Below are 72,089 nucleotides of genomic sequence, written 5' to 3' on the forward strand. Positions count from 1 at the left end.
TTAATTGTACCTTTAGCTCCTCGTTGGGTTTGACACTCTTACTTATCGAAAAAGGCTACAAATGGTCCCATACACTTGTGGGTTATCAAGAGCTTTTTCTCGCACCGTTGTCGGGAGGAATAGCATGGGGTGAATATCCCCATGTGTGTTGTTTTGCTTTATCACTAAGTAGTTTTTACTTTGTTCTTGTTTTCTTTCTTTAGTTATGGGTAGGAAACGCAAAATACCAAAAAACATTAGTTGTACCTACCTAACCAATGGTTGAAGAAACACCCAAAATCTATCATACCGCTTAAGCTTTTTTACTTGGATCATCTTTGATCCCTATGTGCTCGTGCTGAAACCCCAACTAGTTTAGTTGATGGCAAATCATTAAACGAGCATGCTTATTATGTGCGACACCACTTATCTCAAAAAAGGAAACTCTTGTGGCATCATATTAATACTTTGCGTTGCTATGCTTTGAATTTATACGAAAATATATGATTTAAATTGTTGTTATGAAGAAACTAATAAACACCTTCCTTATCACTGTGTGTTTAATGATAATGAAATATTATCTTCTTATGCCAAGCAGGCCTTTTTTTATTATGATGTTGAACAAACTGAAGAATTTGTTGATTTTAAGGGTCCTTATGAAATTGCTTCTTTGATTGAAAAGTATGATGCCACTCTTTACAAATCTGAAATTTTATCCATACTTAAATATTGCTATGAAAACTATGCTTCTAATGCTTATGTTAATGAATGTATTGAAATAATGAGTGCCACCTTGGAAGAGAATAATATTTCGCAGGAATCTATGGAACAAGAAATTGCTGAAACTGTGAGCTCATTGGATGAAAAAGATGTCGAGGAGAGTGAAGAACAAAAGGAGGAAGAGCGGATTAGCTACCCATGGCCACCTTATAATGAGAGTAACTCTTCAACTCATACATTCTTTAATTTCCCTTCGCACATACCGAAGGGTGAATGCTATGATGATTGTTATGATCCCATGGATTCATTTGAAATATCCCTTTTTGATGAAATTGATGCTTGCTATGCTTGTGGCCAAGATGCCAATATGAATTATGCTTATGAAGATGAACTTGCTATAGTTCCTTATGTTCAGCATGAAATCGTTGCTATTGCACCCACACATGATAGTCCTATTATATTTTTGAACTCTCCCAACTACATTATATTAGAGAAGTTTGCACTTATTAAGGATTATATTGATGGGTTGCGTTCTACCACTTCATTTGATGATTTTGATGGATATAATATGCATGTGCTTTTTTTTCCTACTTGCAATTATTATGAGAGAGGAACCACATCTTCACCTCTCTATGTTTCCAATATGATAAAATTGCAAGAAACTACTTATGCTATGTACTGGCCTTTACTTTGTGTGCATGAATTATTCTTTTATGACATGTCAATGCAAATGAAAATAGTTAGACTTTGTTGTCACATGATATATATCACTTTTTGGTCACTACTAAATTACAAATCATTGTTAAATAAAATTGTCATTGATATACTCTCGGATCCGGGTGGATCCATTACTTGAGCACTTTATGCCTAGCTTAATAGATTTAAAGAAAGTGTTGCTAGGGAGACAACCCGGAAGTTTTAGAGAGTCATTTATTTCTTTTGTGTGCTTTTATAATATTTAAATACCAAAAAGTGGGTAACTTTAAACTTTTTCAAAAATAAAGTGAAAGTGAGAAGGACGAGCACCGTCGAAGTGGGGGCTAGCCTTGTACTTTTTTCTGTTGGAAATATGCCCTAGAGGCAATAACAAATTAGTTATTATCATATTTCCTTATTCACGATAATTTTTTATTATCCATGTTATAATTGTATTGATTGGAAACTCAAATACATGTGTGGATACATAGACAACACCGTGTCCCTAGTGAGCCTCTACTAGACTAGCTCGTTGATCAAAGATGATTAAGGTTTCCTAACCATAGACATGAGTTGTCATTTGATAACGTGATCATATCATTAGGAGAATGATGTGATGGACAAGACCCAAACCATGAACGTAGCATATGATTGTGTTCGTTTATTGCTATTTTCTGCATGTCAAATATCTATTCCTATGACCATGAGATCATGCAACTCACTGACACTGGAGGACTACCTTGTGTGTATCAAACGTCGCAACATGACTGTGTGACTATAAAGATGCTCTACATATATCTTTGAGGGTGTCTGTTGAGTTGACATGGATCAAGACTGGGATTTGTTACTCTATGTGATGGAGAGGTATCTTAGGGCCTACTCGGTAATACAACATCACAATGAGCTTGGAATCAATGTGACTAAAGAGTTAGCCATAGGATATTGTATTACAGAACGAGCAAAGAGACTTGTTGGTAATGAGATTGAACTAGGTACGGAGATACCAACGATCGAATCTCGTGCAAGTAACATACTGATAAACAAAGGGAACTCCATATGGGATTAACTAAATCCTTGACATCGTGGTTTGACCGATAAATATCTTCGTGGAATGTGTGGGAATCAAAATGGGCATGCAGATCCCGCTATTGGTTATTGACCGTAGAGGTGTCTCGGTTATGTCTACATAGTTATCGAACCTGCAGGGTCTACACGCTTAACGTTCGGTGACGATATAGATATAGTTGAGTTATTATGTTGGTGACCAAAGGTTGTTAGGAGTCCCGAATGAGATCTCAGACATCATGAGGAGCTCCGGAATGGTCTGGAGGTAAATATTTATATATAGGAAAGCGTTGTTCAGTTTCGGACAAGTTTCGGGGTTTTCCAGTATTGTACGGGAGTGCCGAAAGGGTTTCGGGGGGTCCATCGGGAGGGGCCCACCCACCCCGGGAGGACACATGGGCCTAAGAGGTGGTGCACCATCCCCTAGTGGGCTGGGCAGTCGACCCCAATAGGGCCCATGCACCCAAGGGTAGGTGGAGGAGGTGCCTTGGTGGAGGAGGAGTCCTCCCTAGGGTGTCCACCTCCCTTGTTGGAGGTGGACACCTCCCTAGTTTGACCGACCCACCCTCCTTGGAGGAGGGGCCAAGGCTAAGCCCTACCTATCCCTTCCTCCTATAAATAGAGAGGGAGAGGGAGGCAGCCAATACATAATTTCTTGGCGGCGCCATACCTCTCTCTCTCTCGTAGTAATTGTCCTCTCTCGTGATCACGGCGACGCTTGGCGAAGCACTACTGATATTGCACCACCACCGCCGCCACCATGCCGTCGTATTGCCAGAGTACTCAACCTCTACTTCACCATCGCTTGCTGGATCGAGGAGATGAAGGCGTCATTGAGTTGTATGTGTGCTGAACGCGGAGGTGTCGTCTGTTTGGCACTTGATCGGGACGTTCGTGATTGGATCACGAGACGGATCGTGATTGGATCGCAAAAATGTTCGACTACATCAACGCGTTTCTCAACACTTCTACTTAGAGATCTACAAGGGTATGTAGATGCACTCCCCTTTCGTAGATGTTAGTCTCTATAGATTGATCTCGGTGAGCATAGGAATTTTTTTGTTTCCCATGCAACGTTCCCCAATAGTGGTATCATGAGCAAGGTCTATGCGTAGATAACATGCACGAGTAGAGCACATAAGAGTTTGTGGGCGTTGATATTCATATTACTTACTTCCTTATTCTTATTTTGATTCGGCGATATTGTGGGATGAAGTGGCCCGGACCAACCTTACTCGTCCACGTACGAGAGACCAGTTCCATCGACTCACATGCAACTTGTTGCATAAAGATGGCTGGCGGGTATCTGTCTCTCCCACTTTAATTGAATCGTATTCGACAGAGGCGGTCCATGTAGAAGGTTAAATAGCAACTTGAATTTCACCGTTGTGGATTTGCGTAGGTAAGAACAGTTCTTTCTAGTTACCCATAGCAACCATGTAAAACATGCAAAAACAAGTAGAGGACGTCTAACTTGTTTTTGGAGGCTATGTTGTGATATGATATGGCCAATAACATGATGAGATATATGTGATGTATGAGATGATTATGTTTTTTATAGAATTATCATGAATTGCATGTCGATGAGTATGGTAACCGGCAGGAGCCATAGGGTTGTCTTTAATAATTTGTGCCTTTTTGCTTTACTTGATCGCTATGAGTTAGCAATAGTGGTAGAAGCATAGTTGGTGCAACAACCCCAATGGCGACATGATGATGGAGATCATGATCATGGAGATTATGGTGTCATGCCGGTGACGATGGAGATCATGCTGGTTCTTTGAAGATGGAGATCAAAAGCACAAGATGATGATGGGCATATCATGTCACTATTATGATTTGCACGTGATGTTAATCCTTTTATGCATCTTATTTTTCTTAGGACGATGGTAACATTATAAGATGATCCCTCACTAAAATTTCAAGATAAAATTGTGTTCTCCCCAAGTGTGCACCGTTGTGAAGGTTTGTCACTTTGAGGCACCACGTGATGATCGGGTGTGATAGACTCTACGTTCGCATACAATGGGTGTAAGCTAGTTTTGCACATGCAGAAAACTTGGGTTAAACTTGACGATCCTAGCATGTACAGACATGGCCTTGGAACGCACGAGACCGAAAGGTCGAACATGACTCATATAGTAGATATGATCAACATGGAGATGTTCACCATTGAAACCAGCTCATCTCATGTGATGATAAGAGTTGGGTTGGTGGATTTGGATCATGTCACACTTGAACAACTTGAGGGGTGTTGAGTTGAGTGGGATTTCTTAACTAATATGATTAATTGAACTCTCTATCATGAACATAGTCTAAGTTGTATTCACAAAGTATGTTGTAGAACAATACCTCTCGTTGTAGCTTCCTTGTATTTTTGATGCGTTCCTAGAGAAAACTAAGTTGAAAGATGATAGTAGAAATTATGCGAACTGGATCTGTAAATTGAGGATTGTCCTTGTTGCTGCACACAAGGCTTATGTCCTTAATGCACTACTCCGTGTGCTACTCCCACAAGCATCATGTGTGGATGTTTCAAACAAATGACATGCACGTTTTGATGACTACATCATAGTTCAGTGCATCATGCTTCACGGCTTAGAATTGAGGCTCCAATGACGTTTCGAACATAACAAAGCATATAAGATGTTCGAAGATCTGAAATTGGGATTTTAGGCTTGTGCTTGTGTTGAGAGGTATGAGACCTCTGACGAGTTCTTTGCCTACAAGATGAACGAGAATAGATCAATCGATGAGCACGTGCTCAGATTTTCTGGGTACTACAATAGCTTGAATCAAGTGGGAGTTGATCTTCCAGATAATATAGTGATCGACATAGTTCTCCAAAGTCACTGCCACCAAGCTACTGGAGCTTCATGATGAACTATAGCATATCAGGAACAGAGAAGATAATCCCTGAGCTATTCGCGATACTTGACACCGCGAAGATAGAAATCAAGAAGGAGCATGAAGTGTTGATGGTTAGTAAAACCACTAGTTTCAAGAAGGGTAAGGGAAAGAAGGGACACTTCAAGGATGACAAGCTAGTTGTCGCTCTAGGCTCCTCGAATGGAGCTAGGAGCCTTCTTAACACAAGATCTCCGGGGGTGGGGGTCGGTAGTGAACTCTAGGCTCCCGAACCTTACTTCTTGACCGGGGGTGAAGCTTCCCACCTGGCTAAGGTGGCCGACCGGATCGGCACACAAAACAATGCTTCCAAACGTCAAGATCTGTTCGGGGACAAAGATGTCCTTGCAGCGGATATCTTCATGGATGACTAGTTGTGCCATCAATGCTTCATGCGATCCTATAGCAGGACTCTCAATGAAAGCACCAATGTCGGTGTCAAAATCGATGAATCTCGGGTAGGGGTCCCAAACTATGGACCTTGGATCAATGCGTTGCAGGAGACGAAGGAGACACTAATTACCCAGGTTCGGGCCCTCTTGAGAAGGTAAAACCCTACGTCCTACTTGATTATATTGATGGCGTATGAGGATTACAAAGTTGATCTACCTCAAGATCGATGAGCTAAACCCTTGATGAATCAATTTTCCCATGCGGAGGAAACCCTCTGGTCTATATAGACACCGGGGGCCCCTAGGGTTACATACAACCAACCTTGAGCTGGGGTAGGGGCGCCGATCTAAACTACCAAACTAGGACGATACAAGGATATCTTCCCACATGGATCTTGTGCCTACCCATGCTGGATTGACCTCCGCCAACGGCAAGGCCTTCGTAGAGAATTTCCCTACCCCGCAAAAGAGCGAAAGGATCTGCTTTGTTTCTTCCTGCTGTGGGGCCTAGGCTTTCCAGTCCACCCCTTCCTGAGGGGCTTACTGGAGTTTTAAGGGCTCGAGCTTCACAACCTTACCCCTGGCTCAATCCTTCACATATCATGCTTCGTAGCCCTGTGCGAGATGTTCTTGGGCTGCGAGCCCTGAACTAGGGGAACGTCAATTCAGGAAGTGGGCGGAGCAAAAGTATGGCGCATAGCGAGAACAGGATACCCGATCGAGACTCCAAAGAAGGAAATCAATGAGTGGTCTTTGGAATGGTTTTATATCGAGGACATTCCCTTGTTCGATCCAGTTTGGAGGTGTCTTCCCAAATACTCCGATGTCTCTTTGAAGAAGCGGTTTAGCTCGCGGTCGGTCAGTCCCTCCCAGGAAGAGAGCCCCGAAGTACAGCGCCTAGCCACCAAGGTGAGGTTACTTGCTCACATTGGGCTGACCATCATCGAGGTGATGGACGCAACAATTTATCGGTGTGTCCAGCCACTCCAACAGCGCACGCACCCCTTGTGGCGCTACAACGGGACAAGTGACACTACCCGTTCCACGCAACAGGGACCGGATAATCAAGAGGCTTTGGCGACTATTTTGGCCGGCCTCTTTAAGGGGAAAAGATAATTTTTCCCACCTTACTGTCAGGCAGGGCTACTCGGCGTATAATCTTGTTGAATGGGCAAATGCATAATCTCATAATTCAGATGCTTATGCTTGGTTTTACCGATAAATAACCCTTTGCATTTCTTAACATACTTGGAGGCATTTGATTGAGACGGTCAACTCTCCCGCCCCTCAACCCGAGAATTACTACCGCGATGAAGACCCCAAATTTCATGAGAATCCAGATCTTTCAATCGATTTCGCTGACGAGGTATTTAACGAGGAAAGCGTCGATGAAGTCAAGGTGGCTCTACAGGCTGACAATCCTGGGCCTCTTCCATCCTCCATCGCAGACAAGAGGTAAACCAGTACTCGGAGAGGAGCTATACCTCCCATCGTCCATAATGTTCCTAGCTCCAACCCAAAAGGTCGGCGGTCCATGCGCTAAACTCCGCGCCGAGCTATACCGGTTGGTGCTGCATCGACCGAACACAGGATCGGCGGACAAGGGGGAACGGCGGAAAACACATCGGACGCCCCTTCAACCAAGAGGTATATATATCGATCGTCCCCTTTTCCACAGTACTGATTGTCATGATCGTTCTTGACCCTTGGCCAAAATATCCAGGAGACGCACACAACGGGCTTTACTCGAAGATGCTGCCAAAATGTCCGGCATTCATCAAAATTCGAGATCCTCAACCAACGCAAGAGTTTTGAATATTGACTTACTTCCTGACGACCCAACAGAGTTCTCACCAACTCGTTCCAAAGCCGAAAGCTTGATGAATCAGGCGGTGAAAGGAGTCCTTGCACCACCCTGTTTTTCGGAATAGGAGTTTAATGCTTTTAATTCCACAGATGCGTGTCTTGGGGCTGCGAGAGCCGAACTCGAAGAAGCGGCCAAGCTGATGTCTTCCCACCTGCACGTAAGTCATCGATTTTTGGTAACCGGGCATAAGTTTGGACCTACTAGCCCACGAACCTTAATTTGGTCGGTACGGCCGAATTAAGGGTCAAACTGATATTTACCACTATGCATGATTTAAATAAGGAGAACGAGAAACTGGCCAAATATTTTGGGCTAAGCCAGGCCAAATTGTAAGCTAGCAAGGTCAAACTAGAGGGGTGAAGAAGTTTACCAAAGAAGCACACAATGAGTAAAATTATGTTCCAATGTGCTGGATTACCATGGGATTACCTTTATAACAGAAAACTTTGTCGTAGCAGGCGAATCCATAGGACAATTACAAAAAGACCTAGATGCATCCCAAGAGTCTCATAGGTATGCTGAATCCCAGACTGAAGCTGGTCATCGCGTATTGAAGCAATGTAGTGAAGAAAATAACCAACTCAAGGAGGAGAATAAGTGGCAAGCCGAAGAGATTGAGAACTTGAAAGCTCAATTGGTGCAAAACCATGAAGAGAATCCAAAATTAAAGGGCGGCCTAGTTTGTGTGTGGAATTCCAATCCTGGAATGTGATGACTCACTTTTTATTGCATTGATCTTAAAGATGCGCAATTCCTTTTGACTAGGCCTCTTGACTGGTCATCCCAAAGAAGAGGTGAGCTATTTGGGGGTTGTTAAAGGAGTTATCCATTGTGCATGTGAGAGATCGAAAAGCTATGTGGTGTATGGTCAAATTGTTGTGGCCGAATGAAAGTCCTTCGCAAGGGATGGTCGAGCTTGCCGAGCGTTTCAAAGGAGCCCGGAGTTGCCTCGAGCCGTGGAAGACTTTGACCTGTCGAGAACGAGCTCGGGAGGCATGGGATATTGTGAAGATCCGCTTCACCCAACTGAATCCGGAGCACATGGCCCAGTTGGGCCGGGAGGGCCGGACGACAAAGAAATTCCGCTTCATCTGGTTTACGACCAAGTGATGCCCGCCGCCATTCTTTCACAAGAAGACTGCGCCTTAGATGCTATAATAGATCATCTTGACCAACACTTGATTATGTGTAATTTTTGTATTCATGTGTCAAGACACTTCCTTCCATGTTTGAATATTCTTTCATTAACCGGCCATCAGCTTCTATCTCCCCTTTCAATAACTCGGCAATGTTCCGTACTGTGTATCATGTGGTAACAGGAACTAATTTCCGATAACTAGGAAATCCTACCATGTGGTGCAAAAAGACAAGGAACGCACAATAGGATTATGTTATATTATGATGAAACATAAGAAACATCTTTCGAAGAACATAGTTCCTTGATGGGTTCCTTTCTTCGGGGTACTACAAAAAACGTAGGTGTTATAGCTATGTATCCTTGTAGTGCAGACAACTGCTATTTTGGATGAATAATCTCCTTTCGTGGCGAAGAGTGCCGATTATATTAACCTCATTCGTAGTCGACCAAGTTCTATCTTAATAAATGATAGCTTTCGGCTTCACCCATTTGAGGTACGTATCCAAACGAACCGGTCGTAATAATGGCAGAGGTGCTCCCTTTACCCCTAGCCCAACATTCAGAAACGTAGGGGGTAAGCACATGACCAAGGCAACCGAGCTTTGCAAAATCTTAAGTCCGACTGATGCATATGGTGGCATGGATCAATATTCAATCAAGGCATGTAGTGTTGGGGAACGTAGTAATAATTCAAAAAAGTTCCTACGTGTCACAAAGATCAATCTAGGAGATGCTAGAAACGAGAGAGAGGGAGAGCATCTTCATACCGTGAAAGATTGCTAAACGGAAGCGTTACTATGAACGCGGATGATCGAGTCGTACTCGCGGTGATCCGATCCAAACACCGAACGAATGGTGCCTCCGTGTTCAACACACGTACAGCCCGGAGACGTATCCTCCTTCTTGATCCATCAAGGGTGAAGGATAAGTCGAGGGAGAGCTCCGGCAGCACGATGGCGTGGTGGCGATGGAGCTTGTGGTTCTCCGGCAGGGCTTCACCAAGTGCCACGTAGGAGGAGAAGTGGAGAGGTAGGGTTGCGCCTGTTGGAAATATGCCCTAGAAGCAATAATAAAATAGTTATTATTATATTTCATGTTTCAAGATAATCGTTTATTATCCATGTTATCACTTTATGGAATGGAAACATAAATGCATGTGTGGATATATAGACAAAACTGTGTCCCTAGTAAGTCTCTAGTTGACTAGCCTGTTGATCAAGGATGGTTAAGTTTTCCTAGCCATAGACAAGTGTTGTCACTTGATGACGGGATCACATCATTAGGAGAATGATGTGATGGACAAGACCCATACTATGAACGTAGCATGTGACCGTGTCATTTTGTTGTTATTGTTTTCTGCATGTCAAGTATCCATTCTTATGACCATAAGATCATTTAACTCACTGACATCGGAGGAATGCCTTGTGTGTATCAAACTTCGCAACATTACTCGGTGACTATAAAGGTACGCTACAGGTATCTTCGAAGGTGTCTGTTGAGTTAGCATGGATCAAGACGGGGATTTGTCACTCCGTGTGACGGAAAGGTATGTCGGGGCCCACACGGTAATACAACACCACATATAAGCCTTGCAAGCAATGTGACTAAAGAGTTAGTCACGGGATCTTGTATTACGGAACGAGTAAAGAGACTTGTCGGTAACGAGATTGAAATGGGTACAGAGATACCGAGGATCAAATCTCGGGCAAGTAACATACCGAAGGACAAAGCGAATGGTATACGGGATTATATGAATCCTTGGCATAGAGGTTCAACTGATAAGATCTTCATATAATATGTAGGATCCAATATGGACATCCAAGTCCCGCTATTGGATATTGACCGGAGAGTGTCTCGGGTCATGGCTGCATAGTTCTCGAACCCGCAGGGTCTGCACACTTAAGGTTCGGTGACATTTCGGTATAGTTGTGTTATAGGTGCTGGTGACCGAAGTTTTGTTCGGAGTCCCAGATGATATCCCGGACGTCACAAGGGTTTCCAAAATGGTCTGGAAACAAAGATTGATATATAGGAAGTTGGTATTTGGATTCCGGAAGAATTTCGGGAATTGTCGGCAGTGTACCGGGAGTGACGAATGGGTACCGGGGGCGCACCAGGTGGGCCCACCACTCCCCAAGAGGGACACATGGACTTGATGGTGGCGCAATATCTCTTAGTGGGCTTAATAGTCAACCGAAGAAATCCCATGAGGTAAAAGTGGAAAAAACCAAAAGATGTGGACAACTTGGGGAGGAGTCCTACACCAAGTAGGATTAGAGGAGAACTCCTCCTCCCTAGCTTCGGCCGAGCCCAAGGAGGCTCTCCTTGGGGATAAAGGCTAGCCCCTCCTTCCTACTATATATACTAGATGTTTTAGGGTTTTTGAGAGAAAAAATAAGCCACGTGCAACCCTCTCCTCTAGTTCGTAGTTCTTCCTCTAGATCGGATTTCTGCGGTGCTTTGGCGAAGCCCTGCAGGAATAGATCACCACCACCACCGGCGCGCCATCACGCTGTCAGAGAACTCATATACTTCCCCGTCTCTCTTGCTAGATCAAGAAGGCGGAGATCGTCATCGAGCTGTATGTGTGCTGAACACGGAGGTGTCGTCCGTTCGATACTAGATCGGGACGGATCATGGGACGGCCATGATTTGAATCACGAAGACGTTCACTACACGAACCGCGTTTCTTAATGCTTCCCACTTAGCAATCTACAAGGGTATGTAGGTCCAATCTCCCTCCCGTAGATGATCATCACCATGATAGGTCTTCGTGTGCGTAGAAAATTTTTGTTTCCCATGCAACGTTCCCCAACAGCGCCATGGGGAGAGGTTCTAGGGTGTCCACAACCCTCCCAAACCTCCACTATTTATAGGAGAAATGGGAAAGGGGGCCGGTCACCCTAGGGAACCCTAAGAGCGGCGGCGGCAGCCCTAGGAGGAGGCGGTGGCAGCCCTAGGGGTGGCTTGCCTCCCAAGTTGGAGGGAGGCAGCCCCACGCCCTAGGGTTTTGCCATATGCGCCTTGGGCCTCTTTGGTGGCTTGCACCAGCCCACCAAGGGGCTGGTTCCCTCCCACTTTCGGCCCATGTGGCCTTCCAGGACAGGTGGACCCTCCCGGTGGACCCCTGGTACCCTTTCGGTGGTCCCGGTATAATACTAATAAACCCCAAAACCTTTCCGGTGACCGAAACTAGACTTCTCATATATAAATCTTCACCTCCGGACTAATCTGAAACTCCTCATGACGTCCGGGGTCTCATCCGAGACTCCGAACAACCTTCGGTAACCACATATACAATTCCCATTACAACTCTAGTGTCATCGAACCTTATGTGTGTAGACCCTACGGGTTCGGGAACCATGCAGACATGACCGAGACACCTCTCCGGCCAATAACCAATAGCGGGATCTGTATACCCATGTTGGCTCCCACATGTTCCACGATGATCTCATCAGATGAACCACTATGTCAAGGATTCGCTCAATCCCATATACAATTCGATCGTCGGTATCCTTGTACCTTGTTCAATCACGTTACCGGCAAGTACCTTTACTCGTTCCATAACACATGATGTCATGGCTAACTCCTTAGTCACATTGAGCTCTTTATGATGATGTATTATCGAGTGGGCCGAGAGATACCTCTTCGTCACACGGAGTGACAAATCCGAGTCTCGATTCGTACCAACCCAACAGACACTTTCGGAGATACCTGTAGTGCACCTTTATAATCATCCAGTTACGCCGTGACGTTTGATACACACAAAGCATTCCTACGGTATCCTGGAATTGCACAATCTCATGGTCTAAGGAAATGATACTTGACATTAGAAAATCTCTAACACACGAACTACACGATCTTGTTCTATGCTTAGGATTGGGTCTTGTCCATCACATCATTCTCATAATGATGTGATCCCATTATCAATGACATTCAATGTCCATGGTCAGAAAACCATGACCATATATTAATCAACGAGCTGGTCAACTAGTGGCTCACTAGGGACATGTTGTGGTCCATGTATTCACACATGTATTACGGTTTACGGCTAATACAATTATAGCATCAATAATAGACAATTACGATGAACGAGGAAATGTAATAATAACCATTTTATTACTGCCTCTAGGGCATATTTCCAACAGTCTCCCACTTGCACTAGAGTCAATAATCTAGTTACATTGTGATGAATCGAACACCCATAGAGTTCTGGTGCTGATCATGTTTCTCTCGTGGAAGAGGTTTAGTCAACGGATCTGCGACATTCAAATCCATATGTACTTTAAAAATATCTATATCTCCATCCTGAATGTATCCACGAAAGGAGTTGAAGCGACGCTTGATGTGCTTGGTCTTCCTGTGAAACCTGGGCTCCTTAGCAATGGCAATAGCTCTAGTGTTGTCACAAAAGAGAGTTATCGGGTCCGACGCACTGGGAATCACTCCTAGGCCAGTGATGAACTCCTTTCATCCAGACTCCTTCATGCGCTGCTTCTGAAGCAGCTATGTACTCCGCTTCACATGTAGATGCCGCCACGACGCTTTGCTTGCAACTGCACCAGCTGACTGCCCCACCATTCAAAATATACACGTATCCGGTTTGTGACTTGGATTCATCCGGATCTGTGTCGAAGCTAGCGTCGACATAACCCTTTACGACGAGCTCTTCGGCAATTCCATAAATGAGAAACATATCTTTAGTCCTTTTCACATACTTAAGGATATTCTTGACCGTTGTCCAGTGATCCACTCTGGGGTCACTTTGGTACCCCCCTACCAAACTTATGGCAAGGTTCACATCAGGTCTGGTACACAGCATGGCATACATAATAGAGCCTATGGCTGAAGCATAGGGGACGATACTCATCTTTTCTCTATCTTCTGTCGTGGTCAGGCATTGAGATGTGCTCAATCTCACACCTTGCAATAAAGGCAAGAACCCCTTCTTGGACTTATCCATATTGAACTTCTTCAATATCTTGTCAAGGTATGAGCTTTGTGAATGACCAATGAGGCATCTCGATCTATCTCTATAGATCTTGATGCCTAATATGTAAGCAGCTTCTCCAAGGTCCTTCATTGAAAAACACTTATTCAAATAGGCTTTCCAAAAGTTCTATATCATTTCCCATCAACAATATGTCATCCACATATAATATGAGAAATGCTACACAGCTCCCACTCACTTTCTTGTAAATACAGGCTTCTCAATAAGTCTGTACAAACTCAAACGCTTTGATCACCTCATCAAAGCGAATGTTCCAACTCTGAGATGTTTGCACCAGCCCATAGATGGAGCGCTGGAGCTTGCATTTTTAGGATCGACAAAACCTTCCGGCTGCATCATATACAATTCTTCCTTAAGAAAGCCGTTAAGGAATGCCGTTTTGACGTGCATTTCCCAGATCTCATAATCATAAAATGCGGCAACTACTAACATGATTCGGACGGACTTCAACATCGCCACGGGTCAGAAAGTCTCATCGTATTCAACTCCTTGAACTTATCGATAACCCTTCACGACAAGTTGAGCCTTATAGATGGTCATGTTACCATCCGCGTCTGTCTTCTTCCTAAAGATCCATTTATTTTCTATGGCTCGCCGATCATCGGGCAAGTCCATCAAAGTCCATACTTTGTTCTCATACATGGATCCTATCTTGGATGTCATGGCTTCAAGCCATTTGTTGGAATCCGGGACCGCCATCGCTTCTTCATAGTTCGAAGGTTCACTGTTGTCTAAGAACATGATTTCCGGGACAGGGTTGCCGTACCACTCTAGTGTGGAACGTGTCCTCGTGGACCTACGAAGTTCAATAGTAACTTGATCCAAAGTTTCATGATCATCATCATTAACTTCCTCTCTAGTCGGTGCAGGCACCCCAAAAACATTTTTTGTGATGCGCTACTCTCCAGTTCGAGAGGGGGTACAATTACATCATCAAGTTCTACTTTCCTCCCACTCACTTCTTTCGAGAGAAACTCTTTCTCTAGAAAGGATCCATTCTTGGCAACAAAGATCTTGCCTTCGGATCTGAGATAGAAGGTATACCCAATAGTTTTCTTAGGGTATCCTATGAAGACGCACTTTTCCAATATGGGTTCGAGCTTTTCAGGTTGAAGTTTCTTGACATAAGTATCGCATCCGCAAACTTTCAAAAATGACAGCTTAGGTTTCTTCCCAAACCATAATTAATACGGCGTCGTCTCAACGGACTTAGACGGTGCCCTATTTAAAGTGAATGCGGCAGTCTCCAATGCATATCCCAAAAATGATTGTGTTAGATCAGTAAGAGACATCATAGATCACACCATATCCAATAGAGTGCGATTACGAAGTTCATACACACCGTTACGCTGAGGTGTGCCAGGCGGCGTGAGTTGTGAAACAATTTCCCATTTCCTTAAGTGCGTGCCAAACTCGTGACTCAAATATTCTCCTCCACGATCAGATCGTAAGAACTTTATTTTCTTGTCACATTTATTCTCTACCTCACTCTAAAATTCTTTGAACCTTTCAAAGGTTTCAGACTTGTGTTTCATTAAGTAGACATACCCATATCTGCTTAAGTCATCAGTGAGGGTGAGAACATAACGATAGCCAGCGCGAGCCTCAACGCTCATTGGACAGCATATATCGGTATGTATTATTTCCAACAGGTTGGTTGCTTGCTCCATTGTTCCGAAGAACAGAGTCTTAGTCATCTTGACCATGAGGCACGGTCCACACATGTCAAATGATTCAAAATCAAGAGACTCCAAAAGTCCATCTGTATGGAGTTTCTTCATGCGTTTGACACCGATATGACCAAGGTGGCAGTGCCACAAGTATGTGGGACTATCATTATCAACCTTACATCTTTTGGTACTCACGCTATGAATATGTGCATCATCATGTTCGAGATTACTTAAGAATAAACCATTGACCAGCGGGGCATGACCATAAAACATATCTCTCATATAAATAGAACAACCATTATCTCATATTTAAATGAGTAGCCATCTTGCATCAACCAAGATCCCGATACAATGTTCATGCTCAAAGTTGGTACTAAATAACAATTATTGAGATTTAAAACTAATCCCGAAGGTAGATGTAGAGGTAGCGTGCCGACGGTGATCACATCAACATTGGAACCATTCCCGACGCGCATCGTCACCTCTTCCTTCGCCAGTCTCCGCTTATTCTGCAGCTCCTGTTCTGAGTTACAAATGTGAGAAACTGCACCTGTATCAAGTACCCAGGAGCTACTATGAGCGCTGGTAAGGTACACATCAATAACATGTATATCATATATACCTTTGACGTTGTCGACCTTCTTATCCGCTAATTATTTGAGGTAGTTCCGCTTCCGGTGATCGTTTCCCTTGAAATAATAGCACAAAGTCTCAGGCTTGGGTCCATTCTTGGGCTTCTTCCCGACAACTGGTTTACCGGGCGTGGCAAATGCTTTGATGTCCTTCTTGAATTCTTTTTACCCTTGCCTTTCTTGAAACTAGTGGTATTATTCACCATCAACACTTGATGTTCCTTTTTGATTTCCACCTCTGCTGATTTCAGCATTGAATAGAACTCGAGAATGGTCATATCCATCCCTTGCATGTTGTAGTTCATCACAAAACTCTTGTAGCTAGGTGGAAGCGGCTAGAGGATTATGTCAATAAACGAGTCGTCCAGAAGATTAACTCCCAGCTGAGACAAGCGGTTGTGCAACCCAGACATTTTGAGTATGTGGTCGCTGACAAAACTATTTTCCTCCATCTTACAACTGAAGAACTTGTCGGAGACTTTATATCTCTCGACCCATGCATGAGATTGGAAAACCAGTTTCATCTCTTGGAACATCTCATATGATCCATGTTGCTCAAAACGCTTTTGGAGCCCCAGTTCTAGACTGTAAAGCATGCTGCACTGAACCAGGGAGTAATCATCACTACGCGACTGTCAGGCGTTTATAATGTCTTGAGCCACTAGGAAAACGGGTGCGTAACCTAATGGTGCATCAAGGACATATATTTTCTTGGAAGCTATGGGGATGAGCCTCAAGTTACGGACCCAGTCCGTATAGTTGCTTCCATCGTCTTTCAGCTTGGTTTCCTCTAGGAACACGTTGAAGTTCACGGGGACATTAGCGTGGGCCATTGGATCTACGATATAAATTGTAAAGACAATTTTAGACTAAGTTCATGATAATTGAGTTCATCTAATCAAATTATTTAATGAATTCCCACTCAGATAGACATCCCTCTAGTCATATAAGTGATACATGATCCACATCAACTAGGACGTGTCCAATCATCACGTGAGACGGGCTAGTCACCAATGGTCAACATCTCCATGTTGATTGTATCCACCATACGACTCATGTTCGACCTTTCAGTCTTCTCGTGTTCCGAGGCCATGTTTGTACATGCTAGGCTCGTCAAGTCAACCTAAGTGTTTTGCGTGTGTAAATCTGGCTTACACCCGCCGTATGCGAACGTTAGAATATATCACACCCGATAATCACGTGGTGCTTCGAAACAACGATCCTTCGCAACGGTGCACACTTAGGGGGAACACATTTCTTGAAATTTCAGTGAGGGATCATCTTATTTACTACCGTCGTTCTAAGAAAATAAGATGCAATAACATGTTAAACATCACATGCAAATCATAAAATGACATGATATGGCCAATATCATTTTGCGCCTTTGATCTCCATCTTTGGGGCGCGGCATGATAACCATCGTCACCGGCATGACACCATGATCTCCATCATCATGATCTCCATCATTGTGTCTTCATGAAGTCGTCTCGCCAACTATTACTTCTACTACTATGGCTAACGGTTAGCAATAAAGTAAAGTAATCACGTGGCATTTTGATTTACACATAGGTCACACAATAAATTAAGACAACTCCTATGGCTCCTGCCGATTGTCATACTCATGACATGCAAGTCGTGAATCCTATTAAAAGAACATGATCAATCGCATACATCATGTATATTTCATCACATCCTTTTGGCCATATCACATCCCATAGCATACCCTGCAAAAACAAGTTAGACATCCTCTAATTGTTGTTCCAAGTTTTACTTGGCTGCTATGGGTTTCTAGCAAGAACATTTCTTACCTATGTCATAGCCACAATGGTGCTATGCCAATTGATATTTACCCTTCATAAGTACCCTCTTCATCGAATCCGATCCGACTAAAGTGGGAGAAACGGACACCCGCTAGCCACCTTACGCAACAAGTGCATGTCAGACGATGGAATCCGTCTCACGTAAGAGTACGTGTAAGTCGGTCCGGGCTGCTTCATCCCACAATGCCGCCGAATCAAGATAAGACTAGTAACTGTAAGCAAATTGACCAAATCATCACCCACAAGTATTTGTGTTCTACTCGTGCATAGAATCTACGCATAGACCTAGCTCATGATGCCACTGTTGGGGAATGTAGTAATAATTCAAAAAAATCCTACGTGTCACCAAGATCAATCTAGGAGGTGCTAGCAACGAGACAGAGGGAGAGCATCTTCATACCGTTGAAGATCGCTAAGCGGAAGCGTTACTATGAACGCGGTCGATGGAGTCGTACTCGCGGCGATCCGATCCAAACACCGAACGAATGGTGCCTCCACATTCAACACACCTACAGCCCGGGGACGTCTCCTCCTTCTTGATCCAGCAAGGGTGAAGGAGAAGTTGAGGGAGAGCTCCAGCAGCACAACGGCGTGGTGGCGATGGAGCTTGTGCTTCTCCGGCAGGGCTTCGCCAAGCGCCGCGGAGAAGGAGAAGTGGAGAGGTAGGGTTGCGCCAAGGGGAGAGGTTCAGGGGTGTCCGCAGCCCTCCCAACCGTCCACTATTTATAGGAGGAAGGGGAGAGGGGGCCGTCCACCCTAGGGAACCCTAGGAGGGGTGGCGGCAGCCCTAGGGGTGGCTTGCCTCCCAAGTTGGAGGTAGGCAGCCCCACGCCCTAGGGTTTTTTCCCTATGCGCCTTGGGCCTCTTTGGTGGCTCGCACCAGCCCACCAGGGGGCTGGTTCCCTCCCACTTTTGGCCCATGTGGCCCTCCGGGACAGGTGGACCCTCCAGGTGGACCCCCGATACCCTTTTGGTGGTCCCGGTACAATATCGATAAACCCTGAAACCTTTCCGGTGACCGAAACTAGACTTACCATATATAAATCTTCACCTCCGAACTATTCCAGAACTCCTCATGACGTTCAGGATCTCATCTGGGACTCCGATAACCTTCGGTAACCTCATATACAATTCCCATTACAACTCTAGCATAACCGAACCTTAAGTGTGTAGACCCTACGGGTTCGGGAACCATGCAGACATGACTGAGACACCTCTACGGCCAATAAGCAACGGCGGGATCTGGATACCCATGTTGGCTCCCACATGTTCCACGATGATCTCATCATATGAACCACTATGTCAAGGATTCACTCAACCCCGTATTCAATTCCCTTTGTCTATCGGTATGATACTTGCCCGAGATTCGATCGTCAGTATCCCTATACCTTGTTCAATCTCGTTACCGGCAAGTCTCTTTACTCATTCCGTAACACATGATCCCATGTCTAACTCCTTAGTCACATTGAGCTCATTATGATGATGTATTACCGAGTGGGCCCAGAGATACCTCTCTGTCACACGGAGTGACAAATCCCAGTATCGATTCGTACCAACCCAATAGACACTTTCGAAGATACCTGTAGTGCACCTTTATAATCACCCAGTTATGTTGTGACATTTGATACACCCAAAGCATTCCTACGGTATCCGGGAGTTGCACAATCTCATGGTCTAAGGAAATGATACTTGACATTAGAAAAGCTCTAGCAGACGAACTACACGATCTTGTGCTATGCTTAGGATTGGCTCTTATCCATCACATCATTCTCCTAATGATGTGATCATGTTATCAATGACATCCAATGTCCATGGTCAAGAAACCATGACCATCTATTGATCAACGATCTAGTCAACTAGAGGCTAACTAGGGACATGTTGTGCTCTTGCTGAAGTCCTGACATAACGAGTTCGCCCATGTTGTATGCCTTTACCCTGACTTCTCTACTTTGATAGCGCTGAGCTTGCTATTGATAAAAAGTAGAAGGGGCCTGAGCTATATCATGCTCGCCTTCCAATGCACCCCAGTTGTCTTGTCGATCTAACTCGGCCTCTCTTTCCTCATACATGCACACCCGAGGTGCGTCGTGGATGATATCACAATGGAGGACCGCTTCGGACCCATACACCATAAAAAATGGTGTGTACCCTCTTGAGCGATCCACGGAGGTGCGCAAGCCCCATAGCACGGAGTCGAGCTCCTCCACCTAGTGGCAGTCGGATTCTGTGAGAGATCGTACCAGCCTAGGTTTGATACCGCTCATAATGAATCCATTGGCTCGTTTGACTTGGTCGTTTGTTTGGGGCTGATATACCGAGGCGTAATCGAGCTTAATGCCCAAGTTTGCACACCAATCTTTGAACTCCTGGGGGTGAAGTTGGATCCATTGTCCGTTATTATGTTGTGCGGGACACCATAACCACGGGCGGACCTATGTTGAGGTGAGTGGGGGCCTAGGACCCCACTCAAAATTTGAAACTGCAGCAATATTTGCTTGTGGTTTTTGAAAAATATGCTTAAATTCGTTGATTTTTTAAAGAACATGCCCCCATTCAAAATATTCTCTAGGTCCGCCACTGACCATAACGGTGTACGATGCTGGATACGAATTCAATCATCGGCTTTGCTTTGGCAGAGCTTAGAGGCTTGGCTTAGATCCACTTAGTGAACTTGTCCACCATAACCAGGAGGTATTTCTTTTTCTTGGCCCCCCCTTTAAGTGGTCCGACCATATCTAGCCCCCAGACCGCAAAAGGCGAGGTGATCAGAATTGTCGGAAGAGCCGTTGGGGGCATGTGGATTTGTTTTGCAAAAAATTAACACCCTACACAATGTTGAACGAGTGTATGGGCGTCTTTTTGGGGTGTGTCTAGAAGAAACCGGCTCTAAAAGCCTTGCTATCTAGGCACGTGCAACTGCATGGTGGCCGCCCATACGTGCGTGTAGTTCGGCCAAGAGCTGCCTCCCTTCTTCTTCGGAGATGCATCGTTGGAGTACTCCCGTGGTGCTTTTCTTACATAGCTCACCCTCATGGATCTCGTATGCCTTTGCTCAGCAGATGATATGTCTCACCTCGGTCTGGTCGTCACGGAGCTCTTTACGAAGAAGGTAAGCAAGGAAGGGCTCGGTCCATGGCGTGGTCATTGCCATGACCTCGTGAGCCGAAGGTGTTTCTTCGATTATGGATACGCCGATGATCTGGTTGTCCGGCTCGGGTATGGGGGTGTAACCTGTGCTACACCACCAGCTGTTGTGCTAGTGGCCTCTTCCTGCCATACCACGCATGGCTTGAAAGCCTCTCTAGGAAAGTGTTGTGGGGGACAGGATCATGCTTTGCGCCTAAGCGGGCGAGGATGTCTGTGGTTTGGTTGTTATCCCTCGAGACGTGATGGAACTTCAATCCCTTGAACCGTGTTGACAATTGGAGGACGGCGTTTATGTATGCTTTCATTTTTGGATTTTTAGCATCGAATTCGTCGTTGATTTGCGAGCTGGCGAGGTTGGAATCCCCCCATACCTCGAGTCGTTGTATCCCCATTGAGATTGCCATCCAAAGACCATGTAGTAGTGCTTCGTATTCTGCCGCATTATTTTAATCGATATACATGATCTGTACCACGTACCTGGCGTTATCCCTGGTAGGGGATGTGAGGATTACACCAGCCCCCAGTTCGACGAGAGTTTTGGACCCGTCGAAGTACATGGTCCAATGTGCATAAGTGCTATACTCTCTGGGGAGCTCTGCCTCTGTCCATTCAGCAACGAAGTCGGCAAGCACTTGAGATTTGATGGCTCGTCGTGGATTGTAGGTAATCTCGGATGGCAGGAGTTCGATGGCCCATTTATCTATTCGGCCGGTGGCGTCCTTGTTGTTAATGATATCGTTCTCGGGGACCTCGGATGTTACCGTGACCGCACACTCTTGGAAATAGTGCCCGAGCTTGCGTGACGCCATAAACACTGTGTAGGCGATGTTCTAATAGTGTGGGTATCTAGATTTGCATGGGGTAAGCACTTCAGACATGTAGTACACCGGCCTTTGTACCCGTAGCTGGTGACTCTCGGCCTCCCGTTCTACGACGAGGACCACGTTGACCACTTGATTGATGGCCTAGATGTATAGCAACATCGGTGCTCCTGTGCAAGGCGTTGCTAGGATGGGGTTGCTGGCGAGCAGCATTTTGATTCCCTCCAGCTCTAGGGCAGTCGCAGCTTCGCTGGTCCACTTGAAATTATCGGTCTTTTTAAGGAGCTTGTAAAGTGGGGGTGCTTTCTCGCCGAGGCGAGAGATAAACTGGCTCAGAGCCGCCACACAGTAGGCCAATTTTTGGACATGCTTCAGCTTTGTAGGGACCGCGAGTTGTGACAGAGCTCGGATCTTGGCCGGATTGGCCTCGATTCCTCTCTTCAACACGATGAATCCCAGGAGTTTGCTGGCCAGGACTCCGAAGACACACTTGTCTAGGTTAAGTCGTATATCGTATTCTTGTAGGCTGGCAAAGGTACATGTGAGTTCATCTACTAGCTGGTCCACGTGCTTGGTCTTTACAACCACGTCGTCCACGTATGCCTTTATTGTTTTTCCGATATGTTTCTCCAAACATGTTTGGATCATGCGCTTGTAAGTGGCACCCGCGTTCTTTAACCCAAAAGGCATAGTGTTAAAGCGGAATGGCCCATAGGGGGTTATGAAGGCGGTTGTAACGTGATCGGATTCCTTCATTTAAATCTGATTGTATCCGGAATAGGCATCGAGGAAACACAGAGAGTCGTGTCCGACCGTTGCATCGATGATTTGCTCTATTCGAGGTAAGGGGAAAGGATCCTTAGGGCAGGCTTTATTGAGGTCTTTGAAATTGACACATAGCCACCAAGATTTGTCCTTCTTTGGTACCATGACCAAATTTGCCAACCAGTCAGGATGTTTAATTTCTGTGATGAACCCTAATACGTCTCCAACGTATCCATAATTTTTGATGGTTCCATGCTATTATCTTGTCAAACTATGGATGTTTTGTATGCCTTTTATATATTTTTTGGGACTAACCTATTAACTCAGTGCCAAGTGCCAGCTCCTGTTTTTTCCGTGTTTTTTACCCTTTTCAGAGGAGAATATTAAACGGAGTCCAAACGGAATAAAACCTCCGAAAAGATTTTTTTTCCGGAACAGAAGATACGCATGGAGCTTGAGAACCAAGGCAGAGGGCGCCAGGGGAGGCCACAAGCCCCCTAGCCGCGGCCTGGGGGGGCCCACGCCTAGCAGGCTTGTGGGCCCCCTGTGGCTCCTCTGCCCTACCTCTTTCGCCTATAAATCCCCGAAAAATCCAAAACCATGGGAGAGAGCCACGAAAAAACTTTTCCGCCGCCGCTTCTGTCTCCGCAAGATCCCATCTGGGGCACGTTCTGGTGCCCTGCGGGAGGGGCGGTTCGGATACGGAGGACTTCTTCAACAACACCATTGCCTCTCTAATGATGTGTGAGTAGTTCACCATAGACCTTTGGGTCCATAGCTAGTATCTAGATGGCTTCTTCTCTCTCTTGGATCTTCAATACAAAGTTCTCCATGATCTTCATGGAGATCTATCCAATGTAATCTTCTTTTGCGGTGTGTTTGTCGAGATCCGATGAATTGTGGATTTATGATCATATTATCTATGAATCTTATTTGAGTTTCTTCTAATCTCTTATATGCATGATTTCATATCCTTGTAATTCTCTTCGAGTTGTGGGTTTTGTTTGGCCAACTTGATCTATGATTCTTGCAATGGGAGAAGTGCTTGGTTTTGGGTTCATACCGTGTGGTGACCTCACCCAGTGACAGAAGGGGTAGCGAGCCACGCATCATGTTGTTGCCATCAAGGGTAAAAGGATGGGGTTTATATCTATTGCACGGATTTATCCCTCTAGATCATGTCATCTTGCTTAAGGCGTTACTGTGTTTGTCATGAACTCAATACACTAGATGCATGCTGGATAGCGGTCGATGTGTGGATTAATAGTGGTAGATGCAGAAAGTATCGGTCTACTTGTCTCGGACGTGATGCATATATGCATGATCATTGCCTTAGATATCGTCATGACTTTGCGCGGTTATATCAATTGCTCGACGGTAATTCGTTCACCACCGTAATATTTGCTATCTTGAGAGAAGCCTCTAGTGAACACTGTGGCCCCCGGGTCTACTTCACATCATATTTTCAGCCCTACACTTTTACTTTGTTGCACTTTCCGCCTTCAGATCTCACCTTGCAATCAATCGTGAAGGGATTGACAACCCATTTGTAGCATTGGGTGCAAGTTTGCTGTTTTTGCGCAGGTACTTTAGGAACTTGGCTTGATACTCCTACTGGATTGATACCTATTTCTCAAACTGAGGGAAATACTTACTGCTACTGTGCTGCATCACCCTTTCCTCTTCAAGGGAAAAACCAACGCAAGCTCAAGAGGTAGCAAGAAGAATTTCTCGCGCCGTTGCCGGGGAGCATCAAGTGAAGCTTATCCAAGTAAGTGTCACAAACTCATCTCTTGCATTTACTTTTTTGCCTCTCGTTTTCCTCTCCCCCACTTCTGAAAACCAAAAAATTACAAAAATATTTGCCTTTTTCGTTCGCCCTATTCTTTCGCTTGCTTTCTGCCTCCTTGTGTGGGATAGTCTATCTGTCCTCATGGCTAGACCTACCACTTCGAACGATACTCCCGAGAGCGAAGTTCTCAATTTCAAACAAAATGAGGAATAAAACTTAAAGGACGCTTGGTATAGGATTTGCAATGCTCAAAGTAGATCTACTCGTAAGCAATCTACTATTGTCCTGCTTCGTAGCTTTTATGTGGGTATTTCCCCTTGGAATAGGTATGTTCTTGACACCATCGTAGGCGGAAATTTCTTGGGTAGCCATAGCGTGGATTCTTACGGTGCTTTAATAAATTTGGTTGGCTCACCCCCACTCATGGTTAATGGAACTACCTTAACTCTGGAACATGTGATGTGTAGGCTGGATATCATTGAAAATAAAGTTGCTACGATCGAACTCATTGAGAATTTGGATAAAAAGATACACAATCAAATCACTCAGTACGGATCCAAGGTGGGAATGACTTTGAAAAATTGAAAGGAGAGGGAACCCACAGTTAACGAAAAACTAGGTCATGATTCCGCTAGGATTGGCAAACTAGAGGATGTTATAACCAACTTGGGTTCCACTTTTGCTGTTGTGCAGAACACTCCAAATTTTACCCACAATAAGGCCACCAAGTTTGTTTTTTTTCATAAAAATAGTGGTGAACCATATAGTAAGAGATATGAAGACCTTAAGATGATGAGTGTGCCCTACTTATGGTTTGAGTACCAAAGACGACGATACGTGATTCTATCGCCTTATGCCTAGCTAAGGGCGTTAAACAATAGCGCTTGTTGGGAGGCAACCCAATGAATTTATCTTTGCTTTTTTGCTTTCTGTTTTTTTGCATCCACACCATCATAATTCTGTTATGATTGTGTCTTTTGTGTTTCTTTTTGTGTTTGAACCAAGTAAAACCTTTATGACTAGTTTGGTGATGGTTGTTTGATCATGCTGGAAAAAGACAGAAACTTTTCGCTCACGAAATTATTTTTCATTTTTATCCAGAAAGAGCTTTTGAGTTGATTCTTTTTTCTGCTGGTTTATATGCCAATTTCCCAAATTTTCGTAATTTTTCAGAATTTTTGTGATACCATAAGTATACGAAGTATACATATTGCTACAGACTGGTCTGTTTTTGACAGATTTTGTTTTTGTTGTGTTGATTGCTTATTTTGATGAAACTATGGATAGTATCGGGGGTACTAGCCATGGAAAAGTGAGGATACAGTAATCTAACACCAATATAAATAGAAATCAAGTTTGCTACAGTACCTCAAGAGGTGGTAGTTTGTTTTCTTGTGCTAATGATATCACGAGTTTCTGTTTAAGTTTTGTGTTGTGAAGTTTTCAAGTTTTGGGTGATGTTCTCATGGACAAAGGGATAAAGAGTGGAAAGAGCTCAAGCTTGGGGATGCCCAAGGCATCCCAAGCCAAATTCAAGGACACCAAAAATCCTAAGCTTGGGGATGCCTCGGGAAGGCATCCCCTCTTTCGTCTTCAATCCATAGGTAACATTACTTGGAGCTATATTTTTATTCACCACATGATATGTGTTTTGCTTGGAGCGTCGTGTATTATAGGAGTCTTTTCTTTTTGTTGTGTCACAATCATCCTTGCTGCACACCTTTTGAGAGAGACATTTACTCATCGTGAAATTGCTAGAATACTCATTGAGCTTCGCTTATATCTTTTGAGTTAGGCAATTTAGCTCACATGTGCTTCACTTATATATTTTGAGCTAGATAACTTTGCTCTGAGTGCTTCACTTAGATATTTTAGAGCACGGCGGTGTCATATTTTGGATAAATAAGAACTCTCGATCTTCACTTATATCTTTTTGAGAGTGCTCCCTCTGAGTAACTTGGTAGTTGGCTTGTGCTATGAAAGTAGTCCTAAAAGATGATAGGCATCCAAAGAGGATACAATAAAACTTCCATATTCATGTGCATTGATTAGAAAGAGAAGTTTGATTCCTCTCAATTAGTTTTGAGACATGGATTTGGTGATATTAAAAGTTATGTTAGTAGGGTGTTGTGAATCTAGAAATACTTGTGTTGAAGTTAGTGATTCCCGTAACATGCACGTATGGTGAACCGCTATGTTAGGAAGTCGGAGCATAATTGATTTATTGATTGTCATCCTTTGTGTTGTGGTCGGGATCGCGCGATGGTTAACACCTACCAACCCTTCCCCTAGGAGTATGCGTTTAGCACTTTGTTTCAATTACTAATAAAAACTTTCGCAATAAGTATGTGAGTTCTTCATGACAAATGTGAGTCCATGGTATAGATGCACTTTCACCTTCCAGCTTTTCTAGCCTCTCTAGTGCCGTGCAACTTTCGTCGGTGCACAAACTCACCATATACCTTCCTCAAAACAGCCACCATACCTACCTATTATGGCATTTTCATAGCCATTCCGAGATATATTGCCATGCAACTCCCATCGTTCCATCTCATGACATGTGCTGTCACTTTCATATTGCCATTGCATGATTGTAAGATAGCTAGCAAGATGTTTCAACATCATACGCCAAGCTAGATCATTGCACATCCCAGTACACTATCGGAGGCATACCCTATAGAGTCCTCATCGTTCTAAGCATTGAGCTGTGAGTAAATTAAAGTGTGATGATCATCATTATTAGAGCATTGTCCCATGTGAGGAAATAAAAAAAAGAGGCCAAAGTTGCCCACACAAAAAGAGAGAGAGATATGGAAAGAGGCCAAAGATCCCAAAAAAAAAGAGAAGGGACAATGCTACTATCTTTTTCCACACTTGTGCTTCATAATAGCTCCATGTTCTTCATGATTGAGAGTCTCTTGTTTTTTCACCACCATATACTAGTGGGAATCTTCTTTATATAACTTGGCTTGTATATTACAATGATGGGCTTCCTCAAAATTGCCCTATGTCTTCGTGAGCAAGCAAGTTGGATGCACACCCACTAGTTCTCCTTTTGAGCTTTCACATACTTATAGCTCTAAGTGCATCCATTGCATGGTAATCCCTACTCTTTCACATTGATATCTATTGATGGGCATCTCCATAGCCATTTGATATGCCGAGTCGATGTGACCATCTCCTCCTTTTTGCCTCACAACCTGCACCACACTCTATTCCACCTATAGTGCTATATCCATGGCTCACGCTCATGTATTGCGTGAGAGTTGAAAAAGGTTTGAGAAAGTAAGAGTGCAAAAACAATTACTTGGCCAATACTGGGGTTGTGCATGATTTAAATTCGTTGTGTCGGGATGATGGAGCATAGCCAGACTATATGATTTTGTATGGATAACTTTCTTTGGCCTTGCTATTTCGTAAGTTCATGATTACCTTGCTAGTTTGCTTGAAGTATTATTGTTTTCATGTCAATAGCAAACTATTATTTTGAATCTTACGGATCTGAACATTCATGTCACATGAAAGAAGTTACAAAGGAGAAATATGCTAGGTAGCATTCCACATCAAAAATTCAGTCTTTATCACTTCCCTACTCGAGGACGAGCAGGAGTTAAGCTTGGGGATGCTTGATATGTCTCCAATGTATCTACAATTTTTGATGGTTCCATGCTTATCTTGTCAAACTTTGGATGTTTTGTATGCCTTTTATATCTTTTTTGGAACTAACCTATTAACTCAGTGCCAAGTGTCAGTTCCTGTTTTCCGTGTTTTTGACCCTTTTTAGAGGAGAATATTAAACGGAGTCCAAACGGAATAAAACCTCCAAAAAGATTTTTTCCGGAACAGAAGATACGCATGGAGCTTGAGAACCAAGGCAGAGGGCGCCAGGGGAGGCCACTAGCCCCCTAGCCGCGGCCTGGGGGCGCGCCTAGCAGGCTTGTGGGCCCCCTGTGGCTCCTCTGCCCTACCTCTTCCGCCTATAAATCCCCGAAAAATCCAAAACCACGGGAGAGAGCCACGAAAATACTTTTCTGCCGCCACAAGCTTCTTTCTCCAGAATATCCCATCTGGGGCACGTTCTGGTGGCCTGCCGAAGGGGGGATTCGGATACGGAGGGGTTCTTCATCAACACCATTGCCTCTCCGATAATGCGTGAGTAGTTCACCATAGACCTTTGGGTCCATAGCTAGTAGCTAGATGGCTTCTTCTCTCTCTTGGATCTTCAATACAAAGTTCTCCATGATCTTCATGGAGATCTATCCGATGTAATCTTCTTTTGCGGTGTGTTTGTCGAGATCTGATGAATTGTGGATTTATGATCAGATTATCTATGAATCTTATTTGAGTTTCTTCTGATCTCTTATATGCATGATTTCATATCCTTGTAATTCTCTTCGAGTTGTAGGTTTTGTTTGTCCAACTTGATCTATGATTCTTGCAATGGGAGAAGTTCTTGGTTTTGGGTTCATACCATGCGGTGACCTCACCCAGTGACAGAAGGGGTAGCGATCCATGCATCGTGTTGTTGCCATCAAGGGTAAAAAAGATGGGGTTTATATCTATTGCATGAATTTATCCCTCTACATCATGTCATCTTGCTTAAGGCGTTACTCTGTTTGTCATGAACTCAATACACTAGATGCATGCTGGATAGCGGTCGATGTGTGGAGTAATAGTAGTATATGCAGAAAGTATCGGTCTACTTGTCTCGGACGTGATGCCTATATGCATGATCATTGCCTTAGATATCGTCATGACTTTGTGCGGTTATATCAATTGCTCGACAGTAATTCGTTCACCCACCGTAATATTTGCTATCTTGAGAGAAGCCTCTAGTGAACACTATGGCCCCCGGGTATACTTCACATCATATTTTCAGCCCTACACTTTTACTTTGTTGCACTTTCCGCCTTCAGATCTCACCTTGCAATCAATCGTGAAGGGATTGACAACCCCTTTGTAGCGTTGGGTGCAAGTTTGTTGTTTTTGCGCAGGTACTTTAGGAACTTGGCTTGATACTCCTACTGGATTGATACCTTGGTTCTCAAACCGAGGGAAATACTTACTCTCTTGTGGTGCATCACCCTTTCCACTTCAAGGGAAAAACCAACGCAAGCTCAAGAGGTAGCAAACCCGACTTATAATAGTTTGGAAAGTTCCTCGCCCATGGCTTGACGCTTTGGTTCGAAGAATTGGTGCAAGGCCTGTTTGATATGTTTGAAGCGAACTATTATATTCAGGCTGTGTTCGGCCAGCCCACGAGGGATTCCTGGCATGTCTGAGGAGTGCCACGCGAAGATGTCCAAATTTTCACGCAAAAACTACGCAACGCCTTGTCGATTGCGGGGTCCAGCTGAGCTTCGATGGACACTGTTTTGTTGGGGTCCGTTGGATGTACCTGAATATGGATGAACTCGTCCGTTGGTTTGAAGGATGTGGACTTGGGCCGTTTACCTAGGATCACGTCGTCCTTGTCCACTATGGAGTGGAGTGTGGTGAGCTCTTCCGTGGCGAGGGTTTCCACTAGTACCTCAAGGTCTAGGGATGTCGTTTTATTTTCAGTTCGGAGGGCTGTGTTGGGGTCACTTATGACTAGGATCACACCGTTTGGCTCTAGAATTTTGAGCTTCATGTACCCGTAGTGTGGTATGGGCTGGAATCCTGTGAAGGCTTCGCGTCCCAACATGGCATGGTAACCACTATGGAAGGTCATGATATGGAAAATAAGTTCTTCGGATTGGTAGTTCTCGGGCGTGCCGAATACCACATCGAGTGTTACTTGTTCCGTACAACATGCTTCTTTCCCGGGGATGATGCCTCGGAAGGTGGTGTTGCTACGTTCGATTCGAGATGTGTTGAACTGCATTTTTTCCAGCATGTCCTCGTAAATGAGGTTTAGACCACTACCCCCATCCATTAGCACCTTATTCATTCGAAAGCCATCAACTATGGTGTTGAGGACTAGGGCGGCCGGTGCTCGGCCCGTACTAATGATCATCTGGTCGTCCTTGTCAAAAGTAATTGGTATGTCCGACCATGGACTTTCCGTCGCTACATGGTGAATTTGATAGGGATCTCGAGGAGCTCTCTTTCTTTGATTTTTTTGAGGAAGATGTTTTGTAGATCGTTAGGATCTCCATGTTGCTTACAAGCGGCGGTTCCGACCTTTCCTGTGCAAGTGGAGCCTTTAGGATGACCTCTCCACTTTTTGCAACTTTCCTCACGACCCAACATGCTTGAAGGTTGTGGGTGGAGCTTGTATTAGGCGGGGCCGAGTGTATGTGGCAAGGCTAGTCCAGTAATATGTCGAGGACCGATTTGGTCCATGTTTTGTTCCTTTTCTCTGTGGGCCTGGATGTATTCGGCCCCGATAATGGGGGAGCACGCCTTCTTTGGGTTCCTCTGGCTTGCTAGATGTGCATGGGCTCCATGCGCATTTTCTGCATTTTCCACGTGCTTTCCATCGTGCAATATTTGAGAATCAGGTTTGATAGCTCGGTGAAGGTTTGGACTCGGCGACGGGCGAGGGCGTTAAGGATGCCCTCGTCATGGCAGCTATGTCGGAAGGCGTTGATCACCTCCTGATCGTCGATGCCTTCTCCCCTATCATTGTTGAGGAGGAATCTGGCCCAAAAGTGGTGTATTGATTCCCCTCGCCATTTGGTAGACCGAATCTTTCTACTTTTCCCAAGGGATGCTCGAGCTAGGTGGTGGGTGGGGTAAAATTTTGTGTTCCCATGAGGTACGAGTTCGAAACTTTGGCGATCGTGTCCCGCGTTTTTGTGGGGTTTGGTACGGCAGGACCAGAGTTCGAGATTGTGACGAGATCCTGCCGCGTTGATCTGGGTCGCGTGCCCAGTCGTCCCCTGGCCCCGGGTTTATCTCGGGACGAGATCAGGGTTCTTGAATACCGGGGGAGTCCGGATGCTCAGTAACCGGGACGTAGACCGTCCTTAACTCCGGTAGCTGATGTGGGGAGCCTTTAGTCGTGCACTCGACAGTGGTGACCAAATGAGTAATGGGTGGGATGTGAATATCCCTGTTGTCAGACCTAAGCCCGACTCCAACGTAGATCGGAGATTGGTCGCCCATCATGGCCATAGATTAGACCTGGTCGAGTAACTCGTGCAACAACGGAGTCTCGGTGGAGTTTGTATTGTTCAAGTGTTCGGGATCGGCCCGCGGTGTCGATCCCCCGGGATAATTCAAGGACACTCCCGGGCCGTGTTCAAGCGAGCCGAATCTAGGCGTATCAACCACGTCAGGCTCTAAGGCCGGACCAAGGGTCAAAGTTTCCCCCGTAGCGGGATCCACACCTTACTTCCTGATCGGGGGCGAAGCTTCCCACCTGGCTAAGGTGGCCGACCGGAACGGCATGCAGAATGATGCTTCCGAATGCGAAGATTTGTCCGGGGACAAAGATGTCCTTGCAGCGGATCTCTTCACGGATGACTAGTCGTGCCATCAATCCTTAATGTGATCCTATAGCGGGACTCTCAATGAAAGCACCAATGTCGGTGTCATAACCGGCGGATCTTGGGTAGGGGGTCCCAAATTGTGGACCTTGGATCGATGGATTGCAGGAGACGAAGGAGAGAGTATTTATCCAGGTTTGGGCCCTCTTGAGGAGGTAAAACCATACGTCTTGCTTGATTATATTGATGGCGTATGTGGATTACAGAGTTGATCTGCATCGAGATTGTATGAGCTAAATTCTAGATGAATCAACTTGCCTATGCAGAGGAAACCCTCTGGTTTATATAGACACCAGGGGTCCCTAGGGTTAAATATAACCGACCTTGAGCCGGGGGTAGGGGTGCAGATCTAAATTAGCAAACTTGGACGATACGCCAGTCTTCGGAGTTTTCCTTCTTGAATACGAAGCCATCATGCAGTACAGTCTTCAATGATACGACCCATATGGTCGACCTCTAAAAGATAAGCCGGCCATCCGAGGACCCCTTAATCCAAGACTCCCTGAGAGGTGTCGATGTATGTTGGAAGTGCTTCCAAGGTTGATGTGAGCACCATCACATGCTCCATCTACCTTCGGGATTAGTGGTAAACCTAAACAAATGTTATTTGGTGTGTGCATTGAGCATGAACATTGTATTGATTTTGTTTATTGCAGGATGATTATTCACGTAAGTTAGAGAATAATGAGTTATTCTATTTACATGAATAATATCTTTCATGATCTTGCACCCAATGTGAATGGTTTATTGAATCTCAATCGTAGTGATCCACACTTTCATAGTATTTATGCCAAAAGATACAAAGTTAGTAATGATAGTACCACTTACTTGTGGCACTGTCGCTTAGGTCATATTGGTATAAAACGCATGAAGAAACTCCATGCTGGTGGATCTTTGGACTCACTCGATTTTGAATCATTTGAGACATGAAAGCCATGCCTATTGGTGTAAAACCCATGAAGAAACTCCATGTTGATGGATCTTTTGGACTCAGTTGATTTTCAATCGCTTGAGACATGCAAACCATGCCACATTGGCAAGATGACTAAAGGCCTCGTTTTACAGTAAGACGGAACAAGCAAGTGACTTTTGGAAATAATACATTTTGATATATGCAGTCCAATGAGTGCTGAAGCACGCAGTGGATGTCGTTATGTTCTTACTTCACAAATGATTTAAGTAGATACGGGTATATTTACTTGATGAATCACAAGTCTGAAATGTTGAAAAGTTCAAGCAATTTCAGAGTGAAGTTGAAGATCGTCGTAACAAGAGGACAAAATGTCTACGATTTGATCATAGAGGTGAATATCTGAGTTACAGGTTTGGTATATATTTAAGACAATGTGGAAATTGTTTCACAACTCATGCCACCTGGAACACCATAGTGTGATGGTGTGTCCGAATGTCGTAGCCGTGCCCTATTGGATATGGTGCGTACTATGATGTCTCTTACCGATTTGCCACTACCGTTTTGAGGTTATGAAATAGAGACAACCACATTCACTTTAAATAGGGCACCATATAATTCCGTTGAGATGACACTATATGAACTATGGTTTGGCAAGAAACCTAAGCTATCGTTTCTTAATGTTTGGGGTTGCGATGCTTATGTCAAAAGGCTTCAGACTGATAAGCTTGAACCCAAAGCGGATAAATGCATCTTCATATGATACCCAAAAGAAACAGTTGGGTATACCTCCTATCTCAGATCCGAAGGCAAAGTGTTTTCTTGCTAAGAACGGGTCATTTCTCGAGAAAGAGTTTCTCTCAAAATAATTGAGTGGGGGGATGGTGGAACTTGATGAGGTTATTGAACCGTCACTTGTACCAGAGAGTAGCAGGGCACAGGAAGATGTTCATGTGGCGCCTACACCAGTTGAAGAGGAAGCTAATGATGGTGATCATAAAGCTTCAGAACAAGTCACTTCCAACCTCGTAGGTCGACAAGGACACGTACTGCTCTAGAGTGGTACGGTAATCCTGTCTTGGAGGTCATGTGGTTGGACAACAATGAAGCTAGGAGCTATAGAGAAGCGATGATGGGCCTAGATTCCAACAAATGGCTGGAGGCCATGAAATCCAAGAAAGGATCCATGTATGAAAACAAAGTGCGTACTTCGGAAGAACTACTTGATGGTCGCAAGGCTATTAAGTACAAATGGATCTTTAAAATGAAGACAGACGATGATGGTAAATGTCACCATTTAGAAAGCTCGACTTGTGGCAAAGAGGTTTCTGACAAGTTCAAGGAGTTGACTACGATGAGACTTTCTCACCCGTAGCGATGCTAAAGTCTGTTGGAATTATGTTAGCAGTTGCTACATTTTTCGATTATGAAATCTGGCACATGGATGCCAATACATTGTTTCCTTGACGGTTTCCTTGAGGAAATGGTGTATGTGATACAACCAAAAGGTTTTGTTGATCCTAAGGATGATAAAAGGCATGCGAGCTCCAGTGATCCATTTATGGACTGGTGCAAGCATCTCGGAGTTGGGATAAGCGCTTTGATGAGTGTCAAAGCTTTTGGTTTATACAGAGTTTATGAAGAAACTGGTATTTACAAGAAAGTGAGTGGGAGCACTATAGAATTTCTAATAAGTATATGTGGTTGACATATTGTTGATCGGAAATGATGTAGAATTTCTGGGAAGCATAAAGGGTTGTTTGAAAGGAGTTTTTCAAAGGAAACCCACAAAGAAGCTACTTAAAATATCGGGCTTCAAAATTATAGAGATAGACTAGGACGCTTGATAAAACTTCCAATAAAGACATACCTTGACAAGATTTTGAAGGAGTTCAAAATGGATCAGTCAAAGAAGGAGTCCAAAATGGATCACTCAAAGGAGTTATTGACTGTATTGTAAGGTATGAGTTTGAGTAAGACTCAAAGCCCGACCACAAAAAAAGAAAGAGACAGGACAAAGGTCGTCCCCTATGCCTTAGCCGTCTATAGTATGCCATATTGTGTACCACACGTGATGTGTGCCTTGCCATTAGTTTGTCAAGGGGTGCAAGAGTGATCCAGGAGTGGATCACTGGATATCGTTCAAAATTATCGTTAGTAACTAGAGGACCAAGGAAACGTTTCTCGATTATGGAGGCGATATAAGCGTTCATCATAAAGGGTTACGTCGATGCAAGCTTTGACACAAATCCGGATGACTCTGAGTAGCAAACTATATTCATATAATGGAGCAGTCATTTGGAATAGTTTCAAGTGGAGCATGGTAGCAGCATCTATAGTATGACATAGAGATTTCTAAAGTACACACGGTTCTGAATGTTGCAGACCCGTTGACTAAAACCTATCTCACGAGCAAAACATGATAAAACCCTAGAACTTATTGGGTGTTAATCACATGGTGTTGTGAACTAGATTATTGACTCTAGTGCAAGTGGGAGACTGTTGGAAATATGCCCTGAAGGTAATAATAAATTAGTTATTATCATATTTCCTTCTTCATGATAATCGTTTATTATCCATGCTATAATTGTATTGATTTGAAACTCAAATACATGTGCGGATACATATACAACACCGTGTCCCTAGTGAGCCTCTACTAGACTAACTCGTTGATCAAAGATGATTAAGTTTTCCTAACCATAGACATGAGTTGTCATTTGATAACAAGATCACAGCATTAGGAGAATTATGTGATGGACAAGACCCAATCTATGAACGTAGCATATGACTGTGTCAGTTTATTGTTGTAGTTTTATGCATGTCAAGTATTTGTTCCTATGACCATGAGATCATGCAACTCACTAACACCGGAGGAGTACCTTGTGTGTATTAAACGTCGCAACATAACTGGGTGACTATAAAGATGCTCTATAGGTATCTCTTAGGGTGTCTGTTGAGTTGGCACGGATCAAGACTCGCATTTGTTACTTCATGTGACAGAGAGGTATATCTAGGCCCACTCAATAATACAACATCACAATGAGATTGCAAGCAATGTGACTAAAGAGTTAGCCATTGGATCTTGTATTGTGGAACGAGTAAAGAGACTTTACGGGAACGACATTGAACTAGGTATGGAGATACCAACGAGTGAATCTTGGGAGAGTAACATACCGATAAACAAAGGGAACTCCATACGGGATCAATTGAATCCTTGACATCGTGGTTCGACCGATAAAGATGTTCGTCGAATGTGTGGGAATCAATATCGGCATCCATGTCCTGCTATTGGTTATTTACCATAGAGGTGTCTCGGTCATGTCTCATAGTTCTCGAACCCGTGGGGTTTGCAAACTTAACATTTGGTGACGATGTAGATATAGTTGAGTTATTATGTTGGTGGCCGAAGGTTGTTAGGAGTCCCGGATGAGATCTCAAACATCACGAGGAGCTCCGAAATGGTCCGGAGGTAAAGATTTATATATAGGAAAGTGGTATTCGGGTTCCGGAAAAGTTTTGGGGGTTTCCGGTATTATATCTGGAGTGCCGAAAGGGTTTGGGGTCCACCAGGAGGGGCCCACCCATCCCGAGGGGCACATGGACCTAAGAGGTGGCGCACCAGCCCCTATTGGGTTGGGCAGCCGACACCAATAGGTCCCATGCGCCCAAGGGTAGGTGGAGGAGGTGCCTTGGTGGAGGAGGAGTCCTCCCTAGTTCGTCCGAGCCACCATCCTTGGAGGAGGGGCCAATGTTGAGCCCTATATACCCCTTCCTCCTATAAATATAGAGGGATAGGAAGGCAGCCAACACACAACTACTTTGCGGCGCCGTACCTCTCTCTCGTAGTTATTCTCCTCCGTCGTTATCGCGGCAACGCTTGGCGAAGCCCTACTGAGATTGCACCACCACCGCCGCCACCACGCCATCGTGTTGCCGAAGTACTCAACCTCTACTTCACCATCGCTCGCTAGATCGAGGAGGTGAAGGCGTCATCGAGCTATACGTGTGCTGAACATGGAGGTGCCATCCGTTTGGCACTTTATGAGGACGTTCGTGATTGGATCGCAAGATGGATCGTGATTGGATCGCAAATACGTTTGACTACACAAACTGTGTTTCTCAACGCTTCCGCTTAGTGATCTACAAGGGTATGTAGATGCAATCCCCCTCTCATAGATGTTATTCTCTATAAATTGATCTTGGTGAGCGTAGGATTTTTTTTGTTTCCCATGCAACGTTCCCGAACATGTTCATGCCCATGGAAACATTGTGAATACCATTGTATTCAAATAATGTGTCAAGATTACCATTGTATTAAAATAATTATCCCCTTGTATAAATACCATTGTATAAATACAGGAACTTTTAAACAAAAATACCCTTGTATAAATATCATTGTATTAAAATAATGTGTCAAGATTTGCCTTTAAGATGATTAGATTTCTTGTTGGTATGTGCGGTGCAAAAATAGAAACTTTGGTTGTAGTGCGTGAATTTACATTTTTTACTGGAACGTAGAAAGTTTATGAACTTTTTTCACACTAATGTTATGTAATTTTTTTATTTCTTCCTAATTTTTTATAATTTTTCAAGTTACAGAAGTATGATAAATGTTCATATTACTACGGACTCTGCTGTTTTTGACACATTCTGTTTTTGATGCATTGTTTTGCTTGTTTTGATGAAACTATAGATTGTATCGGTAGTATAATCCATGGAGAAGTTATATTACAGTAGCTACAATGCAAAAACAAAATATGAATGAGTTTTCAATAGTACTTAAGGTGGTAATTTGCATTATTATACTAATGGATCTCATGAGTTTTCTGTTAAGTTTTTTGTGGATGAAGTGCTCGAAGTTCGAGGAGATCTCGATATGAGGAGATGGAGGAGAGGCAAGAGTTCAATCTTGGGGATGCCCAAGGCACCCCAAGTAAATATCCAAGGAGACTCAAGCGTCTAAGCTTGGGGATGTCCCGTAAGTCATCCCATCTTTCTTTAACAAGTATCGATATGTTCTCATCTTCGTTTCGTTCACGTGATATGCGTAAATCTTGGAGCATCTTTTGTGTTTAGTTTTCACTTTTATTTTATGTACCATGCTGGTATGAGATATTCCATGGTTGATTTATAGAATTCTAATTGCACTTCACTTATATATTTTGATTATGTCTTTATAGAATGCTTCATGTGCTTCACTTATATCATTTGAAGTTTGGATTGCCTGTTTCTATACATATAGAAAACTGTTATTTGTAGAATGCTCTTCTGCTTCACTTATATTTATTAGAGTGTGGTCTTTTGTAAAACGAATTAAACTCTCATGCTTTACTTATATCTATTTAAAGAGTCAAAAGGAATTGGTCATTTACATGGTTAGTCATAAAATCCTACATAAAACATGTAGATCACTAAGTATGATATGTTTGATTCCTTGCAATAGTTTTGCGACATTAAGATAGTAATATGTGGGCACACTAGTTGATGATTATGGATTATTAAGAATAATGATGTTAAGGTTTGTGATTCCCGAAGCATGCACATATAGTCTCTGGTTATGCGATGAAGTTGGAGCATAATTTATCCTTGATTGAAATCCTTTGTGTTGTTATAATCGGAGTCGCGCGATGGTTAACTCCTCCCAACCTTCTCCCTCGGAGCATGCGAGTAGTACTTTGTTTGAAGAGATCTAATAAAACCTTGCAATAAGTATGTGAGTTGTTTATGACTAATGTGAATCCATGGATATACACACTCTCATCTTCACATATTTGCTAGCCTCTTCGGTACCGTGCATTGCACATTCTCACCTCGAGGATCAGTGCAACTTTCGCTGGTGCATCCTAACCCTGGGACATGATAAGCTTTGTTGCACATAAGCCTCATTATATCTTCCTAAATACATCCACCATACCTACCTATCATGGCATTTCCATAGCCATTCCGAGATATATTTCCATGCTACTTCCACCGTCACTTCATATGACGTGTACTTCCATTGTCATATTGATTTGCATGATCGTAAGATAGCTAGCATGATATTTACATGGCTTGTCTGTTCTTTGATATCCCTAGGGGCATGTGAGTAGTGCTTTGCTTCGAGAGAGATAATAAAATCTTTCAATAAGTATGTGAGTTCTTTGTGACTAATGTGAATCCATGGATATACGCACTCTAACCTTTCACAATTTGCTAGCCTCTACGGTACCATGAATTGCCCTTTCTCACCTCGAGAGCCTGTGCAAACTCCGCAGGTGCATCCAAACCCCGTGATATGATACGCTCTATCACACATAAGCCTTATTATATCTTCCTCAAAACATCCACCATACCTACCTATTATGGCATTTCCATAGCCATTCCGAGATATATTTCCATGCAACTTCCACCGCTTCCGTTTTGATAACTTGAACATTCATTGTCATATTGCTTTGCATGATTGTAAGATAGCTAGCATGATGTTTACATGGCTTGTTTGTTTTTTTATGTCCGTGCTATGCTAGATCATTGCACATCCTGGTACACTGCCAGAGGCATTCATATGATCTCAGTCTCGGTCCATGCCAACCCAATGGACACCCTCGGAGATACCTGTAGAGCACTTTTATGATCACCGAGTTATGAAGTGATGTTTCATGCACACAAGGCATTCCTCCGATGTAAGAGAGTTGCATGATATCATGGTCTTAGGAACAGATACTTGACATGAAGAAAGCATTAGCAATAAACTAAGTGATACGATCAAATGCTATGCTTATGGTTGGGTCTTGTCCATCACATCATTCTCCTAATGATGTGATCCCATTATCAAATGACAACTAATGTCTACTATTAGGAAACCTTAATGATCTTTGATCAACGAGCTAGTCTACTAGAGGCTCACTAGGGACACGATGTTGTTTATATATCCACACATGTATGTAAGTTTTCGGCCAACACAATTCTAGCATGAATATTGAACGATTATCATGAACGAGGAAATGTGATAATAACCACTTTATTAATGCCTCTAAGGCATGTTTCGAACAGTCTCCCACTTGCACTAGAGTCAATAGTCTAGTTCACATCACCATGTGTTTTACACCCAATGAGTTCTCGGGTTTGATCATGTTTTGCTTATGAGAGAGGTTTTAGTCAACTGGTGTGCAACATTCTGATCCGTGTGTACTTTGCAAATCCTTATGTCATACTTTAGATGATGATATCACGCTCCACTTGAATCTATTCCAAATGACGGCTCCATTATATGTATTTGGTTGGCTACTCAGAGTCATATGGATCGGTGTCAAAGCTTGCATCGATGTAACCCCTTACGACGAACTCTTTGTCACCTCCATAACCGAGAAACATTTCCTTAGTCCTCTAAGGATAATTTTTTATCGTTGTCCAGTGATCCACTCCTGGATCACTCTTGTACCCCCCTTGCCAAACTCATGGCAAGGCACACATCAAGTGCGGTACACGGCATGACATACAATATAAAGCCTATGGTTGGGGCATATGGGACGACCTTCGTCCTTTTCTCTTTCTTTTGTTGTGGTCGAGCTTTGGGTATTAATCAATTTCACACCTTACAACTCAGGCAAGAACTCCTTCTTTGACTGGTCCATTTTGAACTCCTTCAAAATCTTGTCAATGTATGTGCTCTGTGGAAGTCTTATCACGCGTCTTGATCTATCTCTATAGATCTTGATGCCCAATATGTAAGCATATTTACTAGGTCTTTCTTTGAAAAACTGCTTTCAAACAACCCTTTATGCTTTCAAGAAATTCTACATCATTTCCGATCAGCAATATGCCATCCACATATACTTATGAGAAATGTTATATTGCTCCCACTCACTTCCTTGTAAATACAAGTTTATTCGTAAACTTTATACAAACCCAAAAGCTTTGATCGCCTCATCAAAGCGTATATTCCAACTCTGAGATGCTTGCACCAGTCCATAGAAGGATCATTGGAGCTCGCATACCTTTTAGCATCCTTAGGATCGACAAAACCTTTTGGTTGTATCACATACAACCTTTCCTTGCGGAAACTGTTAAGGAAACATTGTTTTGACATCCATCTGCGAGATTTCATTATAAAAAAATGTAGCAATTGCTAACATAATTCCAATAGACTTTAGCGTCACTACGGGTGAGAATGTCTCATCGTAGTCAACTCCTTGAACTGATTGAAAACCTATTTGCGACAAGTTGAGCTTTATAAATGTTGGCATTACCATCATCGTATATCTTCTTCTTAAAGATCCATTTGTACTTAATGGTCTCTCGGTCATCGGGCAAGTCTAACGAAGTCCATACTTGGTTTTCATACATGGATCCTGTCGAGGGGATGAACCTGACAATAGTACCAGGGGTATGAACGGATGGCGGAGCCTACCTACGACGCAGTGGTAACACTCAGATGTATGAGTTCAAGCCCCACTCGGGAGTGGTAAAGACCCTACGTCTCGAGCCGAGAGGCTTAGTGTTGCTTATGGGGGTGTTAATACACATAATGCTTAACCCCTATCCAGGAGATCAAGTTAGGCTTATATAGAGTGTGCCTCGACCCGCGACATCCACTTTAAAGGCATTAAATGACAATAACTATGAAAGTTACCTAAAACTGCGCACTCGGACTGGTAGCGTAAGGCTTCATAGTGCTTTATGTGAGAGATTAAGTCCTTGGCCGTTGCACTCCCTTCGTTGTCCGCGCCTTGTCTTAGTCCGAGTGCTGGTGAGCATCCGACTGACCGGAGGTTGTCCGAGTGACTCAGTATGTTCGAGTGAGACTTCAACTGCATCGGTAGCCGTCGGACTTTAGTGATCGTGTGGCGCCCTAGGTGGGCCCTAGATAGCAGGTCCATGGGCCTACCCTTAGTAGACAACCCCATAAGTAGCCCCCGAATCCGTTGAGGTTTGAATGGCCAAATGAAAGACACTTTGTAGTGTCCTCGGTATCTCGGAGACACCGGGAAAGCAGCTCGGGGTCGTTCCACTCGGGCCCACAGTAAGCCACTATGGATTGAGGAGTAGGGTATTTCGAACGATCATACTAGTCTGCATGCCTCCTTTCGGCAATGTTTGCTTATCTTTCGGGGAGATGAATTGATGGCTCGGATGCGCACGAGCCCAGAGCTCTGAATGACCAGGGGGAAGTTAGGACGAATCCTACTTGCACCCCTATGGGGACGACCTAGTCATCTTTTTGCATACCGAGTGACTGAGTCCCGCGTTGGGACGAGTTGTTCGACGGGTTGACCCATTTGGTTCTGAGTAAAAGGATGCATGATCTAATAGGAATGAAATGCAGCGGAGTTTAGATGCAAAGACTAGGGATACGAAACTCCTCCTCGGCAACAACACCAGAAAAAGGGCTTTATGTCTCCTTTTTATTGATCTGGTATTGGAACATAAAAGGGTATCCCGCACCTATTTTCCCAGAGCTGACCCTGGGTATTGAACTCACGAGAGGAAGACTCCCTTGAAGCAATGGTATCTAGTAAGATTTTGCCAAAGTGTCAAATCCAGCTTTTGACAGGATCAGCAAGCAACTTGTGATTCAAACACTTATAATAAAAGGATGTGCGAGTATGGGGTATTAATGCTTAAAACCATGTATTTGTGCTGGGATAAAAAAGGATATTAGTTTGTGCTCGGGAAGTCACCCATCAAGAGGTGCTTGTTTCGTATCGGAGTGGGGGATGTGTCCAAATAACATCTTGACCAACATGCGTCCTACATCAAGAATTAGTTGTCATGCTGAAGGCCCTGTCCTTCACGTGAGGTTACCTTGATAATTAGATAATAATACCAGACAAAAGCAATGGGTGTTTAATTACCACACCTCATGAATCCCCAAGGATATGATCCATGTACCCTACTAAACCTTACTGTCACCGGTGTTCACTGTAACACTTCACGCCCCTTTGCTCCTAGCTTCACAGGTGCTCAATCTCCATGATCTTGGGTACGTGCAGGGATAAAGATCGCAGATAAGACAAGAGATACTTCACAAAACAATTTTATTTCACACATACAAGACGTTATGTCAAATACTTTCATTGATCTCCTCAACAAACACGTGGGGTTGCAAGGCTTATGCCTCAACCCATACCTTACTGTACTACTCACACATTGAGATCAAATCGCAAGAACAAAATATTGAACACATCTTGGGATTGATTGATTGCAATATGTCTTACAATGGATGCCTTATGTGATGCACGATTACAAGTATGAACTAGATGAGAGAGTACTATGGTGATGGATATGGCTATGAAGATGGAGATGTCGACGGCTAGGGTTTGTGGATAATGAAGAGGATGAAGAGCTTCTCGTTGTGCTCGACGTTGTTCCGTTGCATTTCAACGGGGCCCCTTTATAGAAGTTGTTAAGGTGGACGACCTGTCTTGGTTTTCACGCCAAACAACTGCTCATACGGGCGCTCGCGGCTGTATGGAATGTCGTCTTTTGCTCTGGTTAGCTTCTAGCGCCTCCTGTTGATTGTTTATTTATCCATTTTCATTCCTTTCCATTCCTCCACGTGATTTCTTCCCTTTTTAGCCCATTTCCCATGGAAAAACATTAAAGAGAGGATTTGTGGAATCCTTTGCATTCATTAGTCATTAGTGGCAATATCGGCGCAAGTATCTCTCTTTTAGTGAAATATCTTAGTTTAAAAAGGTGAAATGAGTGTAAACATCATTACTATTCTTTTGCAACAGTTGCAAAGATTACCTTGCTGAAACCTCTTATCAATTCCTTCTACTCCTTGTTGGGTTCGACACTCTTAATTATTGAAAGAACTATAATTGATCCCTATACTTGCGGGTCATCAAGACCCTTTTTTGGCGTCGTTGTTCGGCAATGAGCGCTCTTGGTAAGACAAATTTGGTAAGGAAACAATTATACTACTTGCTGAGTTTTATCTTCATTAGCTACTATGGAGAATAATCCTTTGAAGGGCTTGTTCGGGGTATCTTCACCTCAACCGAAAGTGGTAAAAGCCGCTCCTCAACCTACTTAACCTACTAGAAATATTTATCATTGAGATCCCTTCGGGTATTATGGAAAACCTGCTTGCTAATCCTTATGTAGGAGATTAAACAATACATCCTGATATGTACTTAATCTATATAGACGAAAATTTTGGATTCTTTAAGCTTGCAGGTTTATTCGAAGGTGGAGTTAAGAATAAGGTATTCCCTTTATCTTTGGGGGGAGAGCATTGGCATGGTATAGGCTACTGGATGAATTTGAAACATGGGACTGGAATCGGTTAAAGTTGCAATTTCACCCAAAAATTATCCTACGCGCTTGGTTCATCATGGTCAGAATTATATATATATAATTTTTGGCCTTGTGAAGGAGAAAGTAACCCCCCCCCCCATCTTGGAGATGCTTAAGTATATGTTGCATACATGCCCCAATCATGATCTCTCGAAAGGAATGATTCTTCAAAACTTTTATGCTCAATTTTCTAATGATAATAAAGCAATGCTTAATTCTTATTTTGATGGTTCCTTCATGAAGAAAAATATTGAGTCCAAATGGTATATTATTGAGAGAATTAAATGAAACTCTGAAGATTGAGAAATCGACAAAGGTAATGAGTGAGGTATAAAATTTGAATTCGACTGCATTAAGTCCTTTATAGAAAGAAATGTTTTTCATAAGCTTAATGCAAAATATGGAATTGACTCTGAGATAGTGGTTACATTTTGTGAATCACTTGATTCTCATGTTAATCTCCCTAAGGAGAAATGGTTTAAATTTCGTCCACCTATTGAAAATAACTATGAAGAGCCACCTATCATTGAAACTGAAACAATTGTTTATATTGCTAATCCAGTTGTATGTGCTACTTATATTGAGAAACCTCCTTTCCCTATTAGAATTAAGGAACATGCTAAAGCTACAACTGTGGTCCATAAGAGTAATATTAGAACACCCAAACCCTCTAAGCAAATTAAAGTAGAACCTCCTATTGCAATGGTTAAAGATCTCTTGGTCGACAATATTGATGGCCATGTTACTTACTTTTGTGACAACGTTGCTAGAATTGTCGAGCTTGTAAAAAATGAACAAGATATGCTAGATAAGATTAAGAAAGTTGTTGCATGCTTGTTGTTTTTGTTAAGATTGGAGATCATTGTTATCATGATTTATGTGGTATGGATGCTAGTATTAGTGATATTCCTTTTTTATATCAAGAAGTCATGCATGAAATTGCACCTGCTCAGATAGAAGAGACTGATGTTACTATTAAGCTTGCACTCGTGCAGCGATGTCCTATACAAATGACTTTTACCCCCTTTCTACGATAGAGTTTTAAACTGATGCCTTGCATGTGTGTGCTTTATGACGGTCCATCCCACATGATCTAGAAACCGTCTGCGATGGTGACCGATGATGCAGACGATCTGCCAAATATAATCGTGTGTGATGTAGTAACATATCGCACACACTATACTTTGGGCACACGTGTGGGATTTGGGGACCAATCGCGCACGTCTATCATGACTGAAACACCTCTAATTGCTCATGGAAACATATAGTGTTTGACCGTTAACCGTTTGCGAAATACCAACTAAGCCACAATCCGTTTGAAAAATGTGCATGATATCTGCATCATTGCACATGAAAATTCTATGGAAAGTGTCTGCCATGTATGATAACATCGCACACGTTTTCTGAATAATATCCGAGTGGAGTTGCATTTTGCATCACACATGGTTTTCTCTAAGCTCACGTGTGAGATAATGTATTATCACAGACGATTGAAGATTCCCTACACACACATAGAAGTGATGCAAACCGTGTGCGATTTGATGTGTATCACCAACGTTTCAGTTTGTATCTCATGTGCTTTTCCTGTGGATCACAGGCGAATGCACTATGAATCGCCCCGCCAGAATGTTTATTTACTTGAATCGTATGTGCTTAAATGTTTAGGTTACGACTAAATATTTACTTGAATCGTATGTGCTTAAATGTTTAGGTTACGACTAAATATCACATTTAAATCGCCCCGCCAGAAGAAAACTCGCCATGATATGCAATTGAACAAATAGTGTCCATAGGAATAACACTCGTAAAAATTCACCATAGTACGCAATTGAACAAACTCTAGCTAAATTCCACAGATGTCTACATAATCACGGTGTACAAAATACAAAGACATCCTCACATGAAAAACAATGCATCCATGTGTATATGTTTAGCTGCTAACACTAACTCAATGCATACTTGTTCCTGGAGGAAAAGGGATGCTGAAATCTTCATCATATTGGCCAGGGTTGATATAGTGTTGCAGGAAAAACTTGTTGATAAATCTCCTAACGGCCAGCAATTCAGCTGCGGGGAGCGGTTCATGGGTCATCGATTTAAAGATCAACTGCACGAATTGTAGATTAGAATGTGCCATGTATTTGGAGTGGAAGATGGTAATTAAGATACAATCTTACTAGTACTATGTTGTTAGCATCGGTACAACATTGAGCAGATCTGCATAGGGAGATCTTGTGTCTGCAAACATAGTATCCACAAAGGTTGGTCCCTTCTTGTTGTTGAGGACACTGTTTTTTTTTTGTACATAGTTCTTTCTAATATAAGGATTAAAAATAAACACTAGAAAGTGGTAACTGAAAAAATTGAGAAATTGGTGTATGTTGGTCAGGAAAGTTACTGAACATTGCAGGTCGGGTTACCCTCGTACAAGCGTGTCTAACTAACACCTCATTGTTCACGATGTACTTTTATCCAATTCATGTAAGAGTGGGAAATAAGACAGGTTTTTAGGGCTAGGCTAGTTTGGCAAGCCGATGAAGATAAGAAGAAGAAAATACCATTTGGTAAACTAGAAAACTTGTTGCCAACCCAAAAATCAAGTGGTTTGGGGATTTTAGATTTGAATCTTATGAATAAAGCTTTGCCTGCTAAATTGTTTTGGAAACTAGAAACATATACTAGGTTGTGACAATATGGTTTACTTAGTAAATATGTGAAAGGATATTGTATCTCCGGTATTAACTCCAAGGTGGGAGACTCACGTTTGGTATAGCCAGTTGAGCAAAAGAGATTTTTATCAACACTGTAAGAAAGTGAGTGGAGATGTAAAAAGTATAGATTTTGGGGAGATTGGTGGATGGGAGATGAACCTTTATTATTTTTTATCTTAGACTGTACTATCTTTAGTTTTGATCATAACATTTATGTGGTTGATGTTGTTACCAGAGGCTGCCATAGTTTTACCAATAGAAGAACCATATTTGGGGAACTCTTGGAATTACAGAATAGCTTGAAACTGAGATGTGAGGAGGTCCGAATGACAGGCGGCAAAGACAAAATCAAATAGATGCATACCGCAGACAGAAAAAATGGTATTAGATCCCTGTACGTCTTTTTTGGTCAAGTTTGCTTGTGGCCTTCCCCAGAAATTTTTGTGAAAAACAAAAATCCCTTGAAAAATTACAGTTAATGACCAAGAAAAGTATTCTAACTAAGGATAATCTTTTGAGAAGAGGTTGGAAAGGTAGTAGGTGTTGTGATGTGTGCGGACAAGATGAATCTATTGAACATTTATTTATTTCAGTTTGTTGCTGCTAGATTGATTGGGGGTCTTTTGGAAGGTGTTTTTGCCCTTAATTCCACCCCTGTTAACATGTCTGAGTATTTTTGGAAGTTGTATTAAAGGCTTTCAGAAACTTGATAGACAGTTAGTGCTAGTGGGGGTTGGTGCAATGTTGTAGATGATTTGCAGATGCCACAATGACATTATTTCTGAGAGAGAAATCATCTCTAATTCCATGACTATGATCAAACTAATGTGCTCTTGGATCATGGATTGGTCTATCTTGTACATAAAGGAGCCAAGATAAAGGGTGCTAAAGCTGGGGGCAAAACTCATCGAGCGGGTAGCAAGTGAGGTGTATGCATCACAGGGCTGGAGTAGAGTGCTTCAGAATGGTGGCTAATTGTAGATCTCCTCACTAGTGCTTTGCTACATCATCTTCGGCTGAGGCTTCTTCTGCCTTGTTCCTTCCTTTTTGTCATGGTAGTTCTAGTTTGTTAGTTTGAATTGGTTATGTAGGGTTTCCAGCCTTGGCTTGGCCTCCTGTGGGATCTTGCAAGATCTCTGTCTGAGCTGCAGATCATGTAAATTTTGGGCCTGGCAGTGCTAGTGTGGTTGGAGCGTGTAGCGGTTTATGACCATAGCGGCCTCTCTTTTGGGGTAAAAAAAAAGTGCGCAAAAGGAGCATCATTGGATGTAGCAGGTTAAAACAGCAGATCTTGAGGTCTGATAAAGAGTAAGATACTGCAGCTTGAAATGTACCGACCAGAATGAAGACATGAACTAAACATGAGTATTCACGGAAACTTCACAGAGAAAATTAGACTGTCAACATCATCTGGTGACTGCTGTAGTTCTCACATATTACATCAAACTTGCTACACATTCTTCTAAACATACAGTCGGAGGACCTATTAACCATTGACAATAAATAACACGGAGATCTGGTGAGAATACAGTTGAGGAATTATACATGACATCAGAAAACATATGACCTATTGACTACACGACGACGCAGAAGTTTATATAAATAGACATCCTAAAATGCTGAAGTTAGTACTTTACAGGAGACAATGCCAAAAGCCATGGTTACCAACGCTACTTGCGCCCTTCTAAAGGATGCACCCCTTAGTGGAGGTCGCTGGCTGAACTGTTGTCCGAGAACTGAGAAGCGCTCGTGTTGAGAGCCTAATTGATCTCAACCTCCAGTTAGAAGTATATAACCGTTACTCATCTTTACATGTTGTCGTTACTGTTGAAGAGTGCAGCTATCCCGAGTTATCCAAATGATGCAGCCCAGATGATTGAATAGCTTGACTCTTCAATTTACATAAATGTACATGAAACTTGCAGGACACATATACCAACCATACTCAGCAATCCAGTTGATTCCTATGATGGATCGCGTGCCGCAGGACTAGCCATTCTCAAACGGCGAGCAACAGCAAGAGGTGGCCTGCCAACTGCTTCCAGTATCCTTGTGAACACAACCTTTGCAGGCACACATGTAACTGGTGGAATTGCTCCCTCTGGTTTGATCAAGCCACCAAAAATGCCACTGTGCGTACGCGCCTTTGCTTGAGTGCCACCTCCATGATGCCTTCTTACAGTGGAAATGGAAGAGAGGGTTCTGACCTTCTGGCTTGACAGACTTGCTTTCTTGGATGGCTTCTTTTGAGATTTGGATGCTGATGACCTCTTCTTACTATTTGACATGCTTTTCTTATCATCCTTAACCTGGTGATTTGCAGGAGTTGAGTATTTAGTGAAGACTGGTTTCATTTCCCAGTCTGGGTATGCAAGCCTGCCTTCATTTCCGCCGTCCATTGATGCTCCTAAAGGATTAGAACGGGGAATTCTTTGCATGGCTGTCCTCCTGCCTGTTCGCCAAGCAGTTGGAGCTCCAGTGCTCTCTTCCATACTAATATCACCACCAGAAACCATGTGGTCAGTGGAACCATCTACAAGTATTTCAATTTGGATAGGGTGTCCAACAATTGCTTTGCCATCCAGTCTGCTCATCAAGGAAACAAGAGGAACATGCTCTCCATGGTAGCTGGCTTGGACTTTCAACTCAACATCAAACAACATTGGGCCCGTGCGACCTAAACGTGAACTGCCATTTCTTTGGTAAAATGAAGGTTCGTCCCAATATGCCTTCCGATCAACACGAAATACCTGATCTGTATCCCAGTTAAGAGGAGAAATCTTGGAAGAATCATTTTCATAGTCATTATAATATATGTAGCTTCGGCTAAGATCTCTTGTAGCCTTCAAGGATGATGGGTATGTTCGACTATGATACAAGTTAACCTCAGGGTGGCTTGTGTCCTCGAATAAATCTGTTTCATCAGAGTCATAGTGGGGCTCCTCTTTGATTTGGTTCCTAAGCACTTGCTGATCGGATATCTGCACATTCTCTTTTCTATGATTTATACCATTTGTGTTGTACACAGATCCTTTCATGAGACCATTGGGTTTATCCAAACAGGATTTTCCATCCATCATATGGGTGGATTTCTTCACTGCACTACGGTTATTACGTTTACCTTTTATATGCCATCGGGAGACACCCAGCTCAGAAGAACCATCCTCTTCCTCTGATTGATTCAATTGATGCATATAAGCAGAATAGGCCACCTCATTGTCATCATCATCATCATCATCATCATAATTATCCACATGTCCAAACCTGTCAGAAGTCCGAAGGAAATAAGGATCACGCGGGCGTAACTCTGGAAGCAGAATCCTATTAGCACCTGCTCATAAGAACACCATAAGAAAGGCGATCAAACAAGGAAAAAATCAGAACACCACAGAAAACTAGAACAAAATTACAAGGTACAGTAAGAGAATCTAAACCGCAGTAATAATGAAGGATTGGTGATAGTAAAACATGAATCACAAAATAGGTACTCCCTCTGTAAACAAACGTCTTACATTTGTTTACAGAGGGAGTATATTATTTTTATTTACGAAAGTTGTCGAAATCTTTCTGTCTGTATAGTGAAACGCTGGACCAATAAAGGTGTAGAGTTCAAGACAACAACAATGGGGCACGATGTGATGTGCATGTGACTCAAGTAATTGTATATATAACAACCCTCGTTAGTTCTCTTGTTTCTTAAAATTAAGGTGGCATATTTCTGCCCAAAATATTTTCCTAAGCCCGGTTTCTCAGTCCCTTAATTTTTCGTAGCAGAGAAATGCAGAGTGCGGGAACGGTGAAGCTGAAGGCAATGGTGTTTTGCAATCGCAGTGGGGAGAAGGGAAGATAGATGTGAACAGCTGTGTTAAAAAAGGAAGAAAGGTGCGTAAAGCTTTCCAAAGTGGAGAGACAGACTTGTTCTTGAACCACGCAATGCCAATATTCCATGTTTGACAGGATTCATCTAACATAAATAGCGTAATGAGTTTGTTGTCATGTACTCCCTCCGTTTCAAAATATAAGACCTTTTAGAGATTCCACTAGGAGACTACATACGAAGCAAAATGAATGAATCTATACTTTAAAATATGTCTATGTACATCCGAATGTTGTTTATAGTGTAATCTCTAAAAAGTCTTATATTTAGGAACGGAGGAAGTAAGAGGTTGGTTACACAAGGTGACTCATCCTTGTGAATTTGAAATCTATACATAATGCTATGATAACATTATTTCTAACCATCCGATTAATAAGTCATCTAACGGCTAACCAAACGCTGCTCAGTTGGCTAGAGGTGTGAGTGCGTGCCCAGACCACCCAGGTTCGAGGATTGGCCTCCCCAGGGTAAGCTCACACTGGTTTCTTAAAAGGGGCAGCCCGGTGCATGTAGCTCCCACTTGCGCAGGGTCCGGGGTGGTCTTGTACACGCAGTGTTTCCCTACATTTCTGCAAGAGGCTGTTTCCAGGACTCGAACCCATGACCTCATGATCACAAGGCAACAGCTTTACCGCTGCGCCAAGGCTGCCTCCACAGGCTCCGCAGGATGAGCTTAAACTAGTTTCTTCTAACTAAAAACTCCAAAGGCGCTAGTGTCCATTGGTAGAGTTTTTTTAATCCATCTATGGTTTATATCTAGATCTTGCCTTTTAACATAATAACATGCTTGTCTCATGTAATCACATTGTACCATACAACGACTCTAATTCACTGTTGATATGCCCCACTCGAAATGAGTAACAAGTCATGGGTCATTAAAAAAAAATCATACTGCCCCATCGTACATATGGCGTTTTGGACATGGGAAAATTTTGTTTTTGCCACTCTAGATTTTACCAATTTTCCTTATGCCACTCTAGATTTTGACATTTCACTTTTGCCACTCTTAGTTTTTGACAATTATCAGAATTGCCATTTCGTGGCAAAAACAAAACATTTAGAGTGGCAATTGTGATAATTTTCAAAAGCTAAGAGTGGCAAAAGTGAAATGAAATTACTTTGCTTTTGCCACTAAATGGCAATTGTGATAATTGTCAAAAGCTGAGTGGCAAAAGTGAAATGTCAAAATCTAGAGTGGCATAAGGAAAATTGGCAAAATCTAGAGTGGCAAAAACAAAATTTTCCCTTTGGACATAGGCATGTTGTCCAGCATATATTCCTCTTATTCACCAATTATCCTGTGCACTTAACCGTGTTGTACACATAAATTAATAAATAGAAACCCTACACTACATGCATGATTTCAAGTGCTCAAGAACATATACAGGTGGGTCGGCAATGCGGTATTTAGGTGGATCACAGAAACAAAAGTGCAAAACTCTCTTGGGCACTTGGTATAACCTACCAAGTCTGGATTGTGTTTTAAAGAAGATATGTGGGACTATGTGATTAGATACCAATGTTCTGGCCACAAGCCACAGCATCTGCACAAACCAAACGTTCGTGACACCATCTTTAAGAAAGAAAATATATGCAGATCTATAAGAAAACATTGGGTAGACTTCAGCTGTTAGCTGCACCTTTTGACACTTATGATCTACAATGCCATAACAAGGAGGAGGATATCAGCATGAAAGGCTATCTAGTTCTCCGACTAAATCCATTATGCAGTGAATTTTATTAGACAGGAAGCCTAATGTGGCAGACATGTAGGCGTCATGTTGCCTAAAACCATATTGAAATGGTCAAAAAACACTTTAAAATAGTCAGCCGGGGGTATTTTACCTGGGTTTGAAAGTCGGTGATTATATTTGTCTGGTTTTATTGTTCAGGTGGGTAATGTGCAGTCAGGAAATACATGTTTTCCTTTGTCAAATTTGATTTGGATACTTTAATACTATATAACTATAAAATGTTGATAGCATGTACGCTGAGTGGTGCAAAATTATCTGTTACCATATTTGGCAATGTGATTTCACATACAGCCCTACTGCTTATTACTTAACAACGAAAAGAGGGAAGTTAATAAGACACGTACTTTGCAAAAGCTCTGCGTCATCTTCTGTTTCACTTTCTGAGCATTCCCTCTCTGAAGACTCAGATACATGTTTCTCAACAAAGTCTGAAGATGTATGTTCCTCAGAAGAATAATCTGGATGCTGAAGATAACTTTCGGTGTCAAAATCGGCTCCGGTAGAAACCATTTGAGCAGAAGGTAAATCACTATAGCTATGAGTTTCACCAGAATCACTAGGCAGGTATGCATATCTACTTCTTTTAGCCCGATAGGTGGCAGGTGACGGATCTTTATCTCCCCCAATTAAGATAGCCCCATAATCATCATTGTGCGGCGAGTGCTGCGTCAATTTTGCACTGCTCTGAAAGACTTGAACAAGTGGTCGGTGTCTGTCACATTTTTCAATAGATTCAGCGAAATCGCTTCCATCCGATCTATTCTTTTTCACAATTGTACAATTCTCCTTGCTCTCTAAACTTGCTCCTCCCTGAATATGTCTCACATGGGATAAGTCCCCAATGTGGTTACTGATGAGATTCTCTGAGGTGTCCTGCAACTCTGAAAAGTTTATCTTCGAACCGGCATGGAGAAAATACTGATTGGCTTCTTTTTTTGCAGGAAGAGCAGATACATCTTTTCTTTTCCTCTTTTTGCTCTTGTAGCGAGTGCTTCCAAGGTCTTTGCGATGTTTCGTGCAAGCTGCATTTCATGTCAGCTAGGTTATCGTATCCATACATCCCATTTAAGTAACTAAAGCATGAAAAAAGGTTATTTAACGTTGTCAATCTAAAGAGGGTGTACCAGAAAAGTAGGCAGGTCTGAAACCTTGAGTCTGATGCAGTTTCCTCTCCAATTCAAGGGCATGAAGAATAGCATCTTCTCTCCGTGCATATTTCTCTCTTTTCTTTGAAACAGTCCCTTGAGTAGCCTCTGCCCTCTCAATGCAGGCATCGAACTCCCCACACCTAAACGCTTTAACCCGCTTTGATTTCTCAAGGTTGTACCAGTCACTGTGAAAAAATAAGAGGATGGGAAGTTTATACAAAATGAAGAATTTGCCATAACTTAGATACTTTGAAGATTTGGAAAGACAAATTTACACTAGTTGAGTACATGGGGAAAGAACATACAATATAAAGCCTATTAATTCCTGAAAAAACAGTCCCAACGAAATACAACTGGAAGCTGAGCTCAAATTGTAATAAATATGTGGCTGCTATTCAGAATACAGATTAGCAAGATAACTACTTCGCGACTTCTCAAGAAATATGCTTAAGAGTAACTGGCAAAATATTAAATGTACTATTTCACTTGAGCAGAAGATTAGTAAGTTTCCCTCCCTCCTGTTTGGTTTCGACAAAACTACCGTTTTCTGTGAGATACGCGAAAAATAATATCAATTGATTGTTTCCTACAAACAAAATCAAGGAACCAAACATAGAAACAACTTAAGAACCGTATAATACATAATCAAAGATAATTCAGGCGCTTCAGAAAATAAGGGGTGCAACAAATTGACATCACAGCATTTTAAACCTTTTTTTTGTGTTCATTCAGCCTTCGCCCTTCATAAAACAAATATTTTTCACTAAATACCTAACCACAGGATACAATTAAAAACAGCCGTGCAAGTTCCCCAAAAAAGAACAATTTAATGGTTTGAATATGCAACAACTCTGTAAGGGAATCTACAATCGTTGGCGCTTAAACAGGAAAAGAAAAATACAAGTGTCTCTCTTCCAGTGCTAAGGTGCAAACCGCCGTGCAAGTTCCCCAAAAAAGAACAATTTAATGGTTTGAATATGCAACAACTCTGTAAGGGAATCTACAATCGTTGGCGCTTAAACAGGAAAAGATAAATACAAGTGTCTCTCTTCCAGTGCTAAGGCGCAAACCACTGCCCCTATCCATGATTAGAAACATACTAGTTCAAAAAGGCGTGCCTAGGTTCTAGGCGATAGCAAAACGTCTAGCACTTAATTGCACTTAATGTGCACATAATTGCGCTTAAGCATGCGCTTTGGTCAGAAGAACACAAGGCGCTGGCAAAACGTACAATTAATGCCTAGCGCTCTTTTTAACTTTGATTAGAAATATATTCACACAAAAAACACGATTAGACATAGCGGTTCTTGTCTTTTCTCATGCGGAAAAGATCGCACAGAGCTCGTGGCAAGATTTTGCGCCGATGCCGCATCAAACGCTAGGAATTGATGACGCAACCGCCGATCGGCTGGGAAATGTTCCCTGGCACCCTCTCCTAGCGCCGGGCGTTGGAAATGGCCTAATGTATCATGTGAACAGATCAAAATTTCATCTCAAAATGCATGCACAGACAGCAAATAAGCTGGTACCGAGCTTAACAGCGAGCATGAAAAAACAGATTTCCGGGTACAATCAGAGGCGGAGCCACCTCCCAGGCTCCTCGAACAAAACTTGATTGGGGTTATAGCATGATTTAGGATTCAACTAGCTGATTTCATGGACAAATGCTACTCTTAATGATAGCAGTTAGACTCTGCCTAGGCATTGTTTCTTCCATCAAAGTTCCAAACTCAGCGTCCTAAATGCAGCATCAGAAACAACTGGTAATCGAACTTAACAGGGCGTCTTCTTCTTCTTGAGAAGAAAACCAAAAAGGCAGGAGAGTGGAAACTTACACGCTGGCGTCCTCGCGGCCGAGAAGCTTGACCGGCGTGCCGGACCTTGGGGACATGATCTGCGACGGCGGCAGCTCGTCTTGGCCCAGGATCCTGCCGGGCCACCAGGAGCCGTTCCTCCGGCGCACCCACACGATGGTCCCCGGCGAGGTGTCCCCGACGCTGCAGCAGGCCTCGTCCGCGTCTCCTCCTCCCTCGGAGCCTCCCCCCATCCCGCCCCGCCTCCCACCGCCAGGCCAAACCCTAACGAACTAACCGCGCCTCCTCAGCCCGCTTCTAGAAGCTTCCCTCGCCCTCGAGATCTGCCTTCCATTCAAGTCACGGAGGGCGCCGGCATCCGGGAGGCGCCCTCCCCGGCGCCTCCTCAGCGCGGCAGGTTCGGCCGAGATCGCGCTGCGCTCGCCCCCGCCCCGCCTCCGGCAGCTTCTAGAAGCTTATCCCGCGGGGCTCCTGGAGCCGCCTCCTCGTCGCCGTCGCCGTCGCCCTCCCTCTCCTCTTCTCTCCTCCACCCTCGGCGGGGTGGGGCCTTGGCGGTGCGCTGGCTCGAGGCCGGCACGGCGGACGGCTCCGGCGCGGCTCCGGAATGTGTTTCTTCTCGCTCCTCGTTCTAGAAGGAAAAAAAATTAAAGAAAGTGGGAAATAGAAAGGTGTTCTTTTCTCTTTTCTTTTGGAGCGGTTTGTTGTTCTTGGCTGGTCTGGACCGCGTGGAGGGGGGGAAATGTGGAAGGGAAAAGAGACGGCAACCGACGCGCTGGCCTGGCTGGTCGAGTCGAGCCCGGGCACGGAAACCAGGAGCGGCGCCAGCGCGCGAGGAGGTATCTATGGGTCATTCAACCGTGTCCGTATATGTTTCAAACGTGATTTGAATATGAATCAGATATTTTCCATGTAAACATTCAAATCAGATAGTAATTTTTATGTAAATCGGATAATTTCCATATAACCCAGATCAAAATCTTTATATTTTCAACATATTTCAACTAATAAAAGTGGGCGAGACTTTTTTAACCTATAGTCTAAATGATCGTCCGCAGCGACAGCGTCCGTATTCCACATCTTGTTTTTGCATGTCCGGTAAGCTCATCAGCCTTGAGCCCCGGAAAGTTAAGTTGTGCACAGGAAGGGGGGTAGGATATGGGGTGTGGCCCTCGTGGGACCCAAGCCATGGTGACGCTCCATGTCCTCTTCTTTTTTGTCGGAATTAGGCTAGTCGACGGCGTTGGTCGTGGATGGGACGTCCTCACTGTCATCACCATCGACTGAAGGAGCACAAGGCAGTCGTTGTTGGGAACGTCGGATGCCATGATGATGATGAGGAGGAGGACATTATTTCCAGGGCGGCGCAAGGTGTAGGGCATTTGATGGCCGGGTCCTTCACATTTCTCCACGTGATGTTGCATAGGATGTCACCTCCGGCAAGGTCTCCGTAACGAGCAGGTTTGGTCGACAGTGGCGAGGAGCACGACTCTGCGTGATGGAGGTGAGGACATGGTTGTGGGATCCGAAGTATGTCTAGGGTATATTAGACTACTTGACCAAATAAAAACTTAGTTTTTCCTCAATTTTAGTTGTGGGTAAGGTTTAGCAATTGCTGTAAATCAAGCACACCCTACACATGCAAGTCTAAGAGTATAACAGCGGAAAGTAAAGTCATGCACATGTAAATAGAGGGTAGGGATAGGAAGATCAAATGCAAAGGTTGACTCGGCGATTTTTGGCGTGGTTCCGATAGGTGGTGCTATCGTACGTCCACATTAGTGGAGACTTCCACCCACGAAGGGTAACGGTTGCGCGAGTCCATGGAGGGATCCACCCACGAAGAGTCCATGAAGAAGCAGTCTTGTCTATTCCACCATGTCTTACGTCCACGAAGGACTAGCCTTACTCGGGATAGATCTTCACGAAGTAGGCGATCTCCTTGCCCTCACAAACTTATTGGTTCAACTCCACAACACGAAGTAGAAGGCTCCCAAACGACACCTAACCAATCTAGGAGGCATCACCCTTCAAAAGGTAATATATGCGGTAGTACGATGAACTCCTTCCTCTCGTGCTTCAAAAGATAGTCTCCTCAACACTCAATCACTCTCTCATAGATTTGGTTTGGATAGAAGAGATTGATTGGGTGGAAAGAAACTTGTGGAGGCTAGAGATCAAGTCTCAAATGGATGGATTGGAATATCTTGATCCCAACACATGAGTGGGTGGCTTTCTCACAGAAAAATGGATATGGCAAGTGTATGCGTATTCTGCATGCTTCCTCTTCGAATGAGAGGTGGTGGATGGGTATATATAGGCATCTCCAAAAATCCAACCATTACAACATTATTGCCCAACTCGGTGGCACCAACTAGTGCAAAATGTGGCAACTTTTGTATTCTCGATGAGATCGATATAGGAATCTTGGTGGTGCCGATATGGGTGACCTAGGGCAGTTTTCAAATCTCGATGAGACCGATTCCAAAACCCAGAATTTATGGATTCTTAAAAATGGCATACAAGAAGTTGGTCACTGATATTGGTGGCACCGAAAGGAATGTTGGTGGTACCGAGATTGCTAAGGTTTGGCATAGGTTCTGCCTTAGATGAAAATCGGTATGGCCGAGTGTATAAAGTTGGTGGCACCGAGTTTGATGTATAGGCTTTGGACAGAGAATTTTGTGGGATAATTTAATTAGTATTTTTGGTGGGTATTGAGGGAGTACGGGATTAAGGGGTCCTCGGACGACCAGCCCATTTCTTACAGGCCGACCTAATGGGTCGTATCGTTGAAGATCACACATCGTGACGACCTCGTGTTCAGGAAGGAAAGCTCCGAAGACTGGCGTGTTATCCAAGTTAAATACACCAGATCGGTGCATCTGTCACTGGCTGCAGGTCGGTTGTATGTAACCCTAGAAACCCCTCGTGTCTATATAAACCAAAGGTTTTCATCCGTATAGGTGATACGTCTCCAACGTATCTATAATTTTTTATCGTTCCATGCTATTATATTATCAACTTTGGATGTTTTATATGCATGAATATGCTATTTTATATTATTTTTGGGACTAACCTATTGACCTAGAGCCCAGTGTCAGTTCCTGTTTTTTCCTTGTTTTTTACCTTTTTTAGATAGGAATATCAAACGGAGTCCAAACGTAATAAAACTTTCGCCGTGATTTTTTATGGAAAATATCAAAAATACCAGAAGAAAAAGATACCGGAGAGGAGTCCTGAGGAAGCCACAAGAAAGGGAGGCCTGCCCACCCCCCTGGGCGCGCCTGGGGGCTCGTGACTCCCTCGTGGGTCCCCCTGATTTGTTCTCGATGCCATCTGGTCTTATAAATACAGTAACCTCCAAAAATAAACCTAGATCGGGAGTTCCGCCGACGCAAGCCTCTGTAGCCACCAAAAACCAATCGGGAGCCTGTTCCGGCACCCTGTCGGAGGGGGAATCCATCTCCGGTGGCCATCTTCATCATCCCGACGATCTCCATGACGAGAAGGGAGTAGTTCTCCCTCGGGGCTGAGGGTATGTACCAGTAGCTATGTGTTTGATCTCTCTCTCGTGTTCTTGAGATGTCATGATCTCGATGTACCGCGGGCTTTGCTACTATAGTTGGATCCTATGATGTTCTTCCCCTTCTCCCTTCTTGTAAAGAATTGAGTTTCCCCTTTGAAGTTATCTTACCGGATTGAGTCTTTAAGAACACTTGATGTATGTCTTGCATGTGTCTATCTATGGTGACAATGGGATATTCATTTGAGTACTTGATGTATGTTTTGGTGATCAACTTGCGGGTTTCGTGACATCGGGAACCTATGCATATGGGTTGGCACATGTTTTGACTCTCCGGTAGAAACTTTGGGCACTCTTTGAAGTTCTATGTGTTGGTTGAATAGATGATTCTGAGATTGTGTGATGCATATCGTATAATCATGCCCACGGATACTTGAGGTGACAATGGAGTATGTAGGTGACATTAGGGTCTTGGTTGATGTGTGTCTTAAGGTGTTATTCTAGTACGAACTCTAGGATAGATTGATCAGAAAGAATAACTTTGTGATGGTTTCGTATCCGACAATAATCTCTTCGTTTGTTCTCCGCTATTAGTGACTTTGGGAGTGACTCTTTGTTGCATGTTGAGGGCTACTTATATGATCCAATTATGTTATCATTGTTTAGAGAACTTCACTAGTGAAAGTATGAACCCTAGGCCTTGTTTCCACGCATTGCAATACCGTTCGTGCTCACTTTTATTATTAATTACCTTGCTATTTTTATAATTTCAGATTACAAAAACCTATATCTACTATCCATATTGCACTTGTATCACCATCTCTTCGCCGAATTAGTGCACCCATACAATTTACCATTTTATTGGGTGTGTTGGGGACACAAGAGACTCTTTGTTATTTGGTTGCAGGGTTGCTTGAGAGAGACCATCTTCATCCTACGCCTCCCACATATTGATAAACCTTAGGTCACCCACTTGAGGGAAAATTGATATTGTCCTACAAACCTCTGCACTTGGAGGCCCAACAACGTCTACAAGGAGAAGGTTGCGTAGTAGACATCAAGCTCTTTTCTAGCGCCGTTGCCGGGGAGATTAGGGCTTGAAGGTATATATTTAGATCTTTCAATCGAATCTTTTAGTTTCTTGTTTTATCACTAGTTTAGTTTATTAAAAGAAAACTACAAACTAAAAAAATAGAATTAAGGTTGCCTCATATGCTTCATCTTTTTAATGTCTTTTGTGAAAATGATGGAAATGAAAATTGTGCTCAAGTGCTAAAATAAGAATTACATAGAATGCTTGGCATAAAATATGTGAATGATGAGCATGATTGCAATGTTGTTAGTATGAATTCTTTGAATACCCATGATGCTAATGATATGCAAAGCCACAAGCTTGGGGATGCTATGTTTGATGAAGATGATCTTTTTAGTTCCCCCACTTTGAATGATCAAAATTATTATGATGAAAGCATGCCCCCTATCTATGATGATTATTGTGATGATACTTATGCTGTAAAGAAGAATGATAATAAAACTTGTCACAATTATGAGTACCCTATTACTGAACATTACTCTTTTAATGTGGAAACAATTAGTAGTGTTCAAGTCTTTTACGATACTCCCACTACTATTGATGAGAATAAATTTCCTTATGTGGAGAGTAGTCAAATTTATATGCTTCTAGATCATGAAAAGAATGCTTTAGGTGCTGGTTATATTGTTGAATTCATTCATGATGCTATTGAAAATTATTATGAGAGAGGATCATATGCTTCTACATATTGCAATAATATCAAGCTTCCTCTCCATGTGTTGAAACTTTTGAAGTCATGCTTGTTTTATCTTCCTATGCTAGTTGATTCTTGCTACAATAAATTGTTTGATCACAAAATCCCTATGCATAGGAAGTGGGTTAGACTTAAATGTGCTAGTCATATGCTCCATGATGCTTCCATTATGTTTCAATCCTTATCTTTTATGTGAGCATCGTTGACATCATCATGCCTAGCTTGAAAGGCATTAAAGAAAAGTGCTTGTTGGGAAACAACCCAATATGTATACTTACTGTTTTTGTGTCTTCACATGATTAATATACTGTATTAATCATATTTTATTGCCTTAGTTTCAATAAAGTGCCAAGTAAAGCCTTTATGATTAGTTTGGGTGATAGTTGTTTGATCATGCTGAAAAAGACAGAAACTTTGCGCTCGCGAAATCATTTATAATTTCTACCCAAAGAGTGATTTTAGGTTGATTATTTTTTATTATGATTTATATACAAATTGCCTTAATTTTCATAATTGTTTCATAATTTTTGTAAGTGCATAAGTATGGTTATCATTCAGATCATTACAGACTGTTCTGTTTTTGACAGATTCTGTTTTCAATGCATAGTTTGCTTGTTTTGGTGTTTCCATAGATTATATTGAGTAATATAAATTGTGTAAATAGTAAGATACAGTAGGCATTGTGTGAAAATAATTATGAGTCTTGTTTTGACAGTACCCAAGTGATTGATTTGCTCGTTATCATACTAACCCATGTCACGAAATTCCGTTAAGTTTTGTGTTGTGAAGTTTTCAAGTTTTGGGTAGAGTTTCGATGGACTATGGAACAAGGAGTGGCAAGATCCTAAGCTTGGGGATGCCCAAGGCACCCCAAAACCATATTCAAGGACACCAAAGAGCCTAAGCTTGGGGATGCCCCGGGAAGGCATCCCCTCTTTCGTCTTCAATCCATCGGTAACTTTACTTGGGGCTATATTTTTATTCACCACATGATATGTGTTTTGCTTGGAGCATCATTTTCTTTTATTAGTAATTGCTTGATATTATTTATATTAATGTTTTGAATCATTTAGTTCAATAATAATGTCAAGGATAGCCTTTACCATGCTTAATTTGCAAGTTTAGGAGTTGCTGTTCCAAAACAGAAAGTTTGCTTGTAGTGCAAAAATTCCCTAGAATTTTCTGTATGTCAGAATAACTTGAAATTTGGACACGGTATGCTCTTATAAATTCTCTACAGCATGGAATGTTTTCAGATTTTTTGGAGTTAATTAATTACAGATCTTTCTGCATTCTTCACAGACTGTTCTGTTTAGGAAGATTGCTGTTATGTTTGCATTGTTCGCATATGTTTGCTTGTTTAATGATTCCATTTGAGGATGGGAGTTTTAAATATGCAGAGGCATTTAGTATGCAATGTAAAATAATGATTTCAGTGATTTGCTACAGTAGAGGATGATAAAGTTTTGCATTGATTTATACTAACCTATCTCACGAGTTCTTGATTGAGTTTTGTGTGGATGAAGTTTTTAAGATTTCGGAAACCGTCATATGAGAGGAATTAAGGAGACACAAAAATCTCAATATTGGGGATTCCCAAGTCATCCCCAATCCATATTTCAAGAAGTCTCAAGCGTCTAAGCTTGGGGATGCCCGGGTTGGCATCCCACCTTTCTTCTACAACAATGATCGGTTAGTATCGGTTGAACCTAAGTTTTTGCTTCTTCACATGTTTCGTGCTATACTTGAAGTTTTTTTTTATTTTGTTTGAATAAGGTAACTAGGATCTGAAATTCTTAGATGGGAGAGTATTCACATAGCCAAATAATTATTCAACTACTCATTGAGCTTCACTTATATCTTGTGGAGTAGTTTGTCTTTTGCTCTAGTGCTTCACTTATATCTTTGTAGAGCATTGAAATGGTTTTATTTTATAGAAATAGTTGAACTCTCATGATTCACTTATATTATTTTGAGAGTCTTAAACAGCATGGTAATTTGCTTAGGTTATGAATCTAGTCCTACTATGATGGGCATCCAAGAGGGATATAATAACAACTTTCATATAGAGTGCATCGAATACTATGAGAAGTTTGATTCTATGCATATAGTTTTGAGATATAAAGAAGGTGATATTAGAATCATGCTAGTGAGTAATTATGGATTGGTAGAAATGCTTGTGTTAGAGTTTGTGATTCCCGTAGCATGCACGTATGGTGAACGCTATGCTAGGAAGTCGGAGCATGATGTTTTTATTGATTGTCATCCTTTGTGTGGCGGTCGGGATCGCGCGATGGTTAACTCCTACCAACCCTTCCCCTAGGAGTATGCGTCTAGCACTTTGTTTTGATTACTAATAAAACTTTCGCAACAAGTATGTGAGTTCTCTCTGACTAATGTGAGTACATGGTATATACGAACTCTCACCCTTCCACCCTTGCTAGCCTCTCTAGTGCCGTGCAATTTTTGTCGGTGCATAAACCCACCATATAGCTTCCTAAAAACAGCCACCATACCTACCCATCATGGCATTTCCATAGCCATTCTGAGATATATTGTCATGCAACTTCCACCGTTCCATTTATTATGACACGCATCATCATTGTCATATTGCTTTGCATGATCATGTAGTTGACCTCGTATTTGTGGCAAAGCCACCGTTACCTTTCATACATTCACTCATGAGTCATTGCACATCCTGGTACACTGCCGGAGGCATTCATATAGAGTCATATCTTTGTTCTAAGTATCGAGTTGTAAGTAAATAAAAGTGTGATGATCATCATTATTAGAGCATTGTCCCATGTGAGGAAAGGACGGAAGTTATGATTCCCTCACAAGTTGGGATGAGACTCCGGACTTAAAATAAAAAGAAAATAAAAGAGGCCAAAGAGCCCACCAAAAAAATGAATGAAAAAAATGAAAAAAGAGGCCAAAGAGCCCAAACAAAAAAAGAGAGAAAAAGATAGAAGGGACAATGCTACTATCCTTTACCACACTTGTGCTTCAAAGTAGCACCATGATCTTCATGATACAGAGTCTCATATATTGTCACTTTCATATACTAGTGGGAATTTTCATTATAGAAATTGGCTTGTATATTCCAATGATGGGCATCCTCAATTGCCCTAGGTCTTCGTGAGCAAGCGAGTTGGATGCACACCCACTTAGTTTATTTTTGAGCTTTCATAAACTTATAGCTCTTGTGCATCTCTTGCATGGCAATCCCTACTCACTCACATTGATATCTATTGATGGGCATCTCCATAGCTCGTTGATACACCTAGTTGATGTGACCATCTCCTCCTTTTTGCCTCACAACCACCACCATATTATATTCCACCTATAGTGTTATGTCCATGGCTCACACTCATGTATTGCGTGAGAGTTGAAAAGGTTTGAGAAAGTAAAAGTGTGAAAACAATTGCTTGACTAATACCGGGGTTGTGCATGATTTAAATACGTTGTGTGGGGAAGATGGAGCATAGCCAGACTATATGATATTATAGGGATAACTCTCTTTGGCCATGTTATTTTGAGAAGACATGATTGCTTTGTTAGTATGCTTGAAGTATTATTGTTCTTATGTCAACATTAAACTTTTTGTATTGAATCATATGGATCTGAATTTCATGCCACAATATATGTTAGGTAGCATTCCACATCAAAAATTCTGTTTTTATAATTTACCTACTCGAGGACGAGCAGGAATTAAGCTTGGGGATGCTTGATACGTCTCCAACGTATCTATAATTTTTGATCATTCCATGCTATTATATTATCAACTTTGGATGTTTTATATGCATGAATATGCTATTTTATATTATTTTTGGGACTAACCTATTGACCTAGAGCCCAGTGCCAGTTCCTGTTTTTTCCTTGTTTTTGACCTTTTTCAGATAGGAATATCAAACGGAGTCCAAATGGAATAAAACTTTCGTCGTGATTTTTTATGGAAAATATCAAAAATACAAAAAGAAAAAGATACCGGAGAGGAGTCCCGAGGAATCCACGAGCCAGGGAGGCGCGCCCACCCCCCCTGGGCGTGCCTGGGGGGCTCGTGACTCCCTCGTGGGTCCCCCTGACTTGTTCTCGATGCCATCTGGTCTTATAAATACAGAAACCTCCAGAAATAAACCTAGATCGGGAGTTCCGCCGCCGCAAGCCTCTGTAGCCACCAAAAACCAATCGGGAGCCCGTTTCGGCACCCTGCCGTAGGGGAAATCCATCTCCGGTGGCCATCTTCATCATCACAGCGATCTCCATGACGAGGAGGGAGTAGTTCTCCCTCGGGGCTGAGGGTATGTACCAGTAGCTATGTGTTTGATCTCTCTCTCTCTCTCTCGTGTTCTTGAGATGTCATGATCTCGATGTACCGCGGGCTTTGTTACTATAGTTAGATCCTATGATGTTCTTCCCCCTCTCCCTTCTTGTAATGAATTGAGTTTCTGATACGTCTCCAACGTATCTATAATTTTTGATGGTTCCATGCTATTATCTTGTCAACTTTGGATGTTTTATATGCATGAATATGCTATTTTATATCTTTTTTGGGACTAACCTATTAACTCAGTGCCAAGTGCCAGTTTCTGTTTTTCCGTGTTTTTGGCCCATTTTTAGACGGAGTCCAAATGGAATGAAACTTTATGATGATTTTCTTTGGACCAAAAGAGACCCCCGAAGCTTTGGAAGAAGGCCAGAAGAGCCACGAGGGAGTCACAAGCCCTGACGCCACCACCACCCCCTAGGTGGTGCAGGGCAGGCTTGTGACCTCCTCGTGGGCCAACCGACGTAATTCCACCGCCAGAAATTCCTATAAATTTAGAAACCCCCAAAAAGAAACCTAGATCGGGAGTTCCGCCGCCGCAAGCGTGTGTAGCCACCAAAAACCAATCTGGAGCCCGTTCTGGCACCCTGCCGGAGGGGGAATCCATCTCCTGTGGCCATCTTCATCATCCCGGCGATCTCCATGACGAGGGGGGAGTAGTTCTCCCTCGGGGCTGAGGGTATGTACCAGTAGCTATGTGTTTTATCTCTCTCTCTCTCTCTCGTGTTCTTGAGATGTCTTGATCTCGATGTACCATGGGATTTGCTACTATAGTTGGATCTTATGATTTTCTTCTCCCTCTCCCTCTTGTAATGAATCGAGTTTCCCCTTTGGAGTTATCTTATCGGATTGAGTCTTTGAGAACACTTGATGTATGTCTTGCATGTGTCTATCTGCTGTGATCAACTTGCGGGTTTGTGACAATTGGGAACCTATGCATATGGGTTGGCACACGTGGATCCATGTGAGTACTTGATGTATGTTTTGGTGATCAACTTGCGGGTTTGTGACATTGGGAACCTATGCACAGGGGTTGGCACACGTTTTGACTCTCTGGTAGAAACTTTGGGGCACTCTTTGAAGTTCTATGTGTTGGTTCAATAGATGATTCTGAGATTATGTGATGCATATCGTATAATCATGCCCACGGATACTTGAGGTGACAATGGAGTATCTAGGTGACATTAGGGTCTTGGTTGATATGTATCTTAAGGAGTTATTCTAGTACGAACACTATGAAAGATTGAACGGAAAGAATAGCTTCGTGTTATTTTACTACGGACTCTTGAATAGATCGATCGGCAAGAATAACTTTGTGGTGGTTTCGTACCCGACAATAATCTCTGCGTTTGTTCCCCACTATTAGTGACTTTGGAGTGACTCTTAGTTGCATGTTGAGGGCTAGTTATATGATCCAATTATGTTATCATTGTTGAGAGAACTTCACTAGTGAAAGTATGAACCCTAGGCCTTGTTTCCACGCATTGCAATACCGTTCGTGCTCACTTTTACCATTTGTTACCTTGCTGTTTTTGTAATTTAAGATTACAAAAACCTATATCTACCATCCTTATTGCACTTGTTTCACCATCTCTTCGCCGAACTAGTGCATCTATACAACTTACCATTGTATTGGGTGTGTTGGGGACACAAGAGACTCTTTGTTATTTGGTTGCAGGGTTGCTTGAGAGAGACCATCTTCATCCTACGCCTCCCGCAGATTGATAAACCTTAGGTCACCCACTTGAGGGAAAATTGCTACTGTCCTACAACCCTCTGCACTTGGAGGCCCAACAACGTCTACAAGGAGAAGGTTGTGTAGTAGACATCAGTTTCCCCTTTGAAGTTATCTTATCGGATTGAGTCTTTAATAACACTTGATGTATCTTGCACGTGTCTATCTATGGTGACAATGGGATATTCATGTGAGTACTTGATGTATGTTTTGGTGACCAACTTGCGGGTTTCGTGACATCGGGAACCTATGCGTATGGGTTGGCACACATTTTGACTCTCCGGTAGAAATTTTGGGGCACTCTTTGAAGTTCTATGTGTTGGTTGAATAGATGATTCTGAGATTGTGTGATGCATATCGTATAATCATGCCCACGGATACTTGAGGTGACAATGGAGTATCTAGGTGACATTAGGGTCTTGGTTGATGTGTGTCTTAAGGTGTTATTATAGTACGAACTCTAGGATAGATTGATCAGAAAGAATAACTTTCTGGTGGTTTCATACCCGACAATAATCTCTTCGTTTGTTCTCTGCTATTAGTGACTTTGGGGGTGACTCTTTGTTGCATGTTGAGGGCTAGTTATATGATCCAATTATGTTATCACTGTTGAGAGAACTTCACTAGTGAAAGTATGAACCCTAGGCCTTGTTTCCACGCATTGCAATACCGTTCGTGCTCACTTTTATTATTAATTACCTTGTTGTTTTTATAATTTCAGATTACAAAAACCTATATCTACTATCCATATTGCACTTCTATCACCATCTCTTCGCCGAATTAGTGCACCCATACAATTTACCATTGTATTGGGTGTGTTGGGAACACAAGAGACTCTTTGTTATTTGGTTGCAGGGTTGCTTGATAGAGATCATCTTCATCCTACGCCTCCCACGGATTGATAAACCTTAGGTCACCCACTTGAGGGGAAATTGCTACTGTCCTACAAACATCTGCACTTGGAGGCCCAACAACGTCCACAAGGAGAAGGTTGCGTAGTAGACATCAATAGGAAAGTTGACTCATCTAGGGTTTTAGCTCATGCGATCTCGAGGTAGATCAACTCTATAATCCTCATACACGTCAACATAATCAAGCAGGACGTAGAGTTTTACCTCTTCAAGTGCTAAAAGAAGAATTACATAGAATGCTTGGCATAGAATATGTGAAGGATGAGCATGATTGCAATGTTTTTAGCATGAATTCTTTGAATACCCATGATGCTAATGATATGCAAAGCCACAAGCTTGGGGATGCTATATTTGATGAAGATGATCTTTTTAGTTCTTCCACTTTGAATGATCAAAATTATTTTGATGAAAGCATGCCCCCTATCTATGATGATTATTGTGAGGATACTTATACTTTAAAGAAGAGGGATGATAAAACTTGTCATACTCTCGAGAACCCCTTTGCTAAACCTTGCTTTTTCATTGTGGACACAATTTGTAGTGCTCAAGTCTTTTACGATACTCCCACTACTATTCTTGAGAATAGATTTCCTTATGTGGAGAGTAGTAAAATTCCTATGCTTGTATATCTTGAAAAGAAAGCCTTAGGTGCTGGTTATATTGTTGAATTCATTCATGATGCTACTGAAAATTACTATGAGAGAGGATCATATGCTTCTACTTATTGCAATAGTATCAAGCTTCCTCTCCATATGTTGAAATTTTTGAAGCTATGCTTGTTTTGCCTTCCTATGCTAGTTGATTCTTGCTCCAATAAATTGTTTGATCACAAAATCCCTATCCATAGGAAGTGGGTTATACTTAAATGTGCTATTCATTTGCTCCATGATGCTCTTGTTGTGTTTCAATCCTTACCTTTTATGTGAGCATCATTGAAATCAATGCCTAGATAAGGGCGTTAAACGATAGCGCTTGTTGGGAGGCAACCCAATGAATAAATTTTTATTTGCTTTTTGCTTCCTGTTTTGTTTTCTCCACACCATCATAATTCTGTTATGATTGTGTCTTTTGTGTTTATTTTTGTGTTTGTGCCAAGCAAAACCGTTATGATTAGTCTTGGTGATGATTGTTTGATCATGCTGGAAAAAGAGAGAAACTTTCTGCTCACGAAAAGAATTTTCATTTTTATTATGTAAGAGCTTTTGAGTTGATTCTTTTTGCTGCTGATTTCTATGAAATTTCTTAAGATTGTCGTAATTGTTCAGATTTTTTGAAGTACCAGAAGTATACGAAGTATACAGATTGCTACAGACTAGTCTGCTGTTAATAGATTCTGTTTTTGTTGAGTTGGTTGCTTATTTTGATGAAACTATGGATAGTATCAGAGGGTACTAGCCATGGAAAAGTGAAAATACAGCAACCCAACACCAACATAAGTAGAATTTAAGTTTGCTACAGTACCTAAGGAAGTGGCGATTTTCTTTCTTATACTAATGATATCACGAGTTTCTGTTTAAGTTTTGTGTTGTGAAGTTTTCAAGTTCTGGGTGAAGTTCTTATGGACAAAGAGATAAAGAGTGGTAAGAGATCAAGCTTGGGGATGCCCAAGGCACCCCAAGTTGATTCAAGGATGCAGAAAAATCCTAAGCTTGGGGATGCCCCGGGAAGGCATCCCCTCTTTCGTCTTCAATCCATCGGTAATGTTACTTGGAGCTATATTTTTATTCACCACATGATATGTGTTTTGCTTGGAGCGTCTTGTATCGTAGGAGTCTTTTATTTTGTTGTGTCACAATCATCCTAGCTGCACACCAAGAGAGAGAAACATGCACTCACCGTGATTTTGTCGAGCTTCGCTTATATCCTTTGGTAGACAATTCAGCTCACATGTGCTTCACTTATATCTTTTAGAGCACATCGGTGCGTGGCTTGGTAGTTGATCTATGCTTTGAAAGTAGTCTCAAAAGGGGTAGTTATCCAAAGGGATACGAAAACTTCCACCTTCATGTGCATTGAATAGTTAGAGAAGTTTGATTCCTCTCAATTAGTTTTGAGATATGGTTGTGGTAATATTGAAGTCATGATAGTAAGGTGTTGTGGATCTAGAAATACTGGTGTTGAAGTTAGTGATTCCCGTAGCATGCACGTATGGTGAACCGCTATGTGATGAAGTCTGAGCATGATTAGTCTTTTGATTGTCATCCTTTGCGTGGCGGTCGGGATCGCGCGATGGTTTATACCTACCAACCCTTCCCCTAGGAGTATGCGTTGAATGCTTTGTTTCGATTACTAATAGAACTTTTGCAACAAGTATATGAGTTCTTCATGACTAATGTTGAGTCCATGGTTTAGATGCACTTTCACCTTCCACCATCACTATCTTCTTAGTGCCGTGCAACTTTCGCCGGTGCACAAAACCCACCATTAGCCTCCCTCAAAACAGCCACCATACCTACCTACTATGACTTTTTCAAAGCCATTCTGAGATATATTGCCATGCAACTACCACCATGACATGTGCCACCACTTCTACATTGCCATTGCATGATCATAAGATAGCTAGCATGATGTTTCCATTTGATGTCTATGCCATGCTAGATCATTGTCACGGTACACTACCGAAGGCATTCCATATAGAGTCATCATTGCTCTAAGTTTTGAGTTGTAAGTGTGATGATCATCATTGATGGAGCATTGTCCCATGTGAGGAAATAAAAGAGGCCAGCGAAGCCCATATACAGAAAAGGCCAAAGATGCCCACCAAAAAAAAAGAGGCCAAAGAGCCCACCAAAAAATGAGAGAAAAAGAGAGAAGGGACAATGCTACTATCTCCTTTCCACACTTGTGCTTCATATTAAGCACCATGATCTTCATGATTGAGAGTCTCTCGTTTTGTCACCACCATATAGCTAGTGGGAAATTTTCATTATATAACTTGGCTTGTATATTCCAATGATAGGCTTCCTCAAAATTGCCTTAGGTCTTCGTGAGCAAGCAAGTTGGATGCACACCCACTAGTTTTCTTTAAGAGCTTTCACATACTCTTAGCTCTAGTGCATCATTTGTATGGCAATCCCTACTCATTCACATTGATATCTATTGATGAGCATCTCCGTAGCTCATTGATATGCCTAGTCAATGTGACCATCTTCTCCTTGTTTGCCTTGCAACCTCCACCACACTCCATTCCACTTATAGTGCTAAAACCATGGCTCACGCTCATGTATTGCGTGAGAGTTGAAAAAGTTTGAGAAAGTAAAGGTGTGAAAACAATTTCTTGGCCAATACCGAGGTTGTGCATGATTTAAATTCGTTGTGCAAGGATGATAGAGCATAGCCAGACTATATGATTTTGTAGGGATAACTTTCTTTTGGCCTTGTTATTTTGAAAGTTCATGATTACCTTGCTAGTTTGCTTGAAGTATTATTGTCTCCACATCAATAGCAAACTATTGTTTTGAATCTAACGGATCTGAATATTCATGTCACGTGACAGAAGTTACAAAGGACAACTATGCTAGGTAGCATGCAACATCAAAAATTCATTCTTTATCACTTCCCTACTCGAGGACGAGCAGGAGTTAAGCTTTGGGATGCTTGATACGTCTCCAACGTATCTATAATTTTTGATGGTTCCATGCTAGTATCTTGTCAACTTTGGATGTTTTATATGCATGAATATGCTATTTTATATCTTTTTTGGGACTAACCTATTAACTCAGTGCCAAGTGCCAGTTTCTGTTTTTTCCGTGTTTTTGGCCCATTTTCAGACGGAGTCCAAATGGAATGAAACTTTACGATGATTTTTTTGGACCAAAAGAGACCCCCGAAGCTTTGGAAGAAGGCCGGAAGAGCCACGAGGGAGTCACAAGCCCTGACGCTGCCACCACCCCCCTAGGTGGCGCAGGGCAGGCTTGTGACATCCTCGTGGGCCAACCGACGTAATTCCACCGCCATAAATTCCTATAAATTAAGAAACCCCCCAAGAGAAACCTAAATCGGGAGTTCCGCCGCCGCGAGCCTCTGTAGCCACCAAAAACCAATCTGGAGCCCGTTCTGGCACCCTGCCGGAGGGGGAATCCATCTCCGGTGGCCATTTTCATCATCCCGACGATCTCCATGACGAGGAGGGAGTAGTTCTCCCTCGGGGCTGAGGGTATGTACCCGTAGCTATGTGTTTGATCTCTCTCTCTCGTGTTCTTGAGATGTCTTGATCTCGATGTACCATGGGCTGTGCTACTATAGTTGGATCTTATGATGTTCTTCTCCCTCTCCCTCTTGTAATGAATCGAGTTTCCCCTTTGGAGTTATCTTATCGGATTGAGTCTTTGAGAACACTTGATGTATGTCTTGCACGTGTCTATCTGTTGTGATCAACTTGCGGGTTTGTGACAATTGGGAACCTATGCATATGG

The 72,089-nt window shown here is 42.7% G+C and overlaps 1 protein-coding gene across 1 annotated transcript; it reads right to left on the reverse strand.

Annotated features, from left to right (window-relative positions):
* Nucleotides 1-48,166: 48,166 nt before the first annotated feature.
* LOC123401314 (uncharacterized protein At1g51745-like) lies at nt 48,167-56,148 on the reverse strand. Its single transcript, XM_045095094.1, has 4 exons — nt 55,413-56,148; nt 53,554-53,762; nt 52,774-53,451; nt 48,167-50,129 (listed from the first exon to the last, which is right to left on the reverse strand). Exons 1-4 carry the CDS (start codon nt 55,622-55,624, stop codon nt 48,763-48,765), a joined length of 2,466 nt encoding a protein of 821 aa, XP_044951029.1. The 5' UTR covers nt 55,625-56,148; the 3' UTR covers nt 48,167-48,762.
* Nucleotides 56,149-72,089: the final 15,941 nt, after the last annotated feature.

Source organism: Hordeum vulgare, chromosome 6H (assembly GCF_904849725.1).
Source record: "Hordeum vulgare subsp. vulgare chromosome 6H, MorexV3_pseudomolecules_assembly, whole genome shotgun sequence".
Lineage (NCBI taxonomy): Eukaryota > Viridiplantae > Streptophyta > Magnoliopsida > Poales > Poaceae > Hordeum > Hordeum vulgare.

Coding starts and splice junctions, on each gene's coding strand:
- LOC123401314 (XM_045095094.1), bottom strand. CDS start 55,624: ATGGGGGGAGGCTCCGAGGGAGGAGGAGACGCGGACGAGGCCTGCTGC. Junction 53,763..55,412: donor GGCCGCGAGGACGCCAGCGT/GTAAGTTTCCAC, acceptor ATTTTTTCACAG/TGACTGGTACAACCTTGAGA. Junction 50,130..52,773: donor TGACGCAGAGCTTTTGCAAA/GTACGTGTCTTA, acceptor TCTTATGAGCAG/GTGCTAATAGGATTCTGCTT.